The sequence below is a fragment of the Hibiscus syriacus genome, unplaced genomic scaffold (genome assembly GCF_006381635.1).
Source record: "Hibiscus syriacus cultivar Baekdansim isolate YM2019G1 unplaced genomic scaffold, ASM638163v2 tig00113124_pilon, whole genome shotgun sequence".
In the NCBI taxonomy this organism is placed as follows: domain Eukaryota; kingdom Viridiplantae; phylum Streptophyta; class Magnoliopsida; order Malvales; family Malvaceae; genus Hibiscus; species Hibiscus syriacus.
The window spans coordinates 1,125,237-1,177,527 of record NW_024063444.1 but is presented as its reverse complement, the minus strand read 5'-3'; the positions used below and the strand labels follow the sequence as shown (position 1 = coordinate 1,177,527).

Here is a 52,291-nt window from a genome sequence, read left to right as displayed (position 1 = left end):
TTTCTTCATTTTGTGTAAATGACGTGGAAGGGGCTGAAGGGCCTGTATAAAATAACGACCCTGGAGGAGTGCTAGTAACAATCCCACCGCTCCCCGGGAACTGTGAAAACTGTGGAAACATTGGCATCGATGTCTGTGATCCAGATGGAGATTGAGGTGTCTGCGGAGAAGCACCACCAGCCAAATAAGATGCATATGAACCATATGCTGGATCATTAAACATAGTCGTATATGCACCTCCATATGGTATAAAACCCTGCGGGCTAGGCATGTAACCCTGCGGGCTCGGAATGTAACCCTGCGGGCTCGGAATGTAACCCTGCGGAGATGGCATATAAACTAGTGGGCTTGGCATATGAAGTGGAGGGCTGGGCATGTACCCCTACGGCATCGACGAATAAGGATGTTGTGGTGGGACTGATGCAGAACCGGTAGCGCCTTCTCTCCGTCCACGCGTCGGGGGACGATGATATTGAGACGGTTGACGTCTTTCTCGGCGCCTAGGAATGTTAACCCCTCGTGCTTCCGCCGAAAGTAGAAACAGCTTCCCATTTTCATTAAACCAGTCCATATAGTTATCCGTAACCATATGACCAGTTTCAGCGTAATATTGTCGAGGGGCCAACAGTGTATATCGATTCTCCCAAAGCGCAATCCAATCTCTGTGTCTCACCACTCAGTTAACATCTTTCTTTCCTCGTCTATCTATGTTATGCACGTTGTCTAAATTCCTAGGTGCTCCAGGAATATATTGCGTACAACCATACTGACGGAGCACGCGATCAACTGGATGTCACTCAATAATAGCATAACATATAAGAGGTATAACCGATATCCATACCTCTAATGACCCACTAAGGTGGGGTGGGATGCAAGCTTTCACTTCATCGCTCGCATAAGGTATCCACTGAAACTGAAATATAAATATACAATTCAAATAAATAAAATATTCTAATTATATCTAGCATTTTAAATTAAAATATTAATAATTAAACAAATTTAAAAACATACCTCAGACCCAGCTTTCGTATCAATAAGTAAACGAATTTCCTCTAACCCAGTAGGTATACTTTTATGGTCATTTCTTTTCATCGACCACCTATGAAATATAATATAAACTAAATATCACCTTATTTAATTGAAAATATTTAAATCAAAATTTAGTTCGAAAATTACCTCAACAATAAGGGGAATACGTATGGTTCATTCACGATCGGGCATAAGAAAGACATGCGGAACCACGCCCATGATTGTAGAAGCAGAAGACATCCACCGATAGCAGTTTTCTTATAATTCGTCGCCCGACACATTTCTCTAAAGAGAAATGCCAAAACTGCAGCGCCCCAACTATATCTTCCAGCTTCATCAAAATCGATCAGATGCTGCAACCACATACAATGCACCTGGTTGCGAGATTTGTCGGGCATCAATATTCCTCCAATTATTCGTAGAATATATGCCCGAGCACATGCCTTTGCTTGATCCTCTGAAGCATTTTCATTTAAAACCTCAAAATTAGCTTTCAACCAAGATAAAGCTATTCTACCTCCATTAAACTCTGGCGGAGCAGCTCCAAGATAATCAATGCACATTGATTGCCAATCACCATCCGCCATACCACACATCATATTTCCGTCGACGGGAAGCCCCAGATGCATAGAGACATCCTCCAATGTAATTGTGGCCTCTCCACATGGAAGGTGAAAAGTGTGTGTCTCAGGCCTCCACCTCTCAATCAGTGCAGAAATTAGGACATGTTCGAGTTTGCAACCGCCTATAATTGTTGCAATATACCCGAATCCGGCAGAAGCCAAATATGGCAAAATACGTTCCGGTGTCGGTATACGTGGATTTTTAATAAAAGTCTCTAAAATACGATCAGTATCCTAAATAATAAACATTATAAAAAATAAAAATTAATATAAATTCATAATAACTTTAAAATAAAAATAAATTTAAATATTAACATTAATTATAAAAAAATATTACCATATCGCTAAAATGTCTGGAGATATGATCAATATCCAATCGCAACAGCATTTCGTTTTCCATTATAACCGTAGACAAAACAATATAATTAGCAAAAAAAAAATAATTCTAAATAAATAATAATTATATAAATATTATTTTAATAAAAAAAATAATATTTACATAAATATATTAATATAAAAATAATAACTATTTAAAAAAATACTAACATAAAAATAAATTTCTTACCACTAATAATAAATTTAAAACTCAAATAGTTGGAGAATTTGAGTTATATAAGAGAGGAGAATATGATTTTGGTGTGAAGAATGAGGGAGGGTTGAGGGGGTTTATATAGGGGAGGAGGAGGGGTAGTTAGGAAAAACGGATGGGGGCATTTATGGATTTAATTGAAGGCGCGTCTCCGGGGATGCGCTTTCCACACGTGGCAGTCGAGCTGGCAAAAGCGCGTCCCCGGGGATGCGCCTTCCACACGTGGCATCCAACTCAGCGAAAACACAGGTAAAGCGTGTCCCCCGGGGACGCGCCTTTGCCAGCTCAACAGAAAGGGTGCTACTTCGGGAAATATTAATCAAACGGTGTCAGAAAGAAAATATTAAAGAAAATTAGTGTCGTCAGCTTGGGTGACGGTTGGAGGGGAGGGATTGGAGTCAGGTGAAGGGACAACAGCTGGTTACGGCAGTTTACGGCGGTGATGGATGGATGCGATTCATCCTCGACGGTACGATCTGGGTCCATTCCCTTAAAAAAGGAGGGGTTTTGGGCGGTGGTAGTTTGTCTTGTTTACTTGGAGAAACGGAGAGGGCTGGGTGATTTAAACAGAAAAATCAGGGGGACGTGCCGTTTAATAATTGACAACAAGGAACGTCGTTTAAGTTATCGCGGGAACTTGGAGGGAGTGGATAAGTGATGACGTGAGTGGGGATTTGACCCTTTTGAGTTTAGATTTGAATGCTCGTGCTTATCTTTATATACACAGAATAGATGAAGCTTTTGGGCAGATGAGCTTGTAGGGTTCATTCATTGTCTTTGGTCGACTCGACTAGGTGTATTTAAAGGTGGCCCCATCGAGCCGCATGTCCTTTTACGTAATAGTGATGATTCCAGACTTTCTTATTTAAACATCAGGTTATCATTAGCTTAAAGGCTGATGCCTAGAAATCTTTTAATTTTTGAAATGTTAAGTTAGCCAATTGGATGATTATGAGGTGAAAATGAGAAAGCATTGCATGGGTTCCATATTTCAATGTCGGTTCTTACTGGATTGGTCTTGTCTGTTCTAATAACTCCAACCAACATCAAACAAAATCAGTCCAAATGATGTTGGGCTCATCCATTGAGTTCCTCTAATGTGTCTATTATGCAACTTCTTTTGGATTTTTTTGCCCATTACCGAAAATCCGAGAATTATTTGGTCTAATAGGACACACCAATTTTTATTTAGCAGTTCACGGCAAATGCAATAGTACATGCGAATTTGTCACCTTGAGATAATGAGTTTTTTTATATATAATTTTAATAGTCCAGTTTAGTAGGCCTCATGTGATTCATTATTTTAATGTATTTAATGTGTTTAAAAATTATTTTTAAAAAATGTAAAAATAATTAAAAAAATTTAGGGAAAAAACTAGATTGAACTTGTCACGTCAAGGTCATGAGTTCTTCCAGAATTAAATAAAAAATTAATCGTTTAGAGTCAGTGTGCAATGAGAAACAACAACGGTCAATTGCCAAAGGTTACCATAGAACTCATCACCTCGAGGTGACAAATTCGGTCGAAGTTTTGAAAATATAACCGTTTGTAATCGTTGGGATTGGAGTTATAAATATGAGTTTGGGGTTTATGATTTTTATTATCAATTGTTACGGAAAAAAATTGAGGAAAAAATCACAGTTTCATTAGAATTCCCAAAAAAATGTCTTCCCCGATAAGAAATGTTACGCTGTGATGATGTCCATATTTATTCGTTCGAACTCCTTCCGGAAGAAGAAAAGAACATTCGTCAACGAGGAATGACGTTGAGAGATATGCATCAACGGATCATTATTTATCTACAACAATCTGACCTATATCCAACCACATTTCTGTGTGGTTTTAAGGTGAATCCGACATTGATTTCGACTCTGATTGAACATTGGGAGCCCTAGACGCATTTTCCATTTTTCGAGTGGTGAAGCGACGATCACGTTGGAAGATATCACTTACCAAATCGATGTTCTGATTAATGGTGCGGTCGTCGTGAGGCAATACGATTACAACCTATTAATTATTGTTCAAGAAGTTTTGGGAAGGATGCCACCACCCGAGGTCTTAGACTGGTATCGTATATGAATCACTTGGTTAGAGTCCAAATTTCAAGTGTCGAACGACTGTACAGAGGAAGAAGTTATATTTGTAGCCCGAGCGTATCTTATCCAATTGATTGGAGGGGTATAATTATATAATAAATTCGGTAATTTGACACATAATAAGTATTTACCTATATTGAATAATTTTATTTCCCTATATTGAATAATTTTATTGAGTGTTGTAATACTAGTTAGGGCTCGGTGATTTTGGCTTTTTTATACAGGGAACTTTGCAATGCTATAATCGTCGAAAGGAATCAAAAAGTTGATGTAGCGGGTTGTCTATTATTGCTACAATCTTGGGCTTAGTATCAGTCCTCATTTTTTTACGCCAATTACACCAGCACCAGTTGAGTTTCCTTTGTCTCCAAGGTAATTTTTTAACTAAATTTTTAATTTATTTTTTTTATATATTTTAAACCTTTTTATTTTTACATTTTTAGACAACACCATAAAATAACCAAGACCAAGTTATCCGATGCAACTAAAAAAGATATACAAATGAGGATCGATATTGTCGATTAACATGTTGTAAATATTCAACTGCATTATATTAGTTTGTAACATCCTAGAAACCGGGTTAGTGACCAAAGTGTAAGATGTTAAAACTTCGTGTCTAATTTCAAAAAAATTGAAAAGTTTAGGGACTTAATTAGGATATTTATGTGTAGGATTGAATAGCAAAGAATAAGGGATGTAAAGGCATAATGGTCATTCAATAAGAAAATGAATTTTAATTCATCCATTGGATATTATATATCTACGTGGAATGGAAAAGATTGGGTAAAAAGAAATCCATAAGTCTATTCATCTTTCTTCCTCCTCCCACCGTGAGCTCCATAGCTAAGGTAAGGATTCTTCCAGTTGATTATTTCTTGTAATTTATGAGTAGTTTTGACTCTTGGAGTATTATGAAAGTTTAAGGAAGCTTTAAGAGAAGTAAAAACTAAAAGATTTGCAAGTTAGGGGAGATTTTATATAAAGGGTTTTTAAGTGAAATGATGAGAAAATGTTAATAAATGGATTTTGAAGTCATATTTGACTTGTCATAAACTAAAATAAGAAATCTAAAGTATTAGATATGGATTTGAGACATGTTGAATAATTGGTATGATTTTTGGGTTTAAGTTTTCTAGTTAGATATTGGATGTAAAGATGAGTTAAAGTGATATAAGTTGATTTGAATGTGTAGTTGAGTTTAAAGGCTTTAAAGAAGAGTAAAGTGAGGAAGTTAACAATGTTTTGGAAAATTTTCGGGTTAATTGAGTGAGTTCTGGGCAAGGGGTATTGGTACTTGATGAACAATACCGATACTTCAAAGTAAAAATAGGTTATATATGTGTCTGGGTATCGATACTGGATGAACAGTATCAATACCATAAGGTAAAAGTGGATGAATCCTTCAATGAGTATCGATACTGAAGTAATAGCATCGATACCGGGGTATCGATACCAATGTTTAAGTATCAATACCATTTTTATAAACGAATTTCAGAATGTAGAAAAAGTACCGATACTGAAGTTTGGTATCGATACCATAATAAGGAAGTATCGATATTGTACATTGGGTACTGATACTATTCAAAGTGAATTGGTGAATTAAGCGATTTGTTTAGCTTATGTTATTAAGGATTTATTATAGAAATACGAATTATGATATTTATACCAATCGTATTATTGTATAGATATTGAATGAAGGCAAGTTTCGGACGGTTCAAACTTATAAGAGTGTGTAAGAGTTATAAGTATTTTGCTTTGACTAGTGAGGCCAAGGTGAGTGCATACTACTATGAAATATGATTATATGGAAATAAAACTTGCGACGAGTCTATTTCCAATGTTTGATTGCATGATTTCATGAATACAAGTATACTATTGATATTGTTTCTATTGTACATGATTACAAGCATATGTCTATATGTTACATGCATTGTTATACATAAGCTATGTGTTACGTGATCTATGTGAATATGTGAGAAAAATGATATAAGCTATGTGATACTAAACTATGTGAACATATGAAAATGTGATATAAAATATGTGATATGATCTATGTGATTATGTGAACATGTGATATAAGCTATGTGATATTGAATTATGTGAATATCTGAAAATGTGAAATAAGCCATGTGACAACTGACAGTGATCTATGTGGATATATGTCTATGTGATACAAACTATGTGAAATTTGTAAATGGTAAAGCCCATAAGTATGTGATTGAGAGCTAAGGGTATAATTGGCATACCAAGAGTCGAGGGTTCTACGCGGTCCTTTGGGACAATTATACGTGGTCATTCGGGACATTTCTATGCGGTCATTCGGGACAATACTATGTGGTTCTTCGAGACATTTCTATGTGAAACTTCGTTGCAATTTATACAAGCTGTGGTGGCAGCATTAGTGCACAACCTCAGTGCACTCACATACCTTAAGTTCTCAATGATGTACCATGGTAATAATTTTGATGATGAGGATGAGATATGTATATATATATATATATGCATTTATGTTTTAGTTATATGATGCGTTATATAGTTTATTTATATGATTGTATGAAATGCTTAGAATTTGATTAAATGATGAATTGTTTTATTATACATTTTATACGCCTCACTAAATCAACAACTTAGCGTATGAGTGTTTCACATGTAGGTTTAGAGAAGCAAGAAGATTAAAGTTAGGAGTCAAGACATCATAAGCCTTCCGAAGATCAGATCAGAAAAGATTTAACAGTATGTGTTTTGTTGTATTAAATATGGTTGGCATTTAATTACAGGTTAAATTGTACATGCTCTGATAATTTTCTAAACGAATTTTATTGTATTTATGTAAATTATTAAGTATTTTATTTTCAGTTGGAATTTGAATTTTCTTTATATACTTTGATCAAGGGATTCCACCATTTTTAATATAAAAATTTAAATTTTCAACTATCTTTTAAAAGTAAACAATTTGAAAAGTCAACATGACACCTCAGATTCGTATCCTGGTCAGATACAGTTTGGGGATGCTACATAGTTACTTTATTATTTTTTTGAAATTGTTTAACTTTATATATATAGTAACTTTTATAATTAATGTTTACAATTTTCTTGGCTTTTGTATTACGATGAATAGATCTACTGGTTACTATCACTAGGATTTTTTATGGGTCGGAGTTATGGTGTGTTGTAACGCCTTTATTACACTTTGCGATTGTTAAAATACACGTCGCATATAGAGTGTTGTGATCAACCAATACCTACGCAAATATTTGATATGGATGCGCTCCATAGAATTGATACGCTTAGGAAGCATACCAAAAATTGTCCAAGGAAGCACGTTGTCTACATTTAGCAATGGAATCAGCTTCAGTTATTGGTCCTCGTGTAAAATTATACTTAACAACCCAGATTTTGACCTTTGACAGAACGTGCAGGTGAGGTTGAATGAGATCATATTATATATGGTCAACAAGATAGCCAAGTCGATTCAATAACGATAATGATGGCATCAAAATACCATAAGTATCCCATCACTGTATTTCGAAGGTGGATCTCAGATTGTGTTCAATATACCTCCTCTTCAAGAAGCAAACGAAGACGTTCAAGGCGAATGACCCCGACGTGCTCAATGAGCCCCGACCCGCGCCATTATCATTTGACCACTCCTCGACATCGTCAAGAACTACGAAAATATAAATAAATTTTATTATGTATGTATTAGTTTGTAAAAACTCTTTTATTATTTTTTATAATAAAATTATTAATTTATCTTTTTTTAAAAGATTATTTATTTAAATAATATATTTTAAAAATTAAATCCGACTAAACTTGTCACCTCGAGGTTACGAGTTCCACGGTGATCGTTAATAATTGACCGTTGTTGTTGCCTGTTGTTCAACGCCTCTAAACGTCTAGGTTTTTTTTAATTCAGGAGGAACTCGACCTCAACATGACGAGTTCCATCAGTTTTTTATTTCTATTTTTTAATTAATTTTGCAAATTATTTTTCAAAAAATAATTTCTAAAGGTAACAAGTCCCATTAAATACATTAAAATAATAGCCCACATGAAGCCTTCTAAACTGGAACCATTAAAATAATATATCCAACCTATCTCGTCACCTTGAGGTGACGAGTTCCCTTGTAATATAGTATTTGTTGTAGATTACAAAATAAAAACTGGTTTGCCTATTAGACCAAATAATGTTATCATTGTATATATTATTATTATTCCCATTTATTTTTTATATTATTATTATATGGTAATATAGACTTTTACTGTAATTTTGAAAAGCATGCATCTCATAAAGATATTCTTCTTAAAAATATTAAGTCAATGTTGTTTGGATATAATAATTATAGATAGAGATAAATATAAGACTCGAATTAAATGGGTTATGATCTAATATTAAGCCGGATTTTAAGGGAAAAATTGGTTCCGATTAGGTCAATCCAACCAATAACAAGCTGCAGATGATGGACCGAGGAGAGAGAAATTATTGCGGAGAAAAAAAATGAGTAAAAAATAGATAAAATGAAAAATAAAATAAAAAAATTCTCAAAGTAAGAAATTTAAAACTCTCAAGACCACGTAATTTTCATGGTCTTTAAAACCCTAAAACAAAATTATTTAGAGGGATGTCTAGTCCGATCCAACCACGTGATTTATTTCGGAAACTTTAATTTATAATGGAGTTGCTTCAAGAGGAGACAATAGAATCAATTTCACATTCTTTAAAGAACGATTCTCATTTCACAACCCTAATATTCTTTAAATTAAAAAAGTAAAAAAAATCCCTAAATTATTCGACAGAATAATTTGTAAGTCAAAGTTACCATTAAAATAAAAGGCGAAAAATAGTTAACACTTACATTTATAGAGACAGAAACTTTCACCAAACATTGTGTCATTTCTTTTATGTATGCATTTTAAGGTCTCAACTTGAGCAATGGTTGGTAAAGTTGGAGAACCATCCAACGCCATTGCAATATCTTTTTATTTTGTATTCGAAATTCAATTCAATTATAATTTATATGATCATCATTGATGAGTTTACAGTTTGGAAATCTCACTTTCAAGGGATCTTTTTAACCACAAATATTAATCTTAACCCAAATCAAATGGACCATGACATATGCAAGTTGGGCCTATAACAGGTCCAGACCAACCTCTTCTCATTTTCGTTTTTAATTACCTTATATATATATATATTATAATGAGAATATAGTTTATTTATTAAATTAAAATTTGATGTATTAGTAAACTATTACATATCATCATTGACTTAAATAATAATATAATATTATAAAAATTTAAAATTGTATTTATTTAAATAGATTCGTAATGATGTTTTATCAATGTATTAATAATACATAAATATTATATTTCCATAAATCAAATATTAACTCTTATTTATTTATTTTCCTTTGAATTTTCATCCATGACCTAGTCAAAGACTGTGGCTAAGAAACTTTTAATTTTTTTGTGTTTTATTTATTTGTTGGTTATACCAAATAAAAAGTAAAGAAATAGGTGGAAGCACTATACTTACTTTTTTAGCCCCATCATTAAATCTATGTTACCTAACCATTTAGCGTAATAAAGTTTTGAACAATACATATAAGATTTTTTTTTAAAAGTATTTTTATGGGTTTTGAAAAATACCTTATATTTGATGCATGATGCTTTATATACGTATTCGATTATAAGAATTTTGAACAACTCATATAATTTTAAAAAAAGTAAATTACACGTCTACTTATTGAATTTTATTCTCTCTACTATTTCACTCATCGTATTTTCATTTTTTTCCTAATTTGGTCATTGAACTTTAGACATTGAACTTTTTGGATTACTAGACTGTTTACTCAGTAACGACGTGCCCACGAGGCTTATTTTAATAATAAAACATGTCACACGTTTACTTAATGAACTTTACTCTTTCTCATATTTCACTCACTGAACTTTTTAATTTTTTCAATTTTAATTTAACAACATTAGAAATTTAACGGTCAAGTGACAAAAAAAAGTTTAATATCTAAAGTTCAGTGCGTAAATCGAAAAAATTGAAAGTAAGATGAGTGAAATAGTATAGAGAGTAAAGTTTAGTTAATAAGCGCGTAATTTACCCTTTTTAAAAAAAAGTATTTTTATGGATTTTAAAAAATAAATTATATTTGATGCATGATGCTTTATATATGTATTCGATTATGAGAAACTCACCATTCACTACGAGAATGGTTAAAACGTGAGTGATTTTTTTCTTTCAAGAATATAAGATAAATTATGTTTTTAATGCAAATAAATTTTTTATCATTAATTTTAATATTTTAAAAGCAAAAAGGTATCTATTAATATTTTAAAATTAAAAGGGTATATGAGGCTCATGTACTTTTTTTTAAAAAAAAAATCAATGCGGTCACCGAATTGTTTTTGCATTCATTGTGGCCCTCAAATTTAAAAAAAAAATCTAATATGATCTTTTGACCAACAGTTTTCTTTGTTGACCATTACGATGCTGACGTGATACTTTATCGTGCTGGCGTGGCTGTCTACGATACTGACATAACAGTCTACAGTGACTGGTGACATAACTGATGACGTGATAAATGAGTTAAATTGATTTTTTAAATTCAAGGGCTGAATTGATTTTTTTAAAGTTTAAGGGTTTATTTGTTTTTTTTAAATATAAATATTTTAAATTTAAAATACTACAAACATATGTTAAGCCCTTTATTCCTTTTATTTTTATTTTCAATCCTCTTAAAATTTGATTCTTTCACTTAAGCATCTTATTTCCATCGTTGTTGGTATTAATGTCATTATTTTGTAGATTTGTCAAATGTTACCTGTACCCGATTATTTGAACCGATTTACCGGAACTGAATTTCCATTGACCTGAATTAAACCTAAACATGATTTGACATGACCCGACCCGAATCCAAACTCGAAATGACCTGACCCAAACCCGATCTGAATGACTCGATTGCCACCTCTATTATTTTTGGTATTAGTTTGTTATGCTATTTAAAACGATATCTATGAATAATAAATTTGTGATTAAAATAATATAAATTTGATTGGAGGAGAATTTTTTGTAATGCAATATAAATAATTGTCGAGAACTCATTTTATCTTACTAGTATGGATATTTTATTTTTATTTTTAAATGATGTATTTTTATTCTCGTATATTTGATATTTTAATTTTTTTTTCTCTTTTTATTCATGTTTAGTTTTTCTTAATTTTATAGTAAAGATTTATTAATTTTAATATTTTATTTAATAAATAATACTAATAATTAATGATATTTTTATATTTAACATAATATTTTTATATTTTAAATTTTAAATATTTGTATTTATTTTAAAAATAAATAAGCCCTTGAACTTTTAAAAAAAATCAATTTTACCCTCAAACTTGAAAAAAAATATTTTAGTACATTTGCCATGTCAGTAGTCACCATGGGCTACCATGCAAGTACCGTAGACCGCCATGTCAGCATCGTAAAGTGTCATGTCAATTTCGTAATAATCAACGATATAAATCGTTAGTCAAAGAGCCACAACAGATTCTTTTTCTAAGTTTGAGAGTCATATTAAGTGAAAATAAATTCGAATACCAGATAGCTTGTTTTAGAAAAATGTAAAGAGCCTTTTTTTTTTTGCCTATTTTAAAATGATTTTCTTTTGATTTTACGTGTATACTTAATTGAGTTAGCGTCATTCAATTAAATGACGTCAAACATAATAGGAAGGTTTATAATTTTATTAGTGCATTATTTAAATATTGAATAATGTAGTTTCATTACAAATAATGTAAATAGATTTATTTTTTAATAAATAATTTTTTTATTTATAATTGTTTAGTAAATAATATTTTTATTTATAATTTAACTGGTTATAACTTTAATATAATTACTAAATTAAGAAAATAATATTGATAAATTTATTTTATTTTTTTCAAAACATATTTAAAAGAATTACTATACACAATATGAAAATAAAAAATATTTTAGTAAAAAGCAGTAATAAGAGGAACATAAAAAGATGTTATTTTTGTTTCTTTTAAATATAAAGCTAAAAGAAAAAATAAAAACCACAGCTCAGATCTACAAGCAGCAGATTAGTCGAACCAAACATCTCTTTAATTTCCCTTTAGTCTAACAGGAAAAAAAATTGAACTTTGATTTTCCATCTCTTCTTTAGCCATTGATGATCCCTGAGCTTTTATACTCTTTTGTTCAAAAACAAAGCAAGCAAGCAAACAGTGTCTTAGTTTTGCAGATTAAAGACAGCATATTTATGGGTACTTTTTGATGGTTCCAGAAGATCTTCCTCTCTTTTCTCTTTCGATCGTATTATAATTATTACCTCATGCTTTAGCTTTAGCTTTGTGTTCTGTGTTTTGTCTTTGTTTCCTTCTTAAATGAGTCTTCAAATATGGTGAGATAAGCTAAAAAAACTCTTGTCCGAAACGATCTTTGTTCTTTTGTTTTACGTCTTTTTTTTCTTCCCATGGGTTCCGGTAATAGTGGTAGTTTGCAATCTTCAAGTGGTGGCGGTGAAGAGTATGATTCACGCGTTGAGTCAATCTCAGTTTTTTTCAACCATAGCCCATTGAGCCGTATCGGTCATAATCCTTTGGGTAGCCAACCGCCGCCGCTGCCGGTGCTAAAGCAACCACAGAGCAACTCTTCATCGACTATGTTCGACCCTTTATCGTACTTAGATCATCATCCTTTATCAAGATCGGTCCTTAATCTCGATGCGATTGGGTCCAAAAATCTAAGATCTGAGCCAAATTACACTGATCTTAGTGGGTTCATGGCTGCCTCATCGGCATCACCAAGGACTCAACAGCTGTTCACCAACCAACAATCACATAGTAGAGACAGTTTTCCATTGTTGCAGGTCCCTCAAGGACCAGAAAGTTGGAACCAATGCTCGGTTTCCGTTACAAATAGCCAACTAAACAACAAGAGCAAGACGGTGCGTAATCCGAAAAAGAGAAACAGAGCTTCTAGGCGTGCGCCAACAACTGTTATGACCACAGATACCACCAATTTCCGAGCCATGGTTCAAGTGTTCACCGGGATCCCCGAGCCACCCTTCACCTCCTCACCTTTTCAAGGAGCTAGGCTCGATCTAACCCATTTCGACCCTTTATCACCTCCTCATTATCTTTTACGACCATTTGTTCAAAAACTCAGCCCTCCACCTCTTCTTAGCTCATCGATGGCAGACACTATAGTTTCTAATCCTAGAACTAACACCAACAGCAGCAGCAACAACACTAGGTCTGGTTCAACCTCCATCAACTACCAACTACCATCCGAGTTAGGCCATTTAAAGCAGACTCAGAATCTACTCAACATCAACATGCAAAACCCGATTCTTAACTTTCAACCTCTCCTTCAAACCCGTCCAAAATACCCACTTTCAGGTTCAAACATTACCGGAACAAAGTCACACGAGTCCTTGGATGTTCGTTCCGAGTTTGGTTTGAGCCAAGGCCATGCCAATACCAGCCTCGCCGAGCTTCAAAACATGGTATCTTCAAAGGAACATGATCAGAGTCTCCTACGTTCCATGAACGGGAAAGTGAGCAACTTATCGGATTTTCACGGGGATGAAGAACCGGAACACGTGGCTTCGAGAAGTGAAGGTATGGTGGAATCATGGATATATTCATCAGATTAGGAGTATCTAAATAATTTCATCGTAGAAAAAAAAAAGTTTTCAAAATTGAGAAAATCTGAACAAAGAATATCAAGGAAATGATGGTGAATATTTTTTCACAATGATACACGAAAGAGATTGAATCTTTTTTGTTTATAATTATTTCCATATTAACCATGAAATAGTTTAAAAGTTCAACCCTATTTTGTCTTCCTTTCTGATCTTTTAGGTTAAACCCTCTCCTCTTAATTTGATTATATGGATGTGTAAATAATACTCTCTCGATTTCATATTAATTTTCTCATTGTATTATCGTTTTCATCATACACTGATTATTATGACGTCTCTTACTTAATTGCTGTTCTTTTGAATAAAAACATGTTTAATACAATATATTTCTGAATTAAAAAAAAATCAACGAATTAATTGTAATCTTTTATTAATATCAATATAACGAGTAGTATAAGGTACGATTTAGCATCATGTTTTCTATTACTTTTCCCCGTTTTATTTTTAAATATTAAAAAAATGAAAAAAAGGATATGAAGTATCTAAGAATGAAATCTTTGAAATAAGACAAAGATCGATATATATATATATTCTCTCCGTCCTATTATTTGTTTTTGATATTTGACTATGTACATAGTTTTAGGAGATATATTTAACTAAGATAAATGATAAAATTATCCCAAAAAATGATTGATATATTTGATAAATTGATTTTGGTAGGTATAACATAGTGGGATATAAAGATAAAAAAAAATTATTAATGTTGTTGTTTGTTAACTTTTTTTTTAATAGAACACTTTAAATGTAATAAATTTAAAAATTAAAAGAAATATATTTAGTGGGATAAAGGGAGTATAATTTGGGGTTTGAAATTGATGGGTATTGTAAGGATCAGAATGTGAATGTCAATCGAATAACGAAACCATGAAAATCTGTGCTGTCTGCATGAAACCCTTTTGGTTTTAGTTTATGTGAACTTTAGTTATCCGAACGAGGAGGAAGACAACTTAAACCCTATTATATTTGTCTTAACACTTTATAGTGATAGAAATATGGTGATATGCAATTGAATTTAAAAATAATTTAAAAAACAAATCAAATTATCTCATTAATTAAATGAAAATCGTTAACTTTAAAATTCTCAAATTCAATTACCAATAATTATATAATATTTAAACGTTCATTCTTATTAAAAAAAATTTAAAACCAATTCTATCACTTATAATCCCTAGATTAAAAAAAGAATATTTTGAAATGATTTTCATGCTTCTTAAAAAATTAATGGCTTAATATAAAGATAGGTGTATAAACTAAACTAAAAATTAACTTTTTGTGTAGTGCCTAAAGAATTTTTTCGTTAAAAATAGGTGCCTAAAATTTTTTTCGTTACACTTTTAAGTGCTTACGATAAGAAAAATCATTAAGTGACACGTGTTACGTCCAGATTTTTTTAAATTTTTTAAAAATATTTTATTTTTTAAAAAATATGAACGTGAAATGTGCCACTTAAAGATTTTTTTAATGGTAGACATATAAAAATGTAACGGAGAAAACTTTAAATATGTATTTTTAACAAAAAATTCTATAGACACTAAAATATTTTTCGAGACATTCTTTATGTACTTATTTTTGTATTAAACCAAAATTAATTTATATAAGAGAAAATAACTTGAGTGACCGAAAATACCTTATAATATACGATTTTAACCAAATTTTTTTGGATTTGCAAAAATAACCAACGAATTCGCAACTCAATTTCGAATTTGCAACACAAAATCCAATTTCGCAGCACAGTTTCCGAATTTGCAACACAAAATTTGGAATTTGCAACACAAAAGTCGAATTCGCAACTCGAATTTGACAATTTCGCAACACGAATTTTCTTTTCGCAACTCGATTTTTAAATTCGCAACAAGATTTTCTAATTCATAACGCGAGTTTCAATTTCACAACATGAATTTCGTTTTCGTAACTCGATTTTTGTATTCGCAACGCGAATTTTAATTTCGCAACACATCTTTTAATTTTACAACACAAATGTTTTGGGTATATAAACTACGTAGCAGTAACAACTCATAACCTAAACCCCTAAATCGGAACTCAGTCCATCTCTATCTCTCACTCTCTTTGGCGACATCCGTCCCCATATCCGACGATATCCTTCCCCATCTCTAATTTTTTACATAATTTTATTTCTATATAATTTTTCAATGATTTCTCTCCCAAATTATCAAGTATCAACTTAATAAATGTATGTTTTTCTCTAAGTTAGTGATGATATCTAGTTTATAGCTCGTTTGTTTAGTAAATTACTTTATTTACAATTTGTAAAATGAAATCATCTAATGTTGATCATGTTTGGATAGATTTGTGTTATGGAGGGTCATGTGAGAATGTTAATGGTGTTTTACAATATATGTCTTTATCCATGAATCTTCAACTAAAACTGTCATTAAAAAAGTTAACTTATGAAAATCTAATGTTACGTGTTTCAAAGAAATTGAGTTTAGAGCCTCTAAGTGGATTTAGGCTATCTTATCAGAGAAAGAGTAAAGTTTTTTTGTTAACCGACAATGAAGATGTTGAACGATTCATTGCTTACATTAGTGTTTCGCAAGATGATGTTACATTGTATGTTGTTGAACCTAGAAATAGTGAAGTTGGATCAGTAACGGGTAGTAATCAACTAAGTTCTTCAACCTCAGTTTATGGTGCTCACAATGTACAACGTTGTTATCAACCTCAAAATTTCATGGTTCCACCACAATTTCATCACCAAGAAAATTTTATTTCACCACATTTCCAATACCAAACTCAATATCAAACACAATCTCAAAATCCACAACTTTTCCCTAATCCAAATCCCAATCAATTTACAGACCCAAATTCCGGTTTTCGTATTGACCAGTTAGACGATGATGAGCCAACAGATAAAAATGTGAGTACTAGACAATATTCAAAATTTGATCTTGGTCAATACCCGAACTTTGATCTTGGTCAATACTTGGATTTTGATGATGTTTCAGAAGAAGAAACATACCCTGCTTATTACAATAATGATTTTGATATTGGTCAATACCCGGATTTTGATGATGAAATATCTGCTGCTGAGGAAGATATTGTTGATGATAATGAGGAGGAAGTTACAGCTATGAATGAACATGTTGAACATCCATTATGTAATTCATATAACCTTAAAGAAAAAAAAGAAGAAAAATAAGAAGTTCCCGAAGATGGGCTATCAACTAAAAGTTAACAAATCAAGCAAAGATCGTTTTGAAACAAAGTGTAGAATTGACAAAAACTGTACGTGGCGTATGATTGCAAAGAGGATAAAACATTACGAAATGTTTCAAGTTAGGACTTTTATTGATAAACATACATGTTCAATAACCCAAGTTTTTCCTCACCATAGACAGACAAACAAAAAGGTGTTGGGTGGTTTTTTGGCTGAGTTGATGTTTTTGAATGGTAAAGTATATCGGGGTCATGAAATTATAACTGACATGAATGCTCGGTTCAAGATTAGTATCTCATATTCTCAAGCTTGGAGAGCCAAATGTTATGCCTTGGAATTGTTGAGGGGGTCGCCAGAAGCATCGTTTGCCCAACTACCGGCTTATTGTCACAATTTAAAGCTGAAAAATCCTGGGTCGGTAACTCATATCAAAACATATAGAGATGGACATTTTGAGTTGTTGTTTATCGCCATTGGCGATGCGGTTAGTAAATCAATATAATTTTGTTGACTCATTTTTGTTAGTTACATGTATTTCACATTTAAATAATTATATTTTTTATGTATATTATTTTGTAGATTCGTTTGTTTATTACTTGCATGTGCCCAGATATTATAGTTGACGGAGCATAATTGAAATGTTGATACTTGGAACAAACTTATTAGCAGTAGCCATGGATGCTAACAATGAGATACTGTCTATAGCTTACGGGGTTGGCAAATCTGAAACCTCTGATTCATGGACATGGTTTATGGGGCATCTTAGGGATTGCATAGGTCCTATTAGCAATATGACAATCATATCCAATAGGGAAAACTCAATTGATAACGCTATTAGAAGCTGTTTCCCAGATGCTTTTCATGGACTTTGTGGTGTTCATTTGTACAGAAATCTAAAATCAAGGTTTACTGGTATAAAAAATCACAAATGGACATACTGGAAGGCTGTAAAAGCTTATCGGGAAGTGGATTTTAATAAGCATATAAATTGTTTAAGACGTGTTTTGCTTCAATGTGCTCAAACACTAGAAGATGTCGGGTTTGAAAAATGGTCAAGAGTACATCAACTTGGAGCAAGATATGGTTTCATGACGTCTAATAGTGCAGAATCAATCAACGCTCTAAGTCGTCATTCCCAAAAATTACCCATTTCTATGTTAATGGAGTTTTTTCGAGCCTCTATTCAACAGTGGTACTATAAGAAAAGAAACCATGCATGTATTATTTCTTTAAATTCGTAACTTATCATATTTAATAGATTTTACTAAGTATTATTTATTTAAAATTACAGGAACATTAGAACGTCGTGTTACACCATGGACTGAAAAAAAGATAACGAAACGTTTTGTGAAGTTAACGTCATGGAGAGTTGAACCATGTTCAAACACTTTGTTTGAAGTCTTGGATAATAACTTAAATGGACTTATCGATCTAAATGCAAAGACGTGTAGTTGTATGAAATGACAAATAACTGGTTATCCATGTGGCCATGTTATAAAAGTTGCTCTTCATCTAAACCAAGATGATTCAAGCACATACGCTATGGATTGCTACACTACAGAAGTATATCGACAGACTTATGCCGAGATTGTCTACCCTATTCCACATCATTATGAGTGAGACATACCAGATGACTTACAAACAGTTTTTCTACCAGTTACGGACAGAAGGCTACCTGGCCGACCAAAAAATCACGATCGTATACCGTCTAAGGGTGAAGAGAAGAAGATATCGACATGTAGTCGGTATAAGGAAAGTGATCATACAAGGTTGACCTGTGGATCACCAGTGCCATCACAATCATCTTTTCCTCCACTAAAATATGAATCTTCATCAAAATCGAAAGCTCATATGGTGCCAAATAAAGGGAAATCAAAATCGCAATCAAAATCAAAATCCCAATCCCAATCACCTTCATCTTTTGAGACTATTAACTTAGGTGATTTTTTTGATGCAAACGTTGTATTATGTATTCATGATTGTATAACACTTATTATATATTAATACTAATAGAGTAAACAAGAACGTGAAAATGGTAACTTTGTATAAAGTAATCTTATATTACTATATTAATAGCTCTAATATGATCATAGTTTTTGTCTGTATTTTATAGCTATAATCATCTGAACATTGCAGTTGCTTTATATGTATTTTATGTGTGGATGCATACATTTTTTGCACTTAGGCATGCATTATTAAGCTTATATTACTATATTAATAGAACTAATATATTTATCTGTACACTTGAGTTTGACAATTGCTATGATCTGTTTAGTTATTATCACTTATCAAGATTGTTGTCTGTTATCTTTTTAAAGATGTTTGTCTTGAATGTGAAACTAGAAAAAGATGGTTATTGTGAACTTCTCCAGACGCTTGAACTTTAGTTTTGTAATAACTAAACAAGTATGATTAGTAGGAAAATTTGCATAGTGAAAATTCGCAACTCGAAAATTGAAAATCGTAACTAGATATTAAAATTCGCAACTCGAAAATCTAATTCGCAATTCGCAAAATTCGCAACTCGATATTCAAATTCGCAACTCGAAAATCAAATTCTCAACTCGAAAATGAAATTCGCAACTCAATTTCGAATTGCGAATTTCATTTTCGAGTTTCGAATTCGATTTTTGAGTTGCGAATTTTAATATCGAGTTGTGAATTCGATTTCCGAGTTGCGAATTTGATTTTCTTAAAGATAGTTTGCCTTTAACAAGGTTTTTGATAGTTTGCCTTCAATATAATACAGATTCAATTAAACAAATCAATCAAACAAAAAAATTTCAAATTATTTACACTTTACATCACATTGGTATGTATGTGCCCCAGACAATATTCATAAGTGGTTGAACGAAAGAGAAGAAACTTAATTATATAAAAAATAAATATATGACAAGACAAACAACCACAGAGCTTTCCACAGCTTACATCCAATTGAAGGTAGCAACACCTTTATCTGATTTGTGAGAACAGTTGATTGTCCAAAATTCTTCGGGCTCATGTGATTATACTTCCCAATAACGTTCCACAACAAAGCCAAGTGTAGGGAACTGCGTTGTTAAAAGATGTAAGACACGGCTGTAAATAAAATATACACCCCTGATGTTGCCAATTCTCACCGAACCTGACAAGGACCATAACTTAGAACAACATTTTGTCATCTGTAGCAGAATCAATAACGAATTTATCTCTCAACAGCATAGTCTGAAATCTGGTGAAGGAAGCTCCAATTCGTAGATCTATTTCTTGATAAATTTGTAAACATTAATTATTTTCTTAGTAGATATTAGCTTGACAAATACTAAAAATGACAGAAGTAAGACGACATACAATATACTTAAACATTCATTGCAAATCCAATTGGAAAAATATGGAGACCTAACTTGTATTCTCCCCAAACTTAACTGATATTAAACAACACTACTCGTCACGTATGTTACAGAGACACGATTGTAAGGGCCAAGCATGGGTGTGTTCAATATTTTCTAAATTCCCAAAACATTCAGATATGAAAATAATGAACTAAGGAAAAAGGAAATTCTCACAAGGTCATAATGTCGCATATCAACCACTGGATGCAGGTAGGCAACGTCTCGCATATATCTCTCTAGTCATAAAATGCCGAAACGACAACCCTACTGCACCTCTATCTCTATCTATCGGAGGTAGAAATTGTTTGCCTCCTCTCGTCATACGTTCCAAGCACATGCATACAAACGGACCACAATCCCCTCTAGCTATTGAAGCTTATTGTGGCGCTGTCTCATCTTTCATCATTATAACTTTTAACTTATTCGGCTTCTTGTTTCCTGAATTAGTCCAATAAGTAATCTCATCCAAGTATTTAGACAAAAGATGTCCATCCCCTACAAATCATATCTTTCAAAGCAGACAATGGTATGTAATTCAGCATGCTGTAATATACTATCGTCTTCAATGATGGGAGCTGAAGCTCGACGAGAAACCAATGATGACGTTCCATAATAGGGATAAACACCTGCAATATTAAATAAATAATACTTTAACTGCACACATCAAATAAATTTGATGAACACCTTTAAATATACAAAAATAAATACTAACCTTATTGACCTCCCACCACTTAGGATAAAGGATAGCTTTGTCATTACCTAACGCATATGAAGCGTCTCTCTGATCCTGCAAGTGAGCTGCGTGAAAAGACGAAGGCATAATAGTTCATCGCGTCTTTTTGAGTTTCTTCAATTTCCATAAAATCAGAAGTCGTGTTACCCATGCATCAATATGTTGTTCTATAAAAAAAAGTACATATATCAGTGAGTTTAATAAATTAAAAATATAATCAAAATCAATATAAAAAAATATAATACTTACCCCCATTTGAAATAGCCATTATCTTCAACCCTTAATAAAACACCCCACCAAGACCGCTCAAGAAACAAATGTATATTGTCGATTTTGCATATGTCGGTGAGGCACCCCTTGCTCCGTTCATGTAGATAAAAATCAACTACGGTCTTAGCGTAAACGATATTATCCTTAACTGTGTCCGGTAGTGTGCATATCTCGTGCTGAGGAATGGTAATGGCCATATCGGATCCAGAATATCGAGCACAAGAGGGGGTTTACCAATATGTCTACATATAATGGAATGTGGATCCTGAACGATACGAGGTGGATCCTGAACGATGGGAGGGGCCTTTGGAATGATGAGAGGTGAATCATAAACAATGGGAGGTGAATCCTGAACAATGGTAAGTGGATCAGGCTTCTTTTTACGCAGTCTTGGAACTATTGGGGTGAAAGGAGACGTAATGGCATGTCCACGACGTCTGATGCGTGAACCTCGTCGTGCAAGAAAAACGATATCGATATATCTGAAGAGAGATGACTGGTCTGGCTCGGAATTATAGTGGTCATCATGTAACATATTATCATCGGACCTCTAAAAATAAATTAATACATAAATCAGTAAATAAATAAATAATGTCGAAAAAAGGTTATTTGCATTTTTATAATGTTTCTTCTAAAATTAAACAAACTCCTCGCGTAAAATACGCACCTCATTCTGCAACGATGAAACAATCTCACGTAGAGCACCCACCTCATCACGTAAAACAACTACCTCACAACGTAAAGCACCATTGTCATCACGTAAAACATCTACCTCACCACGTAAATCACCTACCACATCACGTAAAGCACCATTGTCATCATGTAAAGCAACGACCTCATCATGTAAAACACCGACCTCATCACGTAAATCAGTTAACTTATCACGTGAAGGTAGGAAACGAGAAGATAAATATCGTGGCATCTTTGTCGGTCGCCTATCATGAGGTGATGGTGGAGAAGAGGCTCGATGATGTGATGGAATAGGTGATGGATCTCGGTGTCGAGGTGTAGAGTCGGCTAGAGGTGATGGATCTCGGTGTCGAGGTGTAGAATCGGCTCGATGAGGTGATGGATCTCAGTGTCGAAGTGGAGAATCGACTCGATGAGGTGATGGATCTCGGTGTCGAAGTGGAGAATCGACTCGATGAGGTGATGGATCTCGGTATCGAAGTGGAGAATCAACTTGATGAAAAATTGGGGGGTGCTCATCACCCGTCCCATAAAAAAAACGCCTACTAGTTTGCCACCAATCAATGGCAACCTCAACCTCTATGGATATTAATGTCTGTAATGGATAGTTTGCCTCCTAACAATATAAAAGCCTATATAAAGTCAAACGTCTACTAGTAATAAATTGTTTATATATGGTAGTATTTGTGTTTACTTACATCATCGATCGTCATATATGGTAGTATTTAATTCCAATTCAACTATCGGATCCTCTTCCAAGTAATAGCCCTAGGAATATCATTTGAATTCTTGATGGCATAAGTACACATGCTGGGAAATGCCTCAAATATCTAAATCTACAATATAATACACAAACATTAATTTTTAGTAATTGTTAAATAATTAATTTTGGAAACATTAAATAATTCTTACCTTAAAGGCCGAAATAAAGCCTGTCAAAGTGTATTTGGAACCATATCCATACAAACTACGACGGTCCTCAAAGGCAGACGACAATTTCTTCCAAGTAGCTTTCCATATATATGAACCCCACATAAACACGTTCCATGCATCTAGGTCATCTACCAATAATATTAAATCCTTACAAACAGGCTGTCTACCCTGTTTTGCTAAAAAGTCGGCATACAAAAGTAGTAAAAGGCATACTCGGACAACATCAAGGTCATCCATCTGAGTAAAACCATCTTTAAGAAGTAATCTGCTCAAATCATCGACGTGTAAAGTGGCCATCACCTTTGCCAGGTCAGGAAAAAAATGAAATAACCATGATGGGGTGACAATATGTCTAGTGTACAGACCTAATTCATTGTGTCATCCGAAACGTAGACCAATGACCAAGAAAAACTCCTCCCGCCCAAAACGAGTATACGCTGGTGGAAAATGAAACCATATCTCCTCATCGCCACGTGGTATCCCCTCAGGTAGATCGTTAGTCATGGTCTGTAGAAACAAATGAGTCAACAAAGCATCTCCACTTGGATGTTGTACTTTCAGCCATGGCCCGAAACAAGTTTTCTCAAACAAATTTCTTTGGACAGGTGTAAGTGTCGACGCAATTGTAGTGGCTAGGCTTAATTTATTCCTTAAAGTCAATGGAGCCGAAAAAAATTCCTAACAAAAACAATAAAAATACTAAGTTAGATATATAAACATTCTATCATACACAATAAACAAATTATACACAATAAACAAGCATGATATTAATCTTTCAAACTAGCCCGGTATTCACCCAAGTCATTATTCTATCATAGTGCATCAGATAACATTCTAGAAGTAAGCATATATAAACAAAAAGGACAACATATAGGTTTAGTGCAGGTTCAAGGTCTCTCAGCATAAGTGTTGTGCGTAGAAGAAGTGCTTAAATTTTCAAGAAAATCAAATTCGCAACTCGAAAATCGAATTCGCAATTCGAAACTTAAATTCGCAACACGAAAATCGTAACTCGAAAATGAAATTCGCAACTCGATTTTCATTTTTGAGTTGTGATTTTCGTATTGCGAATTTAAGTTTCTTTCATAAACTACTCTTCTTCTGCAAATTGAAACTTGAATGAAATGCATTACTTCAACCAAAAAACAAAGGGCGATGGCATAATGTAAGTCTATTTACCAAATACTAACTTCACAGGGTTAAAGACTAAACAACTGTTTGGCAGCAACCGAATGAATTTACTAAGCAATCTAAGTGAAATGATTAATCTATCTATGAAAATGATTAATTATCTAATAATAATACAAAAATTTCAAAATAGAAAACTAACCCTCGGTGGTTGATTTTCCATTTGTGGCAATGAATGCTTGTGAGAGGGTGGTTGTGAGAGATGGAAATAGAGGGGGGTCGCCGGAGATGGGGACGGATGTCGCCGAAGAGAGTGAGAGATGGAGATGGGACAAAGTTGCGATTTAGGGGTTTATGTTATGAGTTGTGATTTAGGGGAATATACCCAAAACATTTGAGTTACGAAATTATAAATTGATTTGCTAATTTTAAATTCGCGTTGCGAAATATAAAATCGAGTTGCGAAAACGAAATTCATGTTAAGAAATTAAAACTCGCTTTGCGAATTAGAAAATCTTGTTGCGAAAACGAAACTCGTGTTGCGAATTTAAAAATCGATTTGCAAAAAAGAAATTCGTGTTGCGAAATTGTCAAATTCAAGTTGTGAATTCGACTTCTGTGTTGCGAATTCCAAATTCGAGTTGCGAATTCGGAAACTATGTTGCGAAATTGGAGTTCGTGTTGCGAAAGTAGAGTTCGTGTTGCGAATTCGAAATCGAGTTACGAATTCGTTGGTTATTTTTGCAAATAAAAAAAATTAGTTAAAATCATATATTATAAGACGTTTTCGGTCACTCAAGTTATTTTCTCTTTATATAAGGGCCAGGAGGAGTGACTAGCAGCGCTGAGATTTGGGGAATCGTTAGCCGCCGCAACATTATTTTTAAATTCACATCAAATATCTCCGTCGTCTTTGAGTTTGTGCTTCGTTAGTATATTATACTGTTTTCTTTAAATAATATTTTTAAGTAATAATTATAATTATAGCTGTATAATATATAATCAAATAATTATTATAAAAAATAACTAGATTATAATAAAATGTATATTAAAAAAATTCTTTCATGAAATTCATGTACAATGAGATTAAACATAAAACATCAAGAATTCCATAACTTTAACGTTGCCATTGAATTAAGATTTTATGGATTATTATATTATTTATAGTTACAACTAATAACAATAATTTTTAATTTAAATATGTTAATGTAAAAATTTAAAAACGGTAAATTAAAATATATACAATATTTTGATGTTAAACTATTTTTTACTCTTTTTTTAGGTTGTCAACAGACAGATTTATTTACGGTTTTATAATAAGAAAATATGATTGCATGAACCGGTGTTACATCTCAAATGTGGTAACCTTTTTCATGTTATTGATTGATAGATGATGATTTTTTTTATACTTCCAATTATACAAACCTCCACACCAATGGTTTAAATTTTGAAGGATGGCAAAGGGGTGTTTTTATTTTTTATTTTTTTTTGAATCTTTTCGAAAGATATGATCAATTTTGTTGTCATAAATTGGTTAATTAAATTACCAATGATTTAAAAGTTAAAATATGGTTTTTTAATAGCTGAAATGCTTATAGGATAATATATATTTAGAATGTTTTTTAACCCTTGATGATGCATATATTATGTGGACGTAATTGTTCGAATTCAAAACTTCTAAAAAGAACAACAATCCTTTACTACTGTTCATATTTAATGGTTACACGTGGATAAAATTATACCCCTTCTATCCCACTAAAACAATCTATTATTGACTTTTTAGGTCATTTTTAGCTTTGACTCTTTATTATTTAAAATTTATTATTGATAAAAATATGAAAAAATATATTTAAAAAACTTTTATTAAATAATTTTTGAAACATATATTTTATAAAATTTAATTTTTTAAAATATTTAAAATAATCATCATCAAAGTTTAAAAATTCTGACTTTTAAAAAGTCAATAAAAAACAAATTTTGTGGGATAGAGGGTATAATAAATTTTAAAATTTTATATGTATTTATGGATAGAGTATAATTGTATTTTAATTATTTATAATATAAATTATAATTATATAATTATAGTTTAATTTTTAAAATATAAATATAAAGTCAATAGCAAACGTAAGATAATTGTGTATGTCAAAATGATTTTGGTATTATTATTATTAATCAATAAAATTCATTTATATAATTACATTAGTTATTTATTATTATCTTATCTTCTTACATAAGAACACATCTGACATAATTTAATGCTGTCTCTAAATCTCCAAGGTAAAGATCACTGTAATAAGTTCTAAACCATAGTTAGAATAGTTATGTCCATGCTACTTAAGTTGCCTAAATGCATTAACGACTACCTTCTCTTCTTACATAAGAAAACATTCGAAGTCATTTAATAATGTATCATTAAACAACACATAATATTTTTTCCAGATCCGAGTTGAGTCAACGCGAGTACATTGTCCAAATCACTTTTAGAGTCAGTTGTTTAAAAAAAAGATTTCGAAAAATGAATTTTAGAAAATGAATTACATCCCCTAAAAATATTTTTTAAAAATCATTTTACGTTATTTGGATGATATTGTGTAATTCATTTTTCACTAGTTAGTAAATTTTTGAAAATTCTTTATTATAAACATCAAATACTCATTTAAAAAATAGACATCAAATACAATAAATAATATTATTTACTAACAAAATATTAATATTATTTTTAGGGTAAATTACAAATTTGGTAAATAAACTTTACTCTCTCTCCTATTTCACTCAATGTACTTTAAATATTTTTAATTTCCTTCATGAACTTAATAAATTAGGTTTTTCTTGGTCACTCGACCGTTAAATAGTTAATGACGTTAAAATGAGCAGTTATACAGATGCAAAACAACGTCATTTGCTGATTTTTTTAAAACAACATTGTTTTTAACGTCGTTAACTATTTAATGGTGGAGTGACAAAAATATGAGAGAGAGAGTAAATTTCAGTGACAAAAACCCAATGTATTAAGTTCAATGAGGAAACTTAAAACTTTTAAAGTTCAGTGAGCAAAGCAGGAGAGACTGTAAAGTCCAATGATGAAAATTTTAATTTACCCTTATTTAATAATGTCAATATTATTATTAAAATGTTATATCTATAATTATTAAATAAAATATTAAGATTATTCTATTCTATTAAAATAAAATGATTATAAATTATACTAATTATTTATTAAAATAAGATAATATATTATTTAATTATATTAATTACTTATTAAAATAATAATATTATTTAAATATTAAAAATTATTATTTTAAAATAATAATATTATATTTTAAGAAGTATATTTTAATAAATAATTCTATAATATTGTTTTTATGCAATTTATAAATAAAATTAATTTTATTAATAATTTATTATATATTATTAAAATAAAAGTATAATATTATATATTATAATAATATAATTCTAACAATAAATATAATTTAATAATTAATATTTGTATTAAAATGATACTAAAATAATATATTAATATTAAATATATAAAATAATAGTATTTGAAGTGATTATGCTTTGAAGTGAAAAGTTCATAAAATGACTTACATAAAATCACACCGTAAGTCATTTTCCAAAAAATGTAAATGAAATTCAGTTGACCAAGAAAATGAATTACATTGACCATTTACCTTTCGCCAACCAAATACTAAAAAATGAGAAAAATATTTTCCGAAAAACCAATTACAAAAAACAAACAAACCCTATTCGAGTGAAACTATACTATCTCACATTATTCCTGTCAAATATTTTTGCAACAATTTGATCATAGTAGAGAAACCTATTGTAATGCATTAAAAAACATAATATCAAAATTAGTTTCTAATATTTATCAAAATGATTATTTTGACTTATATTATCTTTTTAAGTATTTTGGTTTCCAATATTTTATTTTGTGGCAAAAAAATAACATTATATGGATTAAAACTATTGTTAGGTATGACTCATAAATATACCGATAAAGAGGTCAGAGGATGGAGTGGAGTGAGCGAAGCGAACATCATCTATCCTTAAAAAGAAAATCTCGTAGTGGGGGTTACGATTATGTGGGTTGAGGGTGCGGGGGCGCAGTCCCGCGGTACGGTACAGGGTTATTTTTATAAATATGTACCAGGGTTTATTTATTATAAAAGGAGATGAAGCCTAAACCTATGAGACATTGAATTGAATAAAATTCTAGCGCCGCCTAAGGCACCAAGGACGTAAGCATATTGCTGCCATGGTTGAGGAGATGGAGTCTTTGAATCACAATCGCACATGGGAGTTAGTTCGCCTTCTTGAGGGTAAGAAGCCTATTGGTTGCAAATGAGTGTATAAGAAGAAACCAACAGTAACAGAAAAAGAGGGGGAGAAGTTCAAGGCTCGTTTGGTAGCAAAGGGTTTTTCACAGCAGAAAAGAGTTGATTATGATGAAATTTTTTCTCCTGTGGTCAGACACACTTCAATCCGAGCAGTACTTGCATTGGTGGCTAGTTGGGATTTGCATTTAGAGCAGATGGATGTTAAAACTGCTTTTTTGCATGGGGATTTAGAGGAGCATATCTACATATAGCAGCCTGAAGGTTTCATTCAACCTAGAAACGAACATTTAGTATGCAGATTGAAAAAATCTTTGTACGTGTTGAAACAGTATCTGAGACAATGATACAAATGGTTTGACTCCTATATGATCAAGATTGGCTATAGGCGATGTGAGTATGATTGTTGTGTCTATGTTAAGAGCCTTATGATTATTGTGTCTATGTTAAGAGCCTTGATGATGGTTCTTTTATTTTTCTGTTTCTATATGTTGATGATATGTTAATTGCTGCGAAGAACATGGATTATGTTATCGGTTTGAAAACTTTATTGAGTCAGGAATTTGATATGAAAGATTTAGGTGCTGCAAAGAAAATTCTTGGAATGAAAATTTGCAGAGACAAAGACTCAAGCAAACTGTGGCTATCTCAACAGGGTTATGTTGAGAAAATGCTAGAAAGGTTTATGATGAGCAACGTAAAACCAGTGAGCACTCCATTGGTGAATCACTTTAAGCTCTCATCAGAATAGTGCCCTAAGACAGATAAGGAAGCTGAAAATATGGCAAAGGTTTCGTATTCTAATGCTGTTGGTTGCTTGATGTATGCAATGGTATGTACTCGTCCTGATTTAGCTCATGTTGTTAGTAATGTTTGTAAGTACATGTCTAAACCTGATAAGCAACATTGGGAAGCAGTCAAGTGAATCTTTAGGTACTTAAATGGTATTGTGGGACATGGAATTGCTTTTGGTAGTCAGCGGGATAATCCTTTGGTTGTAGGATATGTGCATTCAGACTATGCATGTGACTTGGATAATAGAAGATCTACGACATGGTATGTATTTACTCTTAGTGGAGGGCCTATTTGTTGGAAGTTTACTGTTCAATCTGTTGTGGCATTATCTACAACTGAAGCTGAATACATGGCAGCAGCTGAAGCTGTAAAAGAAACCTTATGGCTTATTGGTTTAGTGAATGAGTTGGGTGTTCAACAAGATGGAGTTCAGTTGCTTTGTGACAATCAAAGTACTATTCACTTGGCTAAGAATTAGGTATATCATGCTAGAACTAAGCATATTCATGTAAGGTTTCACAAGATTAGAGAGTTGGTTGCATCTGGAGAGATTTTGTTTCAGAAGGTACATACTGATGAGAATACCGCTGATATGTTCACCAAGCCAGTTACGACATACAAGTTCATGCATTGCTTGGACTTGTTGAATGTTTCGAGTTGTTAAAGAAGTAAGGTAATCCAACCCACATTGAATGTTTCCTAAGGGGCATGATATTCACCAAGGTGGAGATTTGTTAGGTATGGCTCATAAATATACCGGTAAAGAGGACAAAGGATGGAGCAGAGTGAGCGAATTGAACATCATCTGTCCTTACAAAGAAAGTCTCATAGTGGGGGTTACGATTATGTGGGTTGGGGGTGTAGCCTCGCGATACGGTACATGGTTATTATTGTAAATATGTAACATGGTTTATTTATTATAAAAGCAGATGTAACCTAAACCTATGAGACATTGAATTGAATAAAATTCTAGCGCTGCCTAAGGCACCGATGACGTAAGCATATTGCTGAACCTCGTTAAACTTCTTGTATTCTTTCTGTTTTCTTTACCCAATTTTATTAACATCTATTAATTAATAAACTATCAATACTCTAAAATAGTACCTTTTACCTAAAATAAAATCTTGAGGGCCAAAAAGGCTGTCACCATTTCCCTTCATTCCCACATGCATCAGTACAAGCTTAAGTTTTCATTTCAAAGTACCTAAATTCTGATATATATATTTTGTACTCTTGTTTGTTTAAACCACGCTAATTTATTTTTTTATGTTCTTTTAATTAAAATGAGATAAAAGTTATTTTTATTCATATATTTTTTCTTTAAATAATTATATCATAATTAGTATAATGTACATCTTATTCATAGGTTAAATATAATGAGTAAATCAAAATTTTCATCATTCAACTTATTTTTATTTTGGTCATTAAATTTTAATTTATTTTATTTAATTACTGAACATTTGAACTAATCATGTTTTAGTCACTCGATCGTTTTTCTCTTTAATTGTTAATTGACTTGATTTTTAATTAATTTTTGAATCACGTAAGCACCAATTCAGATTCTAACCATAGTTTGTCTGATCGACCATCGTATCGACTATTATCGTCGATCATCATTAGACTCCAAGAACTTTAGATCATATTATTATGAATACCTAAATATGAATCTGGGCTTCATTTCATCTAAATCCCTTACCTTAACTCGATGTTCGACAAAATAGCTTTAACCAATGAAGCTGGATTTCAAGAGATTGTAGAACAAAGAAATGGAATTGGAAGCTTTAGTGGTGGTACGTCAAAAGAATCTAGGACTAGAAACCGTGAAGCTTGTATCGTTTCACCCATATATATTAGAACAATAAATCTAAGAATCCATTTTCGGCTTTCAATGTTGTAAATGACTAAGAAAGGTTTTAAACAGATCCCAAATTTAATAAAAAAAAGTAGCTATTAACTCCTTATGCCAAAGAAACATCCATCTAACTTTTTATTAGCAGTCCTCAGTACGGCTAGTGGGTGAACTACTCCACTGATAACCCCTAATGAAGTCTATAAATTCAAGAGTTTTTTCCTTCTTCTTAATCTATGATCTCATGCATTGTACTCGACCATGATTCATTTAAAGGTTGTTTAATTCATGGGGAACAAGTATGTAATATGTTGGTATGTTTATTCTTTTAGCATGCGGAATCCAAGTTTTTAAGCAGGGTCACTTGTGAATGAGTTCTTGTGCAGTTCATTCATTTCATGATTTTATTTTTAGCATATAATTTTTTACTTCAACAAGAACCATGTGCATCAAAAGGATCAACAAGTAAATCACATATCCAAGTGTCTGAACTGCCTGCAGAGCGACGTAGGTGGAGGGCCAAGTGACGTAGAAGAACTTCAATGGCTCAAGCCCAGTAACGAGGGTAGCGAGGCAAAGGATGGAGAAGTAAATCCAAAGGTAAACTTGGACGAAAACGATCATCTTTTGGAGAGAAAAGTGGGATTTTATGTGATTAAAAATGAGGGAAACTAATACTAAAAGGATTACAATGGAAACACATGAGATTGAAGCAGCAACTGTAGGGGCATACTTGTTACCGACGTATGGTTTGAATTACTTTCTATGGTTGTTAATGGCGCCGGACAAGGTTGATTTAATAAGTTTGGTTTGGTTTTCCATTGTTGATAATGCTCAATCCCATATAGTATTGGAAATACTATTGGGAATGGGTATTTATGGTTTGGATTTCCCACTTCCTTGTTGAGTGAAAGAGAACAAGGGGGACTTTCGAGCAACGCCGCCGCCGTCTGTCTTGTCTCGGCACGGCATGGCTCGGCTTGGCCCGTAGTCGTGGTAATACGTGTCTTCGACATGTACGCGCGGATACTATCTTTTAAGAGAAAGTTCTTGAGGAATTTCTATTTAAAAGAAACAAATGGAAAAATGTGAAATATTTCAACTGATATTTATAGGCTGCTGAAGACTGTTTAAATTCAAATGATAACAGCTGGTTTATGAGAGTTATCAGAAATTAAACAACTTTTCCTAAATTAAATAAAAAACGTTAAGATATATCTGGACTGATTTCCAACTTTGTACAGAGGAGACAAATTGTTAATATCAGGAGTTACAAGAGTTATTTGATTTAATTCCATGGGTTACATGATATAATTTCGAGAGTTATAACAGCTGAATAATGATGCAATGAACCTGGACTATTTTTTAGTCAGGTTCATCTAGACGTTTCAGCTTTTACAAAAGAAGAGATTTAATCCTGAAATTTTATAGACGATTTTAACCCTATTTCTAGCCTATAAATAGAGGGCTATATTCAGCTTCTCAACTAACTCTCAACATTCAGAATTCACTCTCCAAGTGTTTTCTAAATATTCTCTCTGTGTGCTTTCCGATAAGAAGAGCAATACCACCGGCAGTCCACTCCGATTTCGGGTGTACAGAATTCGGAGCGACCGTATTAACCTCGGGGGACGGTCCGCCTACTGCAGCGATTACACACATCGGGGAGAATTCGTTTCTAAGGCAGTGGTTATACCATGACACGGTTTACGAATCTGTTCCTTTTAATTACTGTTTATATTTCCAGTCAGTGCTAATGGTGTAGTTTTGCAGTCTATTTTACCAACAATTTAGAAACAAATTCTATATATTGCAATCATGTCAACACCTTTGAGCAAACTGATACCCAATCTTTCCAAGCTCGATGCACTTGATGGAAAGAATTATAGAAGGTGGTCCCAAAGAATCCTGATATTCTTCGAGCAACTTGATCTTGACTACGTGTTGCTCAAGCCACCACCTACCATGACGCCAACCCCAGCTACCGGTAATGATGTTGATGTGGTCCTCAATGATGATGCCCTAGCAACTGTCGCTGCTGCACTCGCTACCTACGAGAAGTACGAGAAAGACAACAAAACGATGCGAGGACATCTGCTCAGTCACATGTCAAATAAATTATTTGATATGTTCCTTAGAGAAAGGAGTGCCAAGATAATATGGGATACTCTCGATAAAAAGTATGGTGTGGACGATGCTGGCATCAAGAAGTACGTTGTCGGTGAATGACTCAAATTCCAGATGACTGATGACAAGCTGATAATGGATCAAGTCCATGACTATGAGAACCTAGTTGCTGACATCATCACCGAAGGGATGCAAATGTGGTAGGTGCTGCAAGCCAATGTTCTCATTGAGAAGCTGCCCAAGTCCTGGTCTGACTACCGCAACTCTCTTAAGCATAAGAAGAGAGAAATTTCGCTTGAAGAGCTCGTAGGCCATATGAAGATTGAAGAACCCAACCGTTTAAAAGATAAGCTTACTAATTCTATGAGTAATTTATCTTTTAGAGCTCACTTGGTTGAGTCTAGATTTAAGAATATCATGAAACGTGGGAATCAAGACAAGAAAACAAAACCTCATAAGGTTACCAACTTCAAGAAGTCAGGAAAGGCCAAACCTTAAGAAAAGACGCTCAAGTGCTATGTCTACGGTTTACTCGGCCACAAAGCTTACTAATGCCAACACCGCTCAGACCGCCAGAATGAAAACAAGCCACATATGCACGTTGTAGAAGAAGATGATGAGATCATTGATGCAGTGGTCTCAGAAGTCAATCTGGTGGAAAACAGTTTGGAATGGGTTGTTGACACTGGCGCTTCAAAGCATTTTTGCACAAGGAAGGAGTTTTTCACCGAATTCGAGGATGGGATCGTAGGTGAACGTGTGTACATGGGGAACTCTAGCAGCTCTGAAGTACTAGACAAAGGCAAAATTTTACTCAAGCTGACCTCTGGTAAAACTCTGGCTTTAAATAATGTTCTGTATGTACCTGCCTTGCGTAGAAATTTGATAAGTGGTGGGCTTCTGAATAAGGCAAGCATTAAGTTAGTTTTTGAGGCAGATAAACTTGTACTTTCCCAAAATGGTGATTATGTTGGGAAAGGGTTTTTAAGCAATGGTTTATTTGTCATAGAAACTCAATTTAATGAAAATAAAGCTACCACTTCTGCTTATATTGTTGAATCCATTGATATGTGGCATGCTAGATTAGGACACGTGAATATTCATTCTTTAAAGAAATTAATAAATATGAATGTTCTGCCTAAACTGGACACAACTAGCTTTAACAAATGTGAGATTTGTGTAGAAGCTAAGCTTACTAGACCTCACTTTAAGACTGTTTCTAATAGAAAGACTGAGTTGTTAGAACTTATTCATACTGATCTAGCAGATTTTAGAAACACTGAAAGTAAAGGAAGAAAACACTACTACATAACTTTTGTAAAAGATTATTCAAGATATACAAAAGTTTATCTCCTAATGACTAAAGATGAAGCTGAAAAATTCTTTCTTATTTATAAGGCGGAAGTTGAAAATCAGTTAGATAGGAGAATCAAACGGGTTAGATCTGATAGAGGTGGTGAATATGGATATAATTTCTTAAAAGATATTTATGAAAAGAATGACATAATTCATGAAACTTCAGCCCCATATTTTCCTCAACAGAATGATATAGCCGAAAGGAAAAATAGAACTTTAAAAGAGATGATGAATTCTTTACTAATAAGTTCAGGGTTATCTGATAACATGTGAGGGAAGCCATTCTATCGTCAACTCATATATTGAACCGAGTTCCTCATAATAAATTAGATTCTACCCCATATGAATTGTGGAAAGGATACGCTCTTAATTTACAATACCTGAAAGTGTGGAGGTGTCTGGCTAAAGTGGGTTTGCCAGACTTTAAGAAGTCCACCATCGGACCTAAAACTATTGATGCAGTGTTTATAGGGTATGCTACGAATAGTGTTGCATACAGATTCATGCTTTTACAAGATTATTCTATTTGTGAGTCAAGGGATGTTGTTTTCTTTGAAAATACTTTTCCTTTAAAGGAACCAAGAATAAATATTGAAACAAAAATAGAATATATTCTATCAACTTCTTCTAGTAATCCTGCTAGGTCTTCTGAACAAATTGATTTTGAGCCTAGAAGAAGTAAAAGGCAAAGAGTTGAAACCTCTTTTGGACCAGACTTTATTACTTCCTTTATTTCTGAGATAAATGATTTAGACTCCATTTCAGATCCTATAGCTCAAATTTTTCTGTTAGATGAGGATCCTAAAACTTTTGAAGAAGCTATAAGATCTATCGATGCTAGTTTTTGGAAAAGCGCTGTTAATGATGAACTAGAATCGATAATGTCTAATCATACTTGGGAATCAGTTGACTTGCCTAAGGGATTCAAACCAATCTCCAACAAATGGGTCTTTTAGAAGAAACTAAGGCCAGATGGTTCGATTCAGCGGTAAAAGGCAAGATTAGTTGTCAAAGGGTTCACTCAAAGGTTTGGTTTAGACTACTTTGATACATACTCTCCCGTTACAAAAATCTCAATGATTCGTGCATTATTTGCACTAGCCTCTATTCATAAGTTGCAGGTACATTAAATGGATGTTAAGACTGCTTTCTTGAATGGAGATCTAGATGAGGAGATTTACATGGAGCAACCACTAGGTTTTGAAGCACCTGGTATGGAAGGCAAAGTCTGTAGACTCAAAAAGTCACTCTATGGACTTAAGCAGGCTCCTAAACAGTGGTATGAGAAATTTCATAAAACTATTCTTAGTTTTGGTTTTGTTATGAATGGTTCAGATGCTTGTGTGTATTCGAAGATGTTTGATACTTAATGTGTTATCATAAGTCTTTATGTTGATGACATGTTGATTTTCAGTTCTAACATTGAGTCCATTAACAAAGTTAAAAATTTCTTGTCCACTAAGTTTGAGATGACAGATTTGGGAGAAGTGGATGTAATCTTAGGAGTCAAAGTTACCAAAACTGAGAAAGGATTTTCTTTATGTCAAGCAAATTATATAGAGAAAGTGCTAAAGAAATTTGACAGTTTTGATGTCGTCCCTGTTCGAACTCCTTATGACCCTAGCATACATCTAGTTAAGAATAAAGTAAGTAGCGTTTCCCAAATTGAATATGCTAAATTAATTGGGAGCTTAATGTTCTTAATGAACTATACTCGGCCTGATATTGTTTATGCTGTGAGTAGACTGAGTAGATATACTTATAATCCGAGTGGTGAGCACTAGATTGCTCTTAAACGCTTACTGAAGTATCTTAAGGGTACTTTGGATTGAAAACTTGAGTTTGTTGGCTTTCCTACGGTACTAGAAGGATATTGTGATGCCAACTGGGTTTCTGATAATGATGAGGTAAGCTCTACGAGCGGGTATATTTTTACTTTGGGTGGAGCAACAATCTCGTGGAAATCATCAAAGTAGATTTTTATTGCTCATTCTACCATGGAGTCAGAGTTTATAGCTCTTGACCTAGCTGGGCAAGAAGCCGAGTAGCTCAGAAGCTTGTTAGCAGATATTCCGTTGTGGAGAAGACCGACTCCTCCAGTTTCATTGTTTTGTGATTCACAAGCTGCAATATGTGTGGCTAAGAACCAAGCTTACAATGGTAAGAAAAGACACATTCGCATAAGACATGAATCAGTTAGACACTTAATAAAGAATGGAGTGCTCTCTTTAGAGTATGTGAAGTCAGAAAGGAACCTAGCAGATCCGCTTACCAAAGGGTTAAGTCGGAAGTTGGTCCTAGATTCGTCGAGGGGGATGGGTCTCAAGCCCATTGGTTGAGGAATTCATAGTGGATACCCAACTTAGTTATCTAAGTTCCATGTGGTCAAACGAAACCATGGAAAGACTCATAGTGCACATTCCTACTTCCTATCCCTATGACGAATAATGTGCATGCCCAGGATGAGCTTAAGTGCTCTTAATAAATTCATAGCCCAGGCTTTGGGTGGTCTTAGTGAGAAAGACTTGATGAATTTACCGATTTTGGCTGAATATCTATTCTTAATAAGTTCATAACCCAATTTGAGTGGGTATTCCTAAGTGATAAGGAAATAATGAACTTACCAACAGAAAGGTTGAGTTTGTTAAACTCTTAATAAATTCAAATCCAAGTATTTGGATGGTTATAGTGAGAATGACTTATTGAATTTACCGATAAATGAGGTTGAATATTTATTCTTAATGACTTCTTAGCCCAGAGTTTGGGTGGTTCATTTATAATGAACTTAAAGAAAGTCACCATACTTTTTGTGAGGTTGAACTTTTATAAAAGCTCTTAATTATTTCATATCCCTGTTAAGGGTGGTTTATATCGAGATAAACTTGATGAAATAACCTATGTAAGTGAGAAGGGTTAGCCGCCTTCTATGAAAAATGTTGGGCCATTTTTCTAGCACACTTACTAGAATCCTGAGGTAAGATGGCCAAATATATACTTTTGTATATATATATATATATATATATATATCTTACACATCGAGGACTCAGGTGGATGAAGGGGTTAGTTATGTGTTATGAGTTTACCCCCATCTTAGAAAGTTCCAGACTAGTTTCACTTATCTAAGAGAATGATTGCTCATTATCACTATGTACTAGTTCCAGATACGTTCACTAGTGCTTAAGCAACTAATCTCGCTATTGCTCTTATGGAAAGTTTGTTTTCGAGTTTCAGAAGAATTCTTTCGCATTAGTGGGGGAATGTTGATAATGCTCAATCCCACATAGTATTGTAAATACTATTGGGAATGAGTATTTATGGTTTGAATTTCCCACTTCCTTATTGAGTGAAAGAGAACAAGGGGGACTCTTGCGCACCGCCGCATCTGCCGCCCGTCTCGTCTCGGCTCGGCTCGTGTGGTTGTGGTCGTGGTCGTGGTAATACGTGTCTTCGACATGTCCGCGCGGATACTATCTTTTTAGAGAAAATTCTTGAGAAATTTCTCTTTGAAAGAAACAAATGGAAAAATGTGAAAGATTTCAACTGATATTTATAGGGTGCTGAGGACTGTTTAAATTCAAATGATAACAACTGGTTTATGAGAGTTATCAGAAATTAAACAGCTTTTCCTAAATTAAATCAAAAACGTTAAGATGTTCTGGACTGATTTCCAGCTTTGTACAGAGGAGACAAGCTGTTAATATCAGGAGTTACATGAGTTATTTGATTTAATTCCAGGGGTTACATGATATAATTTCTAGAGTTATAACAGCTGAATAATGATGCAATGAACCTGGACTATTTTTGAGTCGGGTTCATCTAGACGTTTCAGCTGTTACAAAAGAAGCAATTTAATCCTGAAATTTTATAGACGATTTTAACCCTATTTCTAGCCTATAAATAGAGGGCTATATTCAGCTTCTCAACTCACTCTCAACATTCAGAATTCACTCTCCAAGTGTTTTCTAAATATTCTCTCTATGTGCTTTCCGATAAGAAGAGCAATACCACCGGCAGTCCACTCCGATTTTGGGTGTACGGAATTCGGAGCAACCGTGTTAACCTCGGGGGACGGTCCGCCTACTGCATCGATTACACATATCGGGGCGAATTCGTTTCTAAGGCAGTGGTTATACCACGACACGGTTTACGAATTTGTTCATTTTAATTACTGTTTATATTTTCAGTCAGTGCTAACGGTGTAGTTTTGCAGTCTATTTTACCAACATCCATGGCTTCTTCAACCTCTAGCAAACTTTGTTTAAGACCAGACCGGTTGGTCAGAATCTCATGGCATTCAATGGAGGCACAAAGAAACATAGAAATCAACAAAAAAACAAAACAAGATGAAACACAAGTAGCTTAAAAGAACACAAGTACATTGGTGGAGCCATTGTATGAAACTAAAGAGGAGTGGGATGGATGGAAAGAACGTATTGTGTTATATAACACGTGCATTGATTACTTGTATGAAACCAATGGAGTGAAGACTTTAATGGAGAAGATGGGGCCAGCCACTCACATGGTGCCAAAGCCAAGAAAGAAAGGTACACAGTTTAGTCTTAACGCGGTTTTACCCTGCTCGTCGGTGTTATTTTAGGTTATTCGGGTTCCCATAAATAATTACTTTTATAGATTTAAAAGATAAAATATCACTAATGAAATTTGATTTAATTTGATATATAAATAGTGCTGTTTTATAAATATTGCATTATCAATATATTTTTATATATATTCTGACTCGGTTAGTTAAAAGATCAAAATTATATTCTTTTTTGATTTTATTTGATTAGAAAAACAAATCATATATATTAATGTAATAAGACGATAAACAACTAACATGATCACAATCGTAATTTAGGTTAGCGTAAATTACATGGATAGTCATCCAATGTCAATAAACTTTTGTTTTAGTTACTGGAAAAAGTTATCCACCTTACAAATTACAGGACTAACAATTTATGGTGAAGACTTAATAGATCTGTTTTTATAGGAACATGTTTTTTTTTTTAAATTTAGATTTGATTTAAAATCAGAACCTCCTCTCTATACATTTTTACGAATGACAGTGTTCAACAGTGAGATTTATCCCTTCCAGTTATTTATAAAAAAAATAATTAAATGCTTTCTTACTTTTTTTATTGTGATTTTGATTAAGAATATTTTAAATAACTCGAACGATTGATTTATCTTTATTCTTTTCGAATGAGTATATTAATTAAACATATCAAGCGAGAAGACTGAATAATGTCACTAAAGGTGAAAGATGATGATATACCATTTCGATTTTAAGTCCAAGTCTTTTAGGCTAAGGATATAGGATAATAACATAAGCTCTCATAATAATATTATTCTATTATTATTATTTTTTAAAAAGTTTAAAGAGGTTATAAGGTAATATCTATTTTTATTTTTTTTAATTATTATCAATACACATTCTACAGATAGTCAAACATAACCGTTCGAATTAAAACTTTATAAAAATAACATTATCTTTAACTACTAAAATCATTTAATAAATTAAAAATATTAAATTAAGAACTGACTGGTCATACATAACAGGCTAAAACATCAAACTGTTCATTGGATTTTATATTAACAGCGGTCCACTTATTCAAAGGGTCTCTATATTTACTGTTCATTGATTTCTAGTGTTTATTTTTAATATGAGTTTTAAATATTGATATTGAACACTGATATTTTTTATATTTATGGTATTTAAATATGGATCTTTAAGGAATAACAATAATTTTTTTATCACTGAGATCATTTGGTTATACCATTACTTTCTAGTTAAATATTCTAATTTTATAATTTAGTTTCTGGGTAAATTCCAAAACTCACCGCTCAATTTTTTTATTCCTATTGTGATTACTATGGTTTAAAAAGTCATTTTCTTATTATATTTTAATTTATTCTTATTTTAGTCATTTTATTGTTAAATATTTAACGACATTATGATAATATTTATCTTTTAAAAATTATAAAATAATCTCAAAATTTTCTTATTTTTTCTACATTAACATTACTTTCTAACGCATCTATCATTATTTATAAGCTAAATATTTAATTATCTTACATATTTAAAAGATATTCCATTTAAAAACTAAATTATAATTTACTTTAACCAAATTAGATTATTCTTAACTTGGGCTATCCTTCTTTTATGATAGTAAACAATAACACCCTATTGTTGTTATTATAAGTTGTACGTTAGTCCATATCTAACGTTCTAACATAGACACACATATTGGCAATTCTAGAGGGGGATGGCAGGGGCCATGATCACTCTAAATTGGTAAAATTAAGTCACACTATAATTTATAAAAGAATAAGTATAAGTTTTGGTGTCTAATTTTCATATTTAAGTGTATTATGCTATTAAAATTATTTTGGAGTAATTAAGTACTTAACTTTGACATTTATGTGCAATATTATACCTTCTTTTTTTAAAAAAAATGTGTCTAAATTTAGAATTTTATCATTTATTTTTTTTGACTAAACTAAAGTGATTACAAAGTATTATCTGCAGGGCCGATCTTGAGTATTGTTTTGGCCCGGGGCGAAATAAAAGAAATGGGCCCCTAATTTTAAAAAATTATAAAAAATATATAGTATAAAATTGATATTAATTTTTTATTAAAATAAATAAATAGTAATTAATTATCATCTCAAAAATGTCAAAAAAATATTAAAGCACACAAAAAATTATAGTAAACATTGTCTTCGAGCATTTTTTGATACAAAATCATAGCGTCAACATCAATATTTTTCAACATTTTTTTTTCATTACATAACATAGCTAGCTCATTCAATCTTTCTTGTGACATATGTGAACCCGTAGGGCCAGTCTTGAATATTTTTTTGGGTCGAGTTGAAATAAAAAATGAGCCCCTAATTCAAAAATAAAATAAAATATGTAATATAAAATTTATATTAGATTTTTTATTAAATTAAACAAACAATAATTTAATACAACGTCAAAAATATATTTAAGTATACAAATACTCATAAAAACACTACTTCTAGCATTTCCTAATGCAAAATCATTGATTTTAGTGTAAAAATATTGTCTTGTGGAAAATCATTTCTTAAATTAAACATCATGTTTAAGCATTTCTTAATCCAATAGTTTATTTTGGAATAAAAAATCCCTCCATGGATGAAAATCGTTAGTCAACAAATTATCAACGTTCTAAAATATAATTTTTTTTCTAAAATAAAACGGTAGGTACCAAAATATTAAAAAAAATCAAGTGACTATTTAGTTAAATCTCAGAGGTTTTTTTATTTTAAAATAAAAACTTTGAATTAAAATGATTAAAAAAAGGATTAAAATGATTATTTAATCGAACGTTAGAGAATTATTTGACATTATACCTTTTCTTTTTCATGGTGATTTGTTGCCAAATGCTTTTCCATTAGATCACATGGGTATTACAAATAAATTTATCAGATTATATGCTTGAACAAAATCATATGATCATTTTAAATGAAATAAAATATATATGCAGTCTATATGCTAATTAAATGGGTTGATGTATATAATTTTGTGAGAAAATTAGCATCGATTGAAATTTTTTGGGCCAAAAACATATATGCTGAGCCAACTGAATATTAAAGGCCCTCGGTGGGCGCCCCTCCTGCCCTGGCCCAGGGCTGACCCTGAGTAACTGTTATAAATACTCTGAATTATTTGACAATGAACATTAAATCACCCTACTACAATCGCTGGTACTCAAACTCGTGACCTCTAAGAATAACAACGATTTCTTTAACCACTGAGTTAAGTTGGTTCGTGCTATAATTAAATGAGGTTAAAACTACAAGTATAAATCAATCATACTTGAACATTTGTAATTTAAAAAATATTAAGTAGCTAATTACTCGGAAAAAAGAAAGAAAGAAAAGCCCGGGTACCTAATTGTAACAAAAAAATAAAAATTGAATACCTAACGGCATAAAATATATTAGTTGCCTAAATGCAACATTTAAAAAGTTGAATAACATATTGACCAACATCCAGATTAAGATTCTCCACACAAGTACTTTATCATCTTGATAAGGAGTGTCGAAAGAAACTAATAGAGATGGATCGAGAGGATATTGGGATATGGTCGTGCTTTCTAAAAATTTTAAATTTTAATATAAATTTAAATATTTTGTATTGATGATTTAAGTTTATATCTCCTAAAAGTTTTATAGTTTTACAATCCTAAAATTTAATATAATTTTATAAATTGGTTCTATTAATATAATTGCTGGCAAATTCTCTACTTTTATAGGCAATGGTGGTTTGATTCAAGTGAAGGTTGCCAATCCCCTCATGGCATGTTCCAATGGTTAAAAAAAAGTAGATACAATAAATAAAATGAAAAAGAAGCTGCTTTTCTAGAACTCAGATCCAGGTTTTAGATTATAATCTTACTAGTGGAACAGTACTTTTAAACTTTTGCAAGTGCGAGATTAAGATTATGCAGCCATTCATGATTAATTAGTACGAGGCTTTTCGTCTATTCTAAATGTATATGTATCACACACAATCTCTGCCGATCTTTCGAATCCCACATAAAGAAACACTTAAAACTATAAACCAATACTAATACATTTTGGTGGCTGATTCACTTTCTTCCACTAATCGTGAATTACCATTCAGTATATTTGAGCTGATCTTGTGTGGATAATATCAATCACCATTCCACTTATCTTTGCTCCTATAAATATTCGACCTTTCAGCCCCACATGAATACAACAAAAACCCCAAAATAAAACACATGCTCTCCCTTTCTGCAATCAAATATTAGGAATTTCCCCTTGTCTTCAATGGGAGTATCAGATCATCACGTTTCGTCTCTTTGTTGTGAAGTGAGAATCTTGGAAGGTAAAAACATAGAGCTGAAGTCCCACGGTAACCTTTTTATCAGATACTATCTTCCTGCAGGAAACAACAAGAGGATTCAACTGAACACCAAGCAAGTCTGCACTAAGTCATCCTGAATGATCATCTGGAACGAGTCATTCTCTTTGGAATGCTCAACATCTGAAGAATCGGTCAAGTATCTGAAGAATCGGTCAAGTACCTGAAGCAACAGACTGTAGTTTTCGAGCTCCGGAGAAAGAAGAAACTGGGGAAATATGTGGTTTTGAGCAGAGCTGAAATGCCATTGGAAGTTGTATTCGAATCACCAAATATGGAGATTGATGAATATTGGCTTGCCATGGTTTCGATGAATGATGGGGCTCTTGAAACTGGCCTCAAGCCTCCTTCAATACGTTTATCAATGAAAATGGAGAAGAATGAGAGAAAACGGAGGTTGAAGAACCATTGGGAAGGGTGTGTGATAGGTCCCAACCAGTACAAGCACAACAACCACAAGAAAGTATTATCTTTGGGTAAGAATGAACCATAAATTCATTAACTTCTGATCTCCCTTTTTCCGATGTCTTCTTTCCAAATTTATACATCAAAGAAACAACTGAAATGAAGCTAATGGTGTCCGAGTCTGTAGGAGACTCATCCACCCACTACCCATGAATTGCAGTCGTGCTAGTAACTGCCCTAAAACAAAAGTAAACCAGCAAATGCAATAAAAGGAAATTATGCTGAAGTAGAATAAATGGCTTGGCTTCCGACATGGACATCAGTCTATATAGCGTGAGTTGGGGCTTCGGGGTCTGACATGATCTTCTGGGCTTATCATTGCCCACCCCATGAAGAGGATGCTTGTCTTCAAGCATCAAATGAGGAAACTGGTGGCAAAGAGTATTTGTGGACTCCCAGGTGGCTTCTTCGTGGAGTAGATGCTTTCAATGCACCAAGCTTTCTTCCATGAAGGTGTCGTTACGCTTAATCCATCGTGTATCAAGTATTTGTTGAGGTTCAAGGGTTATGACGCCATCATCTGCAAGTGGAGGTAAGTCAAGTGGAGTGACAGCTGGAGTGCCATTGTATGGTTTAAGCAAAGAGACATGAAACACGGGGTGAATTCGAGCTGTAGGTGGCAATTACAGGCTGTATGCTACTGCTCTGATTTTCTCTAAAATAGGGTAGGGTCCATAGTAGCAGCTGGATAATTTTTGATGAGCCCGTTTGAAGACTATTTGCTAGCGATATGGATGGAGCTTTAATAGAAATCGATTACCAACTTTGAATTGGATATCTCTTCGGTTGGAGTCAGCTTGTTTCTTCATTCGGTTCATGGAAATCTCTAAATTTGTCTTGAGTTGGTGGAGCAGCTCGTCACGATGCAGGAGCGTTTTATCCACTTCATGAATTGGGGAAAGGCCCTCCGGATAGGTGGGGAGAAGTGGTGGAAGGCGGCCATAAAGAGCTTGATACGGTGTCATTTTTGTTAAGGCGTGGTAGGTGGTATTGTACCAATACTCTGCCCAAGCGAGATAATTACTCTATTTGTGTGGCCATTGGTGAACGAAGCAACACAAATTTTGTTCAACACAACAATTAACAACTTCAGTTTGGTGTCTGTTTGGGGATGGTAAGCTGAACTGAGCATGAGTTTGGAGCCGGATAGTTTGAAGAATTCTTGCCAGAATTTACTAATGAAGATTGGGTCACGATCACTGATGATGGAGCGTGGCATCCCATGGAGTTTGACAACTCCCTCAATAAATTTTTCTGCAACAACTTTGGCCGTAAATGGGTGAGTTAAGGGAATAAAGTGGGCAAACTTACTGAGCCTATTGACGATCACCAGAATTATGTCTTTGCCATGAGAACTGGGCAGCCCTTCAATGAAGTCAAGAATGATGTCCTCCCAAACCTGTGCAGGAATTGGTAAGGGCTGTAATAATCCCGTTGGTGCCTTGGTCTCTGGTTTAATGCGTTGACATACCTCATATTTCTGGACATACTCCTGAACAGACAGATTTATGCATCTTTGGCCAATAAAATTGTTGTTGCAATCTTCTATAAGTTTGAAGGATCCCCGAGTGCCCTCCAACTTTAGAATCATGAACTTCATACAATAATTTGGCCCTTAAGGAATGATCAACAGGTACCACAACATTTCCTTTGTAAAGCAGCAATCCATCACGCCAATTCAAGTTGTCACGAGGAGGGTCACTAGCCTTTTTACCCAAAAACTGCATATAGAAATCTGATTTAGAGGCCTCACGGATTTGCTTCCAAATATCCACATCTGAAAAATGAAGAGCAGCAAATAATGGGCTTTCTTGCCGCCTAGATAAAGCATCTGCTGCAGAGTTGTCACGACCCGGTCGGAAGATGATTTCATAATCGTACCCCAATAATTTGGCCACCAATTTTTGCTGCTCCGGAGTTGAAACACGCTGATCTAAGAAAAAATTAAGGCTGCGTTGATTGGTTATGATGTAGAATTTGCGGGCAAGTAAATATGATCTTCACAATCGTATTGCTTCCACGATGGCTAGCATTTCCTTTGCATAGATTGACCAAGTTTGCTTAGTGATTCCCAAGGCTCGACTTATATAGGCAATTGGTTTATTTTTTTGAGTTAGAACAACGCCAATTCCGTTCCTCGATGCATCTGTTTTGATGGAGAAAGGTTCGGTAAAGTTTGACATGGCTAGTGTAGGGGTGGATGTCATGGCTTGTTTCAAAGCTAAGAAAGTCGATTCCGCTTCTTCATTCCATAGAAACTTCCATTTTTTGAGGAGGTTTGTTAATGGTTGAGCTACTAATCCATACCCTTGAACAAACTTGCGGTAGTATCCGGTGAGCCCTAAGAATCCACAGAGCTCGATAATGTTGGAGGGTTTTGGCCAAGCAACCATTGCGTCAATTTTCTTTTCATCAACTTTGATGCCACGATGTGTAATTATGTGGCCCAAATACTCTAGCTCTTTTTTGTCGAATGCACATTTGCTAATCTTGACATAGAACTGATGTTGCCGAATGATGGAGAATGTAAGTTGGGCATGCTCCAAGTGCTGCTCCCATGTCGGACTGTAAATTAAAATGTCATAAAAAAACACCAAGATAAACTTCCGCAAATACGGTTGAAAAATCGAGTTCATTATTACTTAGAAGGTAAATGGTGCGTTGCATAGCCCAAATGGCATAACCAAGTACTCATAGTGGTCATTGTGAGTGCGGAAAGCAGTCCTAGGAATATCAGGGGTGCTAACTCGTATTTGGTGGTATCCTGCCTTGAGATCCAACTTAGTAAAAAAAAAGCAGCTCCGTGTAACTCATCAAGCATATCATCTACTGTTGGAATTGGGAAACGATCCTTTACGGTGGTAGCATTTAATGCTCGGTAGTCTGTGCAGAATTGCCATGTGCCATCGTTTTTCTTCACAAGCAGTATTGGAGAAGAAAATAGGCTGGTGCTTGGTCGAATCAACCCTGTATTGAGCATGTCTTGAACCTGATTTTCAATCTCAGATTTTTACAAATATGCATACCTATGTGGCCTCACATTAATAGCTTTAGTTCCGTCTTGGAGTAGTATTTTGTGATCAATTTCACGTGCTGGTGGTAAGCTGGTAAGCGCAGCAAAGACATCTGAATATTCCTCTAGCAATGCCTGCATATCTGATGAGAGTTCCTCATTGTTCTGTTATCCTTCGAGCTGAAAATATAAAGCAAACAACGCTTGTCATTGTAGAAAGTCCTTGGTGAAGCCTTTCAATGTGGTGTATTGGATTGGTGGAATTTTCATCCCCTGGAGTTTCTTAGGCTGTTGCTCCCAAATGAAGTCCATAGTTCGTTTTTTCCAATCACAAATTACTGAACCCAATATCTCTAACCACTGAATGCCTACCACCATATCCAAACCATTTAACGGCACAAAAAAGAAGTCGAGGTGGAACTCATTACCTTGTAAATTAACCATGAGCTTCTCATATTTCCCTTTACAAGACAATCTTTCCCCATCGGTAACTCGGACAGTAAACGATGTTGTGGGCTTCACGGGCAAATGAAGCGTTTCGGCTACTCGATCAATAATGAAATTATGAGTGGATCCACTATCGATTAAAGCAACCACCTTATGCACTCCAATAATTGCCTTAATTCGCATTGCTCTCGGTACAGTCCATCCAGTTAGTGCATGTAGGGTAATCTCGGGCTCCTTTCCGTTGTCGTCTTTCTCAATCTTAGACATTTCCCTTGTCATGTTTACCACTCCCATTTCGTCTAGTGTTTCATCTTCCTATATACAGCCCTCAAGGATCATTAACTGTGGTGCTTGACACTTGTGTCCAGGGGTGAACCTTTCATTGCAGTTGAAACATAATCCTTGAGCTCTACGTTTCTGCATCTCATCCCATGACAACCTTTTGATTGCCACTTGTGTGGAACCCTTGGGAGGACTGGTGTTACTTATAGGAAAAGAAGCTTGTAAGGCACCTGGCCATACGAATCACCTCTGTCTTGTAAGCTGATCGTCCCTCATTTTTGCCAAGCTAATTGCTTCATTCACATATTAAGGCTTGAACATTCTTATTCCATCAGACACCTCTGGTTTCAAGCCCCCCATGAACGTACCCACTAGAGCCTTTTGGGTCCATCCACGAACTCGATTCCCAACCCGTTCAAATTCCCGTTGATAGTTTCGTAATGTTCCCGTTTGTCTCACTCGGGATAGTACTTCGTCGAAGTCTTCATAATCAGGGAGTCCAAATCGAACCCTCACTTCATCTTCGAAGGCTTCCCACGAGATGCTCCCTTGTCAGTCAGTGAATGCTTTTCGGAACCACTGCCACCATTGATTTTCCTCACCTTCAAGGTGGAACGAAGCTAGGAGCACCTTTTGATCAACGACTATCTCTTGAAACTCGAAGAACTGGTCCACACGATTCAGCCATTCTGTCGGGTCATCTCCAGAAAATCTTGGGAATTCCAACTTTGCAATCTTGGAAGAAAATGGCCAAATGTTTTCGTCGGTATCTCGGTTGGTTCAGTGGGCTCATTCATTCTGATAATTATTATGGCTAGGTGATCCGCTGCTTGCGGAGAATGCTCCAGATAGTTTTGCAATAGTATCTTCTAGTTATTGGATCTTGTCGGTGATTCCCACCTCCATGCGATGTATTCCTGCTTGAACTCCTCCAAGCCCTTCCTCTAGACGCTCGATCCGTTCTTTGTTTGTTGTCATGGTCCTGTATCTGATACCAATGATAGGTCTCAACCAGTACAAGCACATCAACCACAAGAAAGTATTCTTTTTGGGTGAGAATGAACCACAAATTCATTAACTTCTGATCTCCCTTTTTCCGATGTCTTCTTTCTAAATTTATACATCAAAGAAACAACTGAAATGAAGCTAATGGTGTCCGAGTCTGTAGGAGACTCGTCTACCCACTACCCATGAATTGCAGTCGTGCTAGTAACTGCCCTAAAACAAAAGTAAACCAGCAAATGCAATAAAAGGAAATGATGCTGAAGTATAATAAATGGCTTGGCTTCCGACATGGACATCAATCTGGGCTTATCAGTGTGGGTGCCAAGGCATTGACGAAGGGTGCAACTGTGCTGCAAATTATGAAATATTTGCACTTACAGCTGCCATGGAAGGACTATTTTAAAATGGTGGCCAGAGCACTAGGGATATTAATATTAATTTTCTTTTTGATTTGTATTTGTTTGTTATTATATTGTTGTCAAGAGATTAAGTCAATTTTCTTCAAGGCTTTGAAAAAATTATAAATTTTTGGCTTAATGGCTAACGAGGAGCTTAAATTTTCGAAAAGGAAAAGACAATTCAGTCCAAGAATTTTTATATCCAATTACAAGCCTTTAAACTTAGAAAATTAATTGTTGTGTACAAGCCTTTAAACTTAGAAAATTAATTGTTGTGATCCTTTGGTTAGTGAAAATCGTAGATGACTGCTATGATGTTGACATAGAAATTCACATATGAATAATAATTTGTTATAAGGGTCTAATTGATTCTTTTAGAATGTTTGAGGTCCTAACTAATTTATTTAAAAGCTTCGAGAAAAACACAAAATAAGAATGCCAGCAGAGAGACCACGAGTAGGCTAGGTTTTCTCCACTTCAATTTTTTTTTTTTTGGCAAAGGATGCAAGAAAGGCAGCGACTGATTGCAACAAGTTCAAGATCAAGGTTTGGGCTAGAGAATAAAGGCTTTTCAGGGAGTATGGTTTTAGGGTGCGAAGGGGACATTTGCCACAAAATTTTTGATAAATTTACTTTTAATCCCTTAAAGATTTAAAAAATCTTAATTAGCTCTTTTAAAAGTTTTTAAAATTCTTATTAAACCTTAATTTCTTTTATATTTTTAAGTGTTTCCCACAAAAAACTTTAAGAATTCCCATTAATCCTCTGGTTAAGAAAATATCATTGCGTACCTTAAATCCTTAAAATTTTAAATTTAACCCAAATTAATATACAGAGATACATCAGTTCCAACTATTGGGTCAGACTATTAAGGCAAGATTAAGTACCAAATGTGGGATTTTGGCATTCATGTGTAGTTCTAGTTCTAGGAGATGAAAAGCGGTGGGTTTTGGCATTCATAGCCGATTACTTCCTTAAAACCGTAACCTTGTCTTCTTACTGCAGTGCATCTCCTTACATCCGAATCCTTTGAATGTGTCTCTGCCTAAACTATGTTCCTAAATTACGAAACATAAACCACCCACAAAGTAAAAGCACTTTTATTGCTACCGAAACACAGTTATAGTACAAGAAACCAGGTAAACAGCTTCCGACACACACAACAGAGCAACAACACAACAAACAAGAGAGTAAAAACATCATTCAGTGATTTCGACGACCCTGACATTTGGACTCTGTGCAACATCCTTTCCGATGGTCACGACGAGCATCCCGTTGTCCATAAAACCCTGAATCTCATCCGTCCTGGCACTCTCAGGCAGCTTGACCCTGCTCATGAAGTTACCATTCTCGGTGCTTATCTGGAGCATCCTATCATCGTCAATGAAAACTATGACTTCGTCTCTGCTTACCCCCGGAAGGTAGGCTTTGTAGACATGGGACCTTGGGGTTTCTATACAGCTGAGTTGAGTCCCAACGGATGGGAAAATTTCGGAGAAACCACCGCCAGAAAGAAACGAAGGGAAAGGGAAGCCATGGGAGAATGGGTTTAAAACATCGAATTCGTTGAATGGATCCCATAAGTCTAGAGGGAATGGATCACTCACTCTGCCCTGTTGGCCGTTGGTTGGGACAATTGACATGGTTCCGGTGGGTTAATTGGGAGCAAAGGGAGAGTCTGGAATTGTAGTGATTTCTAGGAAGAAACATCTGGGAAGAGCAAAGTTTTTATGCACTAGAAATGTCCATGATCGACATTTCCTCTTGTTTGGGACTTTCTAGAATCTGTGTGGGCTTGCCTGTTTGAACCTTTAACAGAGGTTAAGCCCACCCTACACCCCTTGTTACATATGCCTCTCAATTAATTTTCTGACCAAATCTTCATTGGTTATGGCTTTGATCATATTTTGCTAAGCTCTTTGTATATGGGTGTAAATGAAAACACTGATGAATTGTTGGTAAACTATTTATGATTTTTTTCATAAAAATTCGTTTATATTTATTTATCAAATTAAATAAATGAGTATAAATAAAAATTTTATGTTTTTTAACTAATAAAACAAAATGAATATATGCATATTTGATTCATATATGTTCACGAATAAATTTATATATCGACTCATTTATAAATCCGTTTATCTTAAAGTTTATTTATTAACTTTTTTATAAGTTCATGTACTTGCCCCTCTTTTTCTTTATTTTTTTATATTTTAATCATTAGTGAAGATATGAAACTAAATTAAATATAAGGTAAATTTTGAAGTTTAAATTGTGAAACCTAAAGATCTTGAGGACAAGTGGCATAGTTTTACCATTTTCTTTGACTTGCAAATAAAAAGATAAAAGGAAATTATTGGTTGCCAAACATTTTTTTTTGAAATTAAAAAGGACCTCCTTAAAATCCCCTTCTAAACGTAGAAAGAAGAAAAGAGTACCCAAATCCATTCACCATTGATAGCGTCATTTACATCATTGAAACATAAAGGACAATCATATTGAAACCGCACTGTAGAGGAGGAGATTGACGCAAGATTAGCCAGAATGTGAGCAGCAACATTAGCCGAACGTCTAATTGAGGGGATGCTATACGAAGTGTTTTAAGTCTAAAACCAGGCGTGCTTCAGATAATGTAAATCGTAGAACTGACATATCTGATTGATGATTCATTATTTGGTCAACCACATTTGCCGCATAATTACTTGAGTGTATACCATCTCTGTTGCGTCGAAGACCATATAGAGTGGCATGTGCTTCAACTAAGCTGGCGTTACGTGAACCTTCAATACAGCTGGCCCTGCCAGCCAACACAGCCATCAGCATCACGCAGAATAGCTCCCACAGCTAAAACACCATTATCCAAAGGACAAGTACCACCCACATTCAGCTTTACAAAGCCTGGTGGAGGTCTTATCCAGCGGTCAGAGAGGT

The 52,291-nt window shown here is 33.8% G+C and overlaps 3 protein-coding genes across 3 annotated transcripts; 2 read left to right on the top strand and 1 right to left on the bottom strand.

The window, feature by feature from the left end:
* Nucleotides 1–12,769: 12,769 nt before the first annotated feature.
* LOC120185713 lies at nt 12,770–14,024 on the top strand. The gene has a single exon (XM_039189860.1). The coding sequence runs from the start codon at nt 12,840–12,842 to the stop codon at nt 14,022–14,024; it is 1,185 nt and encodes a 394-aa protein (XP_039045791.1). The 5' UTR covers nt 12,770–12,839.
* Nucleotides 14,025–43,659: 29,635 nt separating this feature from the next.
* LOC120185712 lies at nt 43,660–44,246 on the top strand. Its single transcript, XM_039189859.1, has 2 exons — nt 43,660–43,808; nt 43,883–44,246. Exons 1-2 carry the CDS (start codon nt 43,660–43,662, stop codon nt 44,244–44,246), a joined length of 513 nt encoding a protein of 170 aa, XP_039045790.1.
* A 6,201-nt stretch (nt 44,247–50,447) lies between these two features.
* Nucleotides 50,448–51,075, bottom strand: LOC120185577 (18.5 kDa class I heat shock protein-like). The gene has a single exon (XM_039189752.1). It carries the CDS (start codon nt 51,004–51,006, stop codon nt 50,563–50,565), a length of 444 nt encoding a protein of 147 aa, XP_039045683.1. The 5' UTR covers nt 51,007–51,075; the 3' UTR covers nt 50,448–50,562.
* Nucleotides 51,076–52,291: the final 1,216 nt, after the last annotated feature.

Coding starts and splice junctions, on each gene's coding strand:
- LOC120185577 (XM_039189752.1), bottom strand. CDS start 51,006: ATGTCAATTGTCCCAACCAACGGCCAACAGGGCAGAGTGAGTGATCCA.
- LOC120185713 (XM_039189860.1), top strand. CDS start 12,840: ATGGGTTCCGGTAATAGTGGTAGTTTGCAATCTTCAAGTGGTGGCGGT.
- LOC120185712 (XM_039189859.1), top strand. CDS start 43,660: ATGGGAGTATCAGATCATCACGTTTCGTCTCTTTGTTGTGAAGTGAGA. Junction 43,809..43,882: donor AGGATTCAACTGAACACCAA/GCAAGTCTGCAC, acceptor CAACATCTGAAG/AATCGGTCAAGTATCTGAAG.